The 62,661-nt window shown below is 42.4% G+C and overlaps 1 protein-coding gene across 5 annotated transcripts; it reads left to right on the top strand.

Moving 5' to 3' along the window:
• The first annotated feature begins 1,940 nt into the window (after positions 1-1,940).
• Positions 1,941-36,203, top strand: LOC311127660 (protein PRRC2B-like). Of its 5 annotated transcripts, none has more exons than XM_084159504.1 (30): positions 1,941-2,097; positions 9,860-10,036; positions 10,242-10,419; positions 13,857-13,959; positions 14,204-14,267; positions 14,445-14,588; positions 16,565-16,902; positions 17,001-17,137; positions 17,302-17,471; positions 17,586-17,667; positions 17,791-17,950; positions 18,802-19,153; positions 20,706-20,887; positions 21,300-21,507; positions 21,691-24,043; positions 24,256-24,422; positions 24,582-24,691; positions 25,131-25,272; positions 25,474-25,838; positions 26,017-26,118; positions 27,901-28,093; positions 28,237-28,334; positions 28,591-28,956; positions 29,096-29,263; positions 29,471-29,509; positions 29,641-29,720; positions 29,955-30,018; positions 30,313-30,444; positions 30,772-30,981; positions 33,747-36,203. In XM_084159504.1, the coding sequence occupies exons 2-30, from the start codon at positions 9,922-9,924 to the stop codon at positions 33,870-33,872; spliced, it is 6,948 nt and encodes a 2,315-aa protein (XP_084015630.1). In that variant the 5' UTR covers positions 1,941-2,097; positions 9,860-9,921; the 3' UTR covers positions 33,873-36,203. The 5 variants fall into 5 exon arrangements, with proteins under 5 accessions (XP_084015630.1, XP_084015631.1, XP_084015632.1 ...); XM_084159505.1 differs by having other exon boundaries at positions 30,772-31,005; positions 33,747-33,832; XM_084159506.1 differs by lacking the exon at positions 30,313-30,444 and having other exon boundaries at positions 29,960-30,018; positions 30,772-31,005; positions 33,747-33,832.
• The last annotated feature ends 26,458 nt before the right edge of the window (positions 36,204-62,661 follow it).

The raw sequence follows: 62,661 nt of genomic DNA, 5'->3' as shown, positions 1-62,661 counted from the left end.
ATAGTTTTGGCAAGTCGGTTAGGACATCTACATTGTACATGACACAAGCAATTTTTCCAACAATTGTTTACAGACAGATTATTTCACTTATAATTCACAGTATCACAATTCCAGTGGGTCAGAAGTTTACATTCACTAAATTGACTGTGCCTTTAAACAGCTTGGAAATTCCAGAAAATAATGTCATGGCTATAGGAGCTTCTGATAGGCTAATTGACATAATTTTAGCAAATTGGAGGTGTACCTGTGGATGTATTTCAAGGCCTACCTTCAAACTCAGTGCCTCTTTGCTTGACATCATGGGAAAATCAAAAGAAATTAGCCAAGACCTCAGAAAATAATTGTAGACATCCACAAGTCTGGTACATTCTAGGGAGCAATTTCCAAACGCCTGAAGGTACCACATTCATCTGTACAAACAATAGTACGCAAGTATAAACACCATGGGACCACGCAGCCGTCATACCGCTCAGGAAGGAGACGCATTCTGTATCCTAGAGAATAACGTGCTTTGGTGCGAAAAGTGCAAATCAATCCCAGAACAACAGCAAAGGACCTTGTGAAGATGCTGGAGGAAACAGGTACAAAAGTATCTATATCCACAATAAAACTAGTCCTATATTGACATAACCTGAAAGGCCGCTCAGCAAGGAAGAAGCCACTGCTCCAAAACCGCCATAAAAAGGCCAGACTGCGGTTTGCAACTGCACATGGGGACAAAGATCGTACTTTTTGGAGAAATGTCCTCTGGTCTGATGAAACAAAAATAGAACTGTTTGGCCATAATGACCATCGTTATGTTTGGAGGAAAAAGAGGGTTAATTGCAAGCCAAAGAACACCATCCCAACCATGAAGCAAGGGGGTGGCAGCATCATGCTGTTGGGGTGCTTTGCTGCAGGAGGGACTGGTGCACTTCACAAAATAGATGGCATCATGAGGAAGGAAAATTATGTGGATATATTGAAGCAACATCTCAAGACATCAGTCAGGAAGGAAGTTAAAGCTTGGTCGCAAATGGGTCTTCCAAATTGATAATGACCCCAAGCATACTTCTAAAGTTGTGGCAAAATGGCTTAAGGACAACAAAGTCAAGGTATTGGAGTGGCTATCACAAAGCCCTGACCTCAATCCTATAGAAAATGTGTGGGCAGAACTGAAAAAGCATGTGCAAGCAACGAGGCCTACAAACCTGACTCAGTTACACCAGCTCTGTCAGGAGGAATGGGCCAAAATTCACCCAACTTATTGTGGGAAGCTTGTGGAAGGCTACCCGAAACGTTTGACCCAAGTTAAACAATTGAAAGGCAATGCTACCAAATACTAATTGAGTGTATGTAAACTTCTGACCCACTGGGAATGTGATGAAAGAACTAAAAGCTTAAATAAATCATTCTCTCTACTAGTATTCTGACATTTCACATTCTTAAAATAATGTGGTGATCCTAACTGACCTAAGACAGGGAATTTTTTACTAGGATTAAATGTCAGGAATTGCGAAAAACCCCCCACCCCCTCTTTTACGCTGCTGCTACTCTGTTTATTGTCTATGCATAGTCACTTTAACTCTACCCACATGTTTATACTGAGTTTAAATGTATTTGGCTAAGGTGTATGTAAACTTCAGACTTCAACTGTACATATTACCTCAATTACCTCGACTAACCGGTTCCCCCGCACATTGACTCGGTACTGGTACCCCCTGTATATAGAGCCTCGCTATTGTTATTTTTACTGCTGCTCTTGAATTATTTGTTACTTTTATTTCGTTGTGATTTTTTTTGTATTCTTTCTTAAAACTGCATTGTTGGTTAAGGTACCGGTTCATACAACTCACTTTAACTTAAATGTAATGTTCTAAAAAGGACACCAGGGGTCACTGCTCCATTTTGAACGTCATATCCGTATACAGCCACACCAGTCGACTAGAGCAAGGACTTTCATTTTCAGGCCGGGTAGGTTGCCCACCAACAACACAAGTAAACGGCAAAATAGATTAAGAATCGGCAGCACAATCGCCAGCCATCCTTTGAAGAAACGTATTATTTAGGAATTAAATCGCCATTGTTGATCACAAGAAATACTAACAAGTAAAATCGGTGAGTTATTAATGTATTTGGAGTTATGTGTATGTTTTTGCATGGAGTTCTCCGACTGCCCAGTTTTATTGTTGCTTTGTTCTGGGCAGCAGCCATTTTTAATCATCTTGTCCAATATATTTATCTCCGCCTTCCGTGGTCCTGAAATCTGGAAAATTGCTTAAATACTTTGTTCTCGCTTGTACTGTCACCTCAAGGGCAAGGATTTTCATTATAGCTACGTGTTCTAGTCTCAAATGCCAAATGTATACATTTTCTGGGGATTTGTTTTTGGAAAACAAGACAGGAACTTCAGCTGATTTGCCATCTCACAATCTTAGCAAGCTAACGTTAGTTGTTAGGGTAGCTAACTTGACATTAGCTAAATCAGTATGGTCTCAATGTTGTTATTTTAACTAAACTATGAGATATATCAATACGAAATAAATTGTTGGTATGATTAAGGATAAATGCCAATGTGTCAGTTGTTTTTCACGAACTCGCATACATAAACAACGCAATGTTTACATACTGTGATGGCTAGCTAGTTAGCTCGCCCCTGTTTGCCACTACAACATTTGACCAGCGATAGTACGTTATGATTTGACTATCAACATGTCTAATTCCCGCTGTTTTAACTAATATTTTAATTGAAAGACATAAGCCAATATGTATTGTGTAGCGAGCATCAACCACGTTTTGCAATAATATTAGCTAACGTTAACTAGCTAGCATCCTTATAAAATAGCTGGCTAACATCACGGCAAACTGCCATTTTAATTATGCCTTGGTGGTAGCTAGAAAGCGGTGTTAGTTTTATTTGAGGGTTTTGTTTTCTTTGAACCGTTTGTTTGCTGATGATTATTTGGATCCACCTTTAAAATAGTTGAGTGCTAAGAGTGACTAATTTAGCTAGCTATTGTTAATCCTTTTTTTTACCATAAATATTAACGCGCTAGAACTGATGCGCTTCAAGAAATAACTGCGACAAACGCACTGGAAAACTTTAAAGGGACTTTAAGCGAAAGATTGCAGAATTAGGTTGCTGTTAAACATTCTGATTGGTTTCATCCTTCCAACTAAAAGCCCCAAGACGACATATCACTTTACATTTGTATTTTGAAGGAAATTTATATTTTATCCGAATTTCACCGAAGTCATGTTGGAAAAGTAACGTCAAGGGAAGAGTACAGGAGTGATGCAGCGTTCAAAACAACTGGGAACTGACGTCATGATTTGACCTCGTATTTTTCCGAGTTCCCAGTTGTTTTGAACGCTGCATCAATACACAGCACTTAACTTCACTTTTCCAAACGCTTTAGTTCGTTTTGCATGGCCTGGTGCACTTAAAATCAAATCAAATTGTATTGATCGCATACACATATTTAGCAGATGTTATTGCGGGTGTTGCGAAATGCTTGTGTTCCTAGCTCCAACAGTGCAGTAGTATCTAACAATTCACAACAATACGCACATCTAAAAGTAAAAGAATGGAATTAAGAAATATATAAATGTTCGGACGAGCAATGTCGGAGTGGTATTGACTAAAATACAGTAGAATAGAATACAGTATATGCATATGAGATGAGTAAAGCAGTATGTAAACATTATTAAAGTGACTAGTGTTCCATTATTAAAGTGGGCAGTGATTCCATGTCTAGGTTGAGTAACTGGGTGGTAGCAGGCTAGTGATCGCTATTTAACAGTCTGATGGCCTTGAGATAGAAGCTGTTTTTCAGTCTCTCGATCCCAGCTTTGATGCACCTGTACTGACCTCGCCTTCTGGATGATAGCGGGGTGAACAGATTGTAGCTAGGGTGGTTGATGTCCTTGATTATCTTTTTGTCCTTCCTGTGACATCGGGTGCTGTAGGTGTCCTGGAAGGCAGGCAGTGTGCCCCCCGGTGATACGTTGGGCAGACCGCACCACCCTCTGTAGAGCCCTGCGGTTGTGGGCGGTGCAGTTGCCGTACCAGGCGGTGCTACAGCCCGACAGGATGCTCTAAATTGTGCATCTGTAAAAGTTTGTGAGGGTCTTAGGGGCCAAGCCAAATTTCTTCTGCCTCCTGAGGTTGAAGAGACGCTATTGGTCCACCCTCACTGTCTGTGTGGGTGTAACATTTCAGATTGTCAGTGATGTGTACGGCGAGGAACTGGAAGCTTTCCACCTTCTCCACTGCGGTCCTGTCAATGTGGATAGGGGCGTGCTCCCTCTGCTGTTTCCTGAAGTCCATGATCAGCTCCTTCGTTTTTTTGTTGACATTGAGAGAGAAGTTATTTTCCTGGCACCACTCCGCCAGGGCCCTCACCTCCTCCCTGTAGGCTGTCTCGTCATTGTTTGTAATCAGGTCTACTACTGTTGTGTCGTCTGCAAACTTGATGATTGAGTTGTAGGCGTGCGTGGCCACGCAGTCATGGGTGAACAGGGAGTACAGGAGGGGGCTGAGCACGCACCCTTGTGGGGCCCCTGTGTTGAGGATCAACGAAGTGGAGGTGTTGTTTCCTACCTTCACCACCTGGGGGCGGCCCATCAGGAAGTCCAGGACCCAGTTGCACAGGTCGGGGTTCAGACCCAGGGCCCCGAGCTTAATGATGAGCTTGGAGGGTACTATGGTGTTGAAGGCTGAGCTATAGTCAATGAACAGCATTCTTATGTGTGTATTCCTCTTGTCCAGATGGGATAGGGCAGTGCGATGGCGATTGCAGCGTCTGTGGATCTATTGGGGCGGTAAGCAAATTGAGGTGGGTCTAGGGTGTCAGGTAAGTTAGAGGTGATATGATCCTTAACTAGCCTCTCAAAGCACTTTATGATGACAAGTGAGTGCTACGGGGCGATAGTTATTTAGTTCATTTACCTTTGCTTTCTTGGGTACAGGAACAATGGTGGACATCTTGAAGCAAGTGGGGACAGCAGACTGGGATAGGGAGAGATTTAATACGTCTGTAAACACTCCAGCCAGCTGGTCTGCGCGTGCTCTGAGGACGCGGCTAGGGATGCCGTCTGGGCCGGCAGCCTTGCGAGAGTTAACACGCTTAAATGTCTTACTCACGTCAGCCACGAAGAACAAGAGCCCACAGTCCTTGGGAGTGGGCCGCGTTCGGTGGCACTGTGTTATCCTCAAAGCGGGCGAAGAAGGTGTTTAGCTTGTCCGGGAGCAAGAAGTCGGTGTCCGTGACGTGGCTGGTTTTCCCTTTGTAATCTGTGATTGTCTGTAGACCCTGCCACATACGTCTCGTGTCTGAGCCGTCAAATTGCTACTCCACTTTGTCTCTGTCACTTAGCAATCTTAGTTTTTGTAATCTACAAGCAACATGTAGCTCAGCTGGTAGAGCATGGCGCTTGTAACGCCAAGGTTGTGGGTTCGATCCCTGGGACCACCCATACACAAAAAATGTATGCGCACATGACTGTAAGTCGCTTTGGATAAAAGCGTCTGCTAAATGGCATGTTATGTTATTAACTCTTTGGGCACTTTAGTACCTACTTACCCGATTCGCCTCAATCCCCGAAGCCGCCGCTATCGTCCTGTAACACCTAGGGTGTCAGTGGACTTGGAGCCTACATTGACTGTGGGCACAGAACTGGTTTTTACTAGCCTCAGCTTCATGGTGAATCCACTCTTCCACTGTTGGTAGCCATCGTAATCCTTTGGGACAAAGTGAGACTGAAGCGCCAGGGGTTCCCCTGAACCGTTCTTCCCGATGCGGTCTGACTTTTCCCCCAATAGTCCAAACATGCCTACCAGTTAACAGTGCACTGCCGCCAACCAAAAGGCTGTTCTTCTCTTGACTTTTTTAATAAAGATTTGCATAAAGACTATTTTAGATGGAATATCATCAATCTACGTTAGATTTGTGGAAATACAGTACCAGTCAAAAGTTTGGACACACCTACTCATTCAAGGGTTTTTCTTTATTTTTACTATTTTCGACATTGTAGAATCATAGTAAAGACATCAAAACTATGAAATAACACACATGGAATCATATAGTAACCAAAAAAGTGTTAAACAAATCAAAATATGTTTTAGATTTTAGATTCTTCAAAGTAGCCACCCTTTACCTTGATGACAGCTTTGCACACTCTTGGCATGGTCTCAACCAGCTTCACCTGGAATGCTTTGGTAAATGCAGAAAATTGGCAATCAAAATAAGCGTTCTACCACAGCAACAATGTTATTTTTGGGAAGGCTATTTGATTCTAAGTAAGAACATAAAAAGTTTGTATGTGAAAACTATTTCTAAGACGCATACTTTTTCTAAGCTGAGTCGTTTTTCTGAAACACATCGCGCATAAGAGGGTGCTGCTGGTGCTGCCACATGCACAGGTCAAATAAACCATTGGAACTCCTATTTAAGCTGTTTACATGTCCTAATAATTCGAAAGGTTGCCCAGAAAACCAGGTGTTTTAATGGGCGTATGCTTATTTATGAACTTACACCAATTTTAAAGCTGCAATATGCACATATTTGGTGACCCGACCAAAATTCACATAGAAATGGAGTTATAGGTCTGTCATTCTCATTTAAAGCAAGTCTAAGAAGTGGTAGATCTGTTCTATGTGTGTTATTTCTATGCTTTCCGTTCTTAAGTTTTGTTTTTGCGTCTTTTACTTTAGGTTTTGTACACCAGCTTGACTTTTTGATCCACCAGACACTGTGGCAGGTAGATTAAAGTAGACTTTAGTTTCAAGTAAATTAGACCAACTTTTATGCCTGTTCGCTTCTAAAAATGAATATTTCACTCAGATCTTCATGTGCGCACAGCTCCCAGCCAGGCAGTGTTGCAGCGCGAGGTGGGATAGGCTATATAGGATTCGTAGTTCTTTGACTTTGTTCAATTAATTAAAGGGAAATTGAATGTCTGCTTTTTTTTTTGCCAATCTACCATGGGTGGCCTTCTTTGTGAGGCATTGGAAAACCTCCCTGGTCTTTATAGTTGAATCTGTGTTTGGAATTCACTGCTCGGCTGAGGGACCTTGTATGTGTGGGGTACAGAGATGAGGTAGTCATTAAAAAATAGTGTTAAACACTATTATTGCACACAGTGAGTCTATGCAACTTATTAACAACATAATTCCACTTTGACATTATGGGGTATTGTGTGTAGTTCAGTGACACAATCTCAATTTAATTCATTTTAAATTCAGACTGTAACACAACAACATGTGGAAAAAGACAAGGGGTGTGAATACTTTCTGAAGGCACTGTAGTTAGCTAGAACGTCAGGGTACAAACAACAGCTTGTGGCTAGTTAGCTTGGCTAGCTATTGAATGTCCAGCTGCATGTCAGAGAGGAAGAGAGAGGGTTCACTCCCGTCAAAATCTGTACCTAGTAAGCAGACCGCCTGCCTTCCCACCTTTAGGACAATGACTCCCATTGTTAGGGTGGCGACAAGAACATTACGTCATTATATACAGTATCTCTGATGTATGCTCGCGAGCCTACATTGACGTAACTAGTGACTCTCTTGAAATATACAATGGCTGAGATTGAAAGGATCACTGGCATGGTTGACTCAATTTGGTGGATGGATGTCTGTCAAACTGTGTAGCATTTCAAAGTCTTCTAGCAATAGTCAGATGCAGTGTTCGTGTCATTCAATTGAATGTCATTAATAACGAGATTTCAGTTGAACAGATTAAATCTTTATCTAGATAGCTAGTATTTAAAATGCAATCTCAGGAGATAAACCGAATATTCGCCTGGTTGACAAGGCCCAGCTTTGGCTTGATTGTGTGATCTGTGGTTTTGTCATGTTCATTTGTGAATCAGTATCAGTTTGCATGAATGGACTAGGAAGGGATATCGGGATTCTCACAATGGGTTTTATGTAGAAAAGCAAAGAGTATAGCAGACAAATTTCCTGAAATATTTCCGCACTGTCCATTCAACGCAAGTACAGTATCAGCAGAAATGCAGTGCTCTGAGCACTTTCTGAGAGATTATGCAATATGCATCCATTGGCTGATTGTCATTTTGAATTGGAACATCCATTCTACTATTTCTACTATTGTTACTAATAATAAACTCAATACTCAGTGGAGGTACCCCCAGGCAACCTTTTGATTTGAAGGCTGGATCCTGAAGTGGCTTTAATGTAGGCCTACTCTATTCAAATGTCTAAGTGGTAGCATCAATGTCTGGTTCCTCAGTCAGATCAGTATAATCAGGCCTACCGGTATTCATTTTTGTAGGGTTTTGTTAAAAAATAGCTCCAGTAATTCTAATTTAAAGTCTGTTAATGAGTAGGCCTAGATTGCGTGGCTGGCAAAATTCTATTCATGGGTTGCGTGTTTCGTCACAATCTTATTTTGAAAGTTTGTTTTGGACTGATGCCCAACTGAGCATTCTACTCAATGCATCATCAATGAGCGCTGATGAAGATTTCATCAAAAGTGCATTATATTGGCTTGGCAATTACAATGACATTCAAAAGGAGGCAAATAATTAGTAGGAAAACCCTTTGTCATCATTTTGATGTCACCAGATTTACTTTAGATGCAGTATAATGTAAGCTAGCTAGCTAGCTAGTTAAGATTTAGGGTGAGGCCACTGGATTTTATCTTGCCAACGTTAGCATTGCTAGCTATTTTTGACGAACTTTGCTAGCTATTGACAGCATTGCCATCTGTAAATTTGACAACATGATAATGCTGGCAAAGTTGTTTCCTACTAAATATTTGACTACTTTAGCAATGTCATCGCATTTCCAGGCACTATAGTGTAATTTAGACTAAACAGTAGTTAGCCTCCATCCAGAATGACTGGGCTTATCACCACTTTAGGGCACCACTATGGTGCCGCCGATGGAGGGTGGCTTGAGAACGTTCCTAACAATGGCATGACACGACCAAGTGACGGAGGTGCAACCTATGAATGGTTGTTTACTCTTTACCCTGAAAGCCCAGCAGCAGCTCTCTAGAGCAGTTGTCTCTCTGAAGAGTCCACTGTTACCCTGGCTGTGTCTGTGGTTACAACTGGTTTCCTATCCTCATCTCCTTTCCCTTAACACCCCTATTCTAACCAGGACTATGGCATTGGCATTCCTACGACATTTTCCATTTCTCTCACACCAGTTGTCTTGAAGGAAAGGAGGATTTCAGAAGAGTATTATTTGGACATATATTTTCCATACCTATTCTATATGGACCCATCTGCATTTGTTCAGTTTTACCACTGCTCACCACTAGAAGACTGTCTGGCAGTCTTCCATACTCCTAGTGGCCCTCATCTTTGCTGTCTTTGAACGTTTTTGCTTTGAACCGTCAAAGTGGTAGACTGCATCCTCTACTGCCCTGTATGGCTATAAACCCCCTTTTAAGTTTAAGTAGTTGTGTGCCTTGCTGCATGATTGTGAAGTGATGTTTTCCAGACCCCCCTGGATATTATGTACTTAAACTGATGCAAAATTGGTCATGTGTATTTGGATGTGGCGGGCTGACCATTTAATCAAAATGTTTTATGTGAATATATAGCCCCCCAATGTTGTTTTGACCAATGACTGTCTTCTCACGGTCTTTTCCCTTGCCAGACGTACAAGCAGTCTAGCTAAAGAGATTGCAGCATTTAGCCTTTGCTGTGGAATGTGTAGTTAGCTAGTAGGCCTTGGTTTTGGTTTAGCAATCAGTTTGAGGCTCCTTTAAACATTGCATTTGGGAAATTGAATTAAGATTGGCATGTTGACATTTCCGCCACATTGTAGAATAGATTGAATATTCCTTTCCAATTCTAAGCTGCTGTACTTTGTTAGATAACATTGTATCCTCTATTCTCTCTGCAGAAAAAGAAGGCACAAGAAGAGGCGCATAGAAACATTTTCATACTCGATGACATTACATCGCAATGTCCGATCGTTTGGGGCAAATAACCAAGTCCAAGGATGGGAAAAGCAAGTATTCCTCACTCAGCCTATTTGATAAGTACAAGGGAAAGTCTATAGAAACTCAGAAAACCGCAGGTAAGTCATTGTCCATTATATTTTAAGTACTTCTGTGTTCAACTTATATGTGCATGGCTTTAAGGATTTGATTGGCCCTTGAAGGTTGACCAATACATAAAGTTTGCAAAGAGCTTTATTCACACCTCTCTCCTTCCCTCTCTGTGTCCACTCACTCCCCCTCTTTCTCCACATCGTCTTCTGACTTCTCCCCTCTTCCTCCCAGCAGTTCCACGACATGGCTTACAGAGTCTTGGCAAAGTGGCCGCAGCCCGGCGCATGCCCCCACCTGCTCACCTGCCGAGCCTGAAGTCGGAGAACAAAGGAAACGATCCCAGCGTGATTATTGTGCCCAAAGACGGAACAGGATGGGCAAACAAGCAGGAACAACCCCATCAAAAGAGGTAGGTGAGAGAGCCCGGGACGGACACTGGGAGAGGTGGCCTGGATAACAGATTAATGCATTTATATGCATCACCTACCTCTTTTTGTTTCTTGAAGATTGATTCAATTACAGTTGAAGTCGGAAGTTTATATACACTTAGGTTGGAGTCATTAAAACTCGTTTTTCAACCACTCCACACATTTCTTGTTAACAATCTATAGTTTTGTCATGTCGGTTAGGACATCTACTTTGTGCATGACACAAGTAATTTTTCCAACAATTGTTTACAGACAGATTATTTCACTTATAATTCACTGTATCACAATTCCAGTGGGTCAGAAGTTTACATACACTAAGATGACTGTGCCTTTAAACAGCTTGGAAAATTCCAGAAAATGATGTCATGGCTTTAGAAGCTTCTGATAGGCTAATTGACATCATTTGAGTCAATTGGAGGTGTACCTGTGTATGTATTTCAAGGCCTACCTTCAAACTCTGTGCCTCTTTGCTTGACATCATGGGAAAATCAAAAGAAATCAGCCAAGACCTCAGAAAAAATTGTAGACCTCCACAAGTCTGGTTCATCCTTGGGAGCAATTTCCAAACGCCTGAAGGTACCACGTTCATCTGTACAAAAAATTGTACGCAAGTATAAACACCATAGGACCACGCAGCCATCATACCGCTCAGGAAGGAGACACGTTCTGTCTCCTAGAGATGAACGTACTTTGGTGCGAAAAGTGCAAATCAATCCCAGAACAACAGCAAAGGACCCTGTGAAGATGCTGGAGGAAACAGGTACAAAAATATCTATATCCACAGTAAAAACGAGTCCTATATCGACCTAACATGAAAGACCTCTCAGCAAGGAAGAAGCCACTGCTCCAAAACCGCCATAAAAAAGCCAGACTACGGTTTGCTACTGCACATGGGGACAAAGATCTTACTTTTTGAAGAAATGTCCTCTGGTCTGATGAAACAAAAATAGAACTGTTTGGCCATAATGACCATCGTTATGTTTGGAGGAAAAAGGGGGTTAATTGCAAGCCGGAGAACACCATCTCAACCTTGAAGCACGGGGGTGGCAGCATCATGCTGTGGGGGTGCTTTGCTGCAGGAGGGACTGATGCACTTCACAAAATAGATGGCATCATGAGGAAGGAAAATTATGTGGATATATTGAAGCAACATCTCAAGACATCAGTCAGGAAGTTAAAGCTTGGTCGCAAATGGGTCTTCCAAATGGACAATGACATTTTTACATTTTAGTCATTTAGCAGACGCTCTTATTCAGAGCGACTTGCAGTTAGTGAGTGCATACATTTTCATAATGGCCCCCCGTGAGAAACGAACCCACAACCCTGGCATTGCAAGCGTCATGCTCTACCAACTGAGCTACAGGGGACAATGACTCCAAGCATACTTCCAAAGTTGTGGAAAAATGGCTTAAGGACAACAAAGTCAAGGTATTGGAGTGGCCATCACAAAGCCCTGACCTCAATCCTATAGAAAATGTGTGGGCAGAACTGAAAAAGCGTGTGCGAGCAAGGAGGCCTACAAACCTGACTCAGTTACACCAGCTCTGTCAGGAGGAATGGGCCAAAATTCACCCAACTTATTGTGGGAAGCTTGTGGAAGGCTACCTGAAACGTTTGACCCAAGTTAAACAATTTAAAGGCAATGCTACCAAATACTAATTGAGTGTATGTAAACTTCTGACCCACTGGGAATGTGATAAAATAACTAAAAGCTGAAATAAATTATTCTCTACTATTATTCTGACATTTCACATTCTTAAAATAAAGTGGTGATCCTAACTGACCTAAGACAGGGAATTATTACTAGGATTAAATGTCAGGAATTGTGAAAAACTGAGTTTAAATGTATTTGGCTATGGTGTATGTAAACTTCTGACTTCAACTGTAAGTTCCAGGGAGAAAAGGAAGTCGTCAAACAGCAGCCTAATGATTTAGGACCCATGGGGTGCATCTCAATAGTCTAAAGTGTCAGTTCTTGTGTCGTCTCCCTCATCCTCACTGATCTGAAAACTGACAAGTGATGTGCAGTAAATTCTGTCACGTAATCAGTTTTTTCAGGTCATTCCAGATTAATTAGTGGAGATGAGGAAAGGAAGCCACTACAGACTATTGAGATGCACTCTTGGATTAATGTATTGCCATGATGCAATATGTTTCATGAATTCAATATGTTTTGTATTCTGAGGGAACAAGTCATCTTTTGCACTACCAATGGGTGACATTGGATGATGCAAGAATAGGTGATAGTGGCATTGGTGAGCAAAGGAAAGGGTATTTGTTCACCTGGTACACACTTTGCTGAAGTTTATGTTCCTGTACACTTTCCTGCAGTGTGTGTGTGTCTGCGTGTGTGAGCTTCTTTATGGATGCGTTCAAACACTTCGCCTCAATCACACCGACAGCATCATTGCATTTTGGAACACCAGAAGTACATTCATTTCCAATGGAACGCTGCGTTTGACTGCATTGCGTTGCAGAGGCAGTTGCAGTGCGTTCTGGGTGGTGCATATGTTGGATTTATCGAACGTATATGTGAAACTTTATGCGTAGACGGCTTGACAGAAATGGTAGCAGAAGTTGAATGTTGAACTTTTGTTGCACACATCCAGATGATGCTGCATCCATTTTGCGCAATGACACTGTAGGTGTGATCAAGGCATTAGCCCCATGTGCAGCTGCGGGAAACATAGCCTTGTGTCGCAGATTTGAGAGGCGTTCGTGTTTGCTACCTCAAGGTTAGCTCACGTGCAGGCTGTAGAACTGTCTGTGTGTGGGGAGTTGATTGGTTGTAAGTGACCACTCTGTTTAGTGTGTGTGAGTCTGTGGGGGTGTCTGGAGGAGTGAGAGCAGGAAGAGGAGCTAACATACAATGAGTATATGGCAATGTTGTATGAACACCAAATATGGCGTTTATAACATCAGCATTCACATTGCTACCTTTTATTTAGTGTTATTTGCATAGCAGGCACGACACATCTCACACTGTGGTCCCATGTGGCTCAGTTGGTAGAGCATGGCGCTTGCAATGCCAGGGCTGTGGGTTCGATTTCCACGGGGCACCAGTACGAAAAGTACGAAAAATGTGTGCTCTCACTACTGTAAGTCGCTCTGGATAAGAGCATCTGACTCAATGACTAAAATGTAGTCATTCGATAACAGAAAAGTTTTGTGTAATGTTGCCTGGTAAGCAAGAAAGACCAGAGTGGGAGTACTATTTTATTCCTAATTCTTCATTGTTTGGCCGGGGTAAATTCATCAAGAGTTTATAGCTGGGTTACAAGTGTCCAAGTTCTATAATGTGCCAAAGTGATACTGTGCACAGTATGTCATGTCTGTATCAAGATGTATCTTTGCCCAAGATGTATATGTATCTAGTCTGTCTCTGGAGTGACGGTTCCTTCTCTCTCTCCTCGCTCAGTTCCATTGCATCAACAGCACAGCTGCCGGAGTTGCAGCCGCAGCTGGCTTTACAGAAATCTGTCTCCAATCTCCAGAAGCCCACACCGGTAGCCAGTCAGGAGGTGGGTTTGGCCTTTTACTTTTTATCTTCTACGTCTTGCGGTTTCACTTTGAATTGTGATTATTGTTTTTATTGGATAGTTTTTTCTATGCGTGACTGCCTTTTTAAAAGCAATGAATCCCTTTGAAAAAGATTTCAAGGAAGTGAAATAGGCTTTCAAACCAAACGCGGAATCGGTCAGGAAACACACCTCCAAGACTGAAATCTTTTAAAAATTAGTACAATTTCCTCTGTTGTTTCCACAGAGCGCAAACACAGGTGGACCAAAGCAATGGGCCCAGCTAAATGGAAAGGCCGTAGAACTAGATGGTGAGTTGGAATGGAAAACTCAGACTGCTCAAAATCATTGTCTCTTTGGTCAACATTGATGGTTGTGCTATCAGACGTGTCAGTTTACTGCATGTCTCCACCACACCTCATGATTCTCCATCAGCCTCTATTTCTTTTGACTCTGCTCTGTGCCTCTTGTTTCCATGGCGATGGCAGGTTTAAGGGCCTCAAACCGACTGCAGCCCTTCTCTCACGAGGAATTTCCAACGCTGAAGGCTGCTGGGGAACAGGACAAGGCTGGCAAGGAAAGAAGCGCCTTCGATCCGTCGTATGGGCCCGGACCAAGCCTCCGCCCCCAGAGTGAGTCCAGTGACTATAGCTGTGGTGGCACAAACATGTACTCAAAAGCAGCCCACATGCTTTGAAATTATGAATAGTGTAGCAGCCTCACAGCATAGTTGCTAATAAGTGCCATGGGGAAAATATTGTGCACATACTTTAAAAAATGGAATACACTTCAATTTCACAACATTCACCATCCGGAAACTCTCTGTTTATTATATATGCATAGTCACTTTAATAACTCTACCTACATATTACCTCGACTAACCGGTGCCCCCGCACATTGTCTCGGTACCGTTACCCCCTGTATATAGCCTCGCTATTGTTATTTTTACTGCTGCTCTTTAATTATTTGTGACTTTTTTATTTTGTATTATTTTATATAGTGTATATATATGTATATATTTTTTGGTATTCTTTCTTAAAACTGCATTGTTGGTTAAGGGCTTGTAAGTAAGCATTTCACTGTAAGGTCTACACCTGTTGTATTTGGCGCATGTGACAAATTAAAATTTGATTTGATATGACTTACAGTGCCTTGCAAAAGTATTCCCCCCCCTTTTGTTGCATTACAGCCTGTAATTGAAATGGATTTTTATTTGGATTTCATGTAATGGACATGCACAAAATAGTCAAAATTGGTGAAGTGAAATGAAAAAAATAACTTGTTTCGAAAAAGTCTCAAAATTAAATAACGGAAAAGTGGTGCGTGCATATGTATTCACCCCCTTTGCTATGAAGCCCCTAAATAAGATCTGGTGCAACCAATTACCTTCAGAAGTCACATAATTAGTTAAATGAAGTCCATCTGTGTGCAATCTAAGTGTCTCATGATCTCAGTGTGTATATATACACCTGTTATGAAAGGCCCCAGAGTCTGCAACACCACTAAGCAAGGGGCACCACCAAGCAAGCGGCACCATGAAGACCAAGGAGCTCTCCAAACAGGTCAGGGACAAAGTTGTGGAGAGGTACAGATCAGGGTTGGGTTATAAAAAAATATCCGAAACTTTGAACATCCCACGGAGCACCATTAAATCCATTATAAAAAAAAATGGAAAGAATATGGCAACACAACAAACCTGCCAAGACAGGGCCGCCCACCTAAACTCACGGACCAGGCAAGGAGGGCATTAATCAGAGAGGCAACAAAGAGACCAAAGATAACCCTGAAGGAGCTGCAAAGCTCCACAGTGGAGATTGGAGTATCTGTCCATAGGACCACTTTAAGCTGTACACTCCACAGAGCTGGGCTTTACGGAAGAGTGGCCAGAAGAAAAAAAAAGCCATTGCTTTAAGAAAAAAATAAGCAAACACGTTTGGTGTTCGCCAAAAGCCATGTGGGAGACTCTCCAAACATATGGAAGAAGGTACTCTGGTCAGATGAGACTAAAATTGAGCTTTTTGGCCATCAAGGAAAACGCTATGTCTGGCGCAAACCCAACACCTCATCACCTCGAGAACACCATCCCCACAGTGAAGCGTGGTGGCAGCATCATGCTGTGGGGATGTTTTTCATCGGCAGGGACTAGGAAACTGGTCAGAATTGAAGGAATGATGGATGGCGCTAAATACAGGGAAATTCTTGAGGGAAACCTGTTCCAGTCTTCCAGAGATTTGAGACTGGAACGGAGGTTCACCTTCCAGCAGGGCAATGACCCTAAGCATACTGCTAAAGCAACACTTGAGTGGTTTTAAGGGGAAACATTTAAATGTCTTGGAATGCCCTAGTCAAAGCCCAGACCTCAATCCAATTGAGAATCTGTGGTATTACTTAAAGATTGCTGTACACCAGCGGAACCCATCCAACTTGAAGGAGCTGGAGCAGTTTTGCCTTGAAGAATGGGCAAAAATCCCAGTGGCTAGATGTGCCAAGCTTATAGAGACATACCCCAAGAGACTTGCAGCTGTCATTGCTGCAAAAGGTGGCTCTACAAAGTATTGACTTTGGGGGGGTGAATAGTTATGTATCCGTTTTCTTCTTGTCTTTCCAGATGTGACAAGTTGGAGGGAGGGTGGTGGGAGGAACCTTGTGCCCTCATCCCTGCCGGCAGGCCTGCCCTCAGATTTCGAGGGCAAGGCCAGCGGCGTGGCTGAGACTGGGAGCCCCCCTCCACCTCTTCCCCCCTCTGCCTCCTCCTCTGCCCTCTCTGCCCCCATGGTCAGTCCCAACCCTGCCACCGTTGTCAGCGCCCCTCCAGTCCCGGAGCTCAAGGAGCCCTCCCTGCGCCCCGCCCAGCCACTCCGCAGGCCCGCTCCCCCTGCCCTGAACCATCACCAGCTCCACCACCCTACCACCACCACCACCTACCACGACATGCTGCCTGCCTTCGTAAGTAGCACAGTAATACTCTTCATTTATTTTCACTTTATGACATCTTAATGCAAGATTCTGTTCTGACTGTACGCTTTTTGTCCATTGGTTTTCAGATGTGCCCCAAAGAGACTTGTGATGCTCCCGGCACTGCTGAACACACTGGCCCTGTCACTGTGGTCGCCCCAGTTCGCTTTGACAACAGGCCCACCTTCAGACAGCCCTACCCCAACAACAACCAAGAGCCCGTCAAGTAAGTATTCTCCTGCATATGCCTACTGTCTGGAAGCGATGCTCAGTTAAAATAATGAAAGATTAAAATGGATAATACAATTGAAGATTCTGTGAATTATTTTGCTTACTTAGCAAAAATAATCGCAGACCTCTCACCTCCCCATGTTCCTATTCTCCTTGTAGCGGCGAGGTGAGGAGAGAAGAAAACCGCTTCATCCGTGGGCCCTCTCGCAACCCCTCCTCCCGACCCATCCGTCGGCCCGGCGACAGACCCCCTCGTCCTGCCATCATCAACCCAGAGGACCTGAAGGATCTGGACGAGCTGGACAACGACTGTGAAGACGGCTGGGCAGGTGGGGGGGCTTTCTGTTATCGCATCAACATACACCAAAGGCAACATTTCTGTGCGTGTGCCCCAGTTGAACTAGATTAACCTTGATAAAAATGTTGCTCTCTTGCCGTTCCAGGTATCCATGAAGAAGTGGATTATGGCGAGAAACTCAAGTTCAGTGACGATGAGGAGGAGCACGCCGAAAAGAACAAGATGTGGTGAAATTACCCCCACCCCCTTTGTGTTTGTGACTGAATAGAATATTGTTGGTGTTATTTCTGTAGTTTTAAGAGCAGTGACCTTGTAGCAGTGACTGATTGTGAGCTCTATCTCTGACCCAGGGCTGAATGGGAGAACCAGCGTCGCGAGCACCAGTTGTCGCTGAGCTCAGGAGAGGGGGCGTACCCCCAGGAGGGTCCTGAGGAGGAAGCTTACCAGGCCTACCAGGAGCAGATGGCCCACAGGAAGACCAACAGCAGGTTCCCCTCTGGAGAACCACAGGTAAGGTCGTACCTGCGTCCACTATACCTCAGACTGCTACCCTTGCCTGGCCCCCCTAGCCTCTTCAATACCGCTGATCTCTGAAGTTTTGAGTTTCAAGAAATAAGGCAGAAGCCTGTCCAGTCATTTCACCTATCAGTGGTCTTAAAGTCTTGAAACAATGTTTGCACTCACTAACTGTATGTCGCTCTGGATAAGAGCGTCTGCTAAATGACTAAAATGTAAAATGTAATGACTATTCTCAATAACCCTTGATTGAAATAAGACTTAACAAATCGCCTTGGCGTTACCGTAGTGATGACAAAGTGAATGTTTAATTACAACCTCCAGGGTAAAAATGCAGAAGCACATATGGAGATATGCTAGAGGTCACAGTAAGATTAACTAATGTTTAGGCATTAAAGCATACAGAGTACATACACCTGTAGGAAGAGAACACTTGAGTCACCAGTCACATTTATATATGTGTGTCCTAATGCTTTGAACACACCGACTGCATCATTGCGCAAAATAGTATGCAGCATCATCTAGATATATGTGCAACAAAGGTTCAACATTCACCTTCTGCTACCATTTCTGTCAACCTGTTTACGCACACAGTTTGAAGCATACGTTTGATAAATCCAACGTATGCACCACACAGAACGCACTGCAACTGCCTGCAACGCAATGCTGCAAGGCAAACGCAGCATTCCATTGGAAATTAATGTACTTCTGGTGTACCAAAACGCAATGATGCAGTCGGTGTGTTCGAAGCGTAAGTCCATTGTACACAGAACCCAATGTAGTCATGGAAAGTCCTCCCACTGGCCCCATATTAACACCCAAACCCTCCTCTGTGCCGTCTCCAGGCCCAGCAGAAGAGCTCCGGGCCGGGCATGGCCCACCAGGGTGAACCCCTGGACAACCAGGAGGAGCGCCAGACCCAGGGCCCAGCCCGGGCCAAGTTTGTGTCACCGGAACTCTCGGAGGCAGTTGAGAGAGCTCGCCGTCGCAGGGAGGAGGAGGAGAGACTCGCCCGTGAGGAGAGACTGGCCGCCTGCGCCGAGAAGCTCAAGAGGCTAGACGAGAGGTTTGGGAAGACGGAGAGACAGTTGTTGAGGTCTGAGGAGGGAGCAAAGGATGCAGAGAGCAAGGAGGCAGCACTGTCCCCTAGGAGAGAGAGCAAAAACCACCCGGAGAGCTGGCAATACGGCATGAAAGGTAACACCAAACCGTCATAACTGTTTGTTTAGTAAACATGTATTTATTCAGGTTGGTCAGTTGAGAAATACTCATTTGCAAATGCAACAATGACCTTCTCAGTCATAGTGTGCACTTACCGTTGAAATTGAGCATTTTACTGAATGGCTTTTACTGAACGACATGTAGGAAACATACAGGATTGCCATGTCTAGCTAAAATTTCTAGCCCAATGACCTCTGAAAACCCGCCCACAAGGCCTGAAAACTAGGCCCCAAAAATGTTTTGCAACAAGAGAGGAGTTGCCGCATTTATCCAATAAACCCTTTTCCAATAACGTTATTCAGCAAATTAAGAAGGAATATCGACGACGTCATTTTTAATTACGTAGGCTAAGAAGCTAAATTCGGTTTTCCATCCAAATAATAATTTTTGCGGATTTAAGAATATGTTGCAAGAGAAAATATAAATGTCCTTTATTAAACTCTCCAGATCCTTTTCCATCAATGGATGTCGATTTAACTTGTTTTGACTGCTATGATTAAGCAATAAGGCCCAAGGAGGTGTGGTATATGGCCAATATACCATGGCTAAGGGCTGTTCTTAGGACATAGCCCATAGCCGTGGTATATTGGCCATATACCACAAACCCCTGAGGTGCCTTATTGCTATTGTAAACTGGTAACCAATGTAATTAGAACAGTAAAAAGTATATTTTTGTCATTCCCCTTGTACACGTCTGAGATACCATGGCTTTCAACCAATCAGCATTCAAGGCTCAAACCACCCAGTTTATAATTGTAATTATATTTTCTGTCAACTGTGCTGTTATTATGTGCCATATGTTAAGACTACAAACCATTATAAATGGCCAATTTGTGAGATTGTCTTATTTCAATAGGCATAAGCTACTGACTCAAATTCAATTTTGCCATGGTTTGCTGAGCTAGATGCAGGTAGCCTATAGCCCCTGATAAGCCAACATCTAATTTCAGGGAAAAGTCCACAATTAAACATTAAATGTGGAGAATGATACATTTGCTATAGAGCTGTGACCATGATCACAATTGATAACTTCCAATTTAATTAACTAAACATGGCCATTAATAATTGCATAATAACACAAGGCTTACAACAACAAACTGAGTTATAGGCTATTAAGTCAGTTTGCCAGCTCCAGGTAGGCTACACAAGTGGCACAAATTGATTTGCAATCACTCCAGTGATAACACAATCACACAGTCTCCGTGACTCAGCTGCCTCTGCTGCAGCACTCTCTCAACCAGTGCTCTCAACGCAACAGCTTGCTCTCACTGCCTGATAGTCAGCAGCAGCAGGTCACAGTGAATTGTATATTTAAAAAAAAAAAGAGAAATGCCATGGCAGCCGCGGTGCAATTTAGAAGTAGCCCCCCCCCAAAAAAAAAAACACGCGGCCAATGCATTTTCACCTGCGACATCATTTTCAAAGTAGCCCAATTTGGCTGGAAAACAGCGAACATGTCAACACTGGAAACATGGGTAGCTATGTAAAAGTGGGATTATAACCCGGTCCCTCTCCTCTCCTGTCCCAGACGCTGAGTGTCCCTCGGAGCACTCCCCCGGCCAGCAGGACTACAGGGAAGAGGGCACCTTGGGCTTCGCCCCCTACCGCAGTGAGGACGATGGCGGGGCCGAGCCCACCTCTCCCCTGCCTGACTACGCAAACCACCAGGCCTCCAAGCCCCTCCCTCCTCGCTTCCAAAAGCAGCAGCAGGTGAGCCGCCCGGCCGATGCCATCTGATGCTTTCCCAGCAGCCCCTTCCCTCAAACCCCTAATTTCCTAATCCCCTCCCTAATTCTTGACAGGATTAGCGGCTTGAGAAAGGCCCGTCAGTTCACAGGAGCAGGTGTTTTCCATAGCGACGGTTGCCACCTCCCTGACTGGAAAGGGGAGGGTATTATGAAGGTTGCCTAAGGGTGTGCTTGTTTTATTCTGTTGTGTAGTGTTTTAATTAGTTATGTCATGGATGCGCAGCAATAGGCAAATGACAAAACAGAAAAGAACCACTCGCTGCATATAGTACACTTCTTTAAATGCATCTAGTCACTTTTATGTGAGGTGAATAATTGTACCAGTGTGTAAACATAATTGGTTCATGCTCTGTGTCGTCCCCTCCCCCTCTCAGGACCAAGTGTATAAAATGCAGCACTGGCAGCAGCAGCAGTCTGGCCACCCCGCCCCCTCTGGCTCCAGCCACCCCCCGAGGGGGTACTACCCCCCACACGTGCTGGGCTTCGACCCCCGCTGGATGATGATGCCCCCCTTCATGGACCCCCGAATGGCCCAGGGCCTCTCCCCTGTGGACTACTACCCCAACGCTGTCCACTCTTCAGGTGAAACCTGAGAAAATAGTATTGTTTTACTAAAGGGAATGATGAATTTCCTGATTTTGATTTCCTAATTCACTTTTTAGTGTAGTGACATCTTGGTTAAACTTTATAGACTGATATGGATCTCCAAATAATCCTGCATTTGTATCATCTCTAACTGTAGAATACCCCTCTGTGTTTGCGTAGGAATTATGAAATCGATGATGCAGCCAGACCACCTGAACAGCCCAGGGTCCGCCTCTGACGAGGGCTGCCATCCCAGCATGCATCAGGAGAGGAGGGCCCCCTCCACCGAGCCCTACCCTGTGTGGAACCAAGATGGCTACCCCCCTCGCAGTTTCACCCCACCCTACCAGAGACAGCACGAGAGCTCAGACAGGAGCCAGCCAGACGACCGGAGTGACAGGACCTGCTCCCAGCAGGACTTGTACGAAGAGAGGGGCAAAGAGTGCCTAGACAACCCCTCCGGTGACCTCTCCCATCAGGCCTACCAACAGAGCAAAGGCCCCGACAGGGATCACCACCCGCACGACCAAGGCCTGCTCTCCACAGCCCCGAGCCGGCCCCAGCAGCAGCAGCACGCAGACAGCGACTACCCCAAACAGGAGCCCAAAGACAGGTACCTGAAGGACAGCACTGACCCCCGCAACGAAGTCTTCGACACCTCCAAAGAAAATGTTTTTGACTCAGACTTCCGGAGGCGAGATGGAGGCCAGAAGAAGGAAAGTGTTGGTGTTCAGAACCAGCGGTCTGATCCTGGCTCCAGCTCCCCTGCCAGCAGTGTAAGCCAGCCCTCTGAGACCGGCGGTAGGACCCTGACCCGCAGGACCGGTCCCATCAAGAAGCCTGTGCTCAAGGCCCTCAAAGTGGAGGACAAGGAGAACGAGAAGCCCAAAGTGGAGCCTGAGGAGAAGGTAGTCCCTTACCGCCTGGAAAAAGAGGTGCTCACCAACGTATATGACCTGAAGAAAGACAACCAGCCCCTACTAAGTAACAGACGCTCGGCCTCGCCTGCTATCGAGAAGCAGCCAGAAGAGAAGCAACACCAACTACTAGCTCCTGCTAAAGTAGAGCGGCCAGCCAGTACCCACAGTGAGGATTTGCCGAAGGAGAACAGCTGGGACAGCGGAAAGAGCCAGTCCTCCAGAGACAGCCAGGAGAGCAGGGAGCCTGGTGCACCACGACGCAACAACTGGATCTTCATCGATGAGGAGCAGGCTTTTGCCGGAGCCAGGGGAACGGGTAGAGGTCGGAGCCGTGGTGGCTTCAGGGAGTTCAGTTCCAGAGGAGACCGTGGTGGCCGGGGAGGCCGAGAGAACCCCAGAGGAGGCTACAACAACAATATCAACAGCAGGGACGCCACTGGAGCCCAGAGACCAGGCAGAGGCAGAGGACTGCCCAGGGACTTTGTCAAGGTGGAGGACCTGCAGAGGGGGAAGCCGAGGAGGCGCAACGTCAGCGAGACTCTGAGCGAGACCTCAGAGTACGAGGAGCTGCCCAAGCGGCGGCGCCAGAAGGGCTCTGAAAACGGAGAGGGTGGCAGCTACCCAGAGCAGGGAGAGACCAGGAAGGCCGACCGAGACTCTTGGAGGTCCAACAAGGTGTACACGGAAGACCAGGCGGCCAGCGACGCCCGCGACAAGGCCAAAGCCAGCAGCAAGGGGTTCGGAGGCTTCGGCCGCTCGCTGCCTCCCAGACTCGACACTGGCAGGGTCTACAACACCAGCCGAGGGTTCAACAACGGCTCCAGAGACATCTCCACCTGGAGGGGGCGGGGGACTCAGTTCGGCAGTGGCGGTGGGCCCATGCAGGAGAATGGCTATGGCCCAGGCACCGAGACTTACTCCAGGAGACCTCCACCACCTGCAGAGCGTGAGCCCTTCAAATACACCCCCAAGTTTACTGGCTCTACTGGTTCCTTCATGGAGAACGGTGCCGAGGACCGCAGCGGGGAGGGCGAGTACTACATAGACAACGACAACCCTGGACAACAGCCATTGAGAAGAAGGCGGCCGCCACGCCAGGACAAGCCCCCGCGCTTCCGCCGACTACGTCAAGAGCGGGAGCCCGGCAGCGGCCAGTGGACCAGCGACGAGTACATCAACGGATCGGAAGGATTTGCCAACCCCTGGCCGGGCCGCTCCAAGGAGGGAGGTAAAGAGGACGGCTGGCCCAGTGGCCACTACTCCGGAGGGGGAGGGAGGTCCGGTGGTCAGCACGGCCAGGCGGAGGACTGGGAGACTGGCTCGGAGAACAGCGACCTCAGCGACTGGAGGGAGAAGCGTGGTGGAGGGCAGCAGCAGCAGGCCCACGGGGGAGATGTGCACTCAGACTCAGGCCACGGGGAGCCTGGGTCTGGGGAAAAGAGGGAGCTGGCCAAGAGGAGTTTCTCCAGCCAGCGCCCCCTGGTGGACCGGCAGAACAGGAAGGGAGAGCTGGAGGGGAACAAGATGACACGCTCCTCAGAGAACCCTAACGCTCTGCCCTCCTGCAACAGGAACGACGGCTGGCAGAACGGAGGGTCCTCCAACCATAATAGGTGAGTACTGTGCTAACTTTGGCTTATGCTAACTTGGTGCGAGAACATTCAACAAAACTGTTGATATCGTTTTTTCTTGACCTATTGTTTCAAAACATCGTCAAGGCATCAATATACTGTAGCTTTTAAAAACAACCCTTAGCAACACTTTCGCATAGTAATACGTTTAAATGGTAACACCTGACTTATGGAATGTCTCTCCCTTCTTCCAGCAGGAGCCCAGAGGAGTCAGGCCAAGTCTACAATGTTGAGCAGTCTGAGGAGGGCCACCAGCCCAACGAACCCTCGGGAAAGAAGCTGGACAAGGAGCTGAAGCCCAGGTCTGTGAAGGGAGACATGGTCAAACCACTGAACCAGTACGACCTCAACAGCTACCCCAGTGAGTATGCCAGGCACCAACCTCATAGTAACACATACATTAGTCATATTAAAGCACGGCTCAAATGAAATCTAAACCAGGGGTCTCAAACTGGTGGCCCGTGGGCCAGATGCGGCCCACAGACTGATTTAATGTGGCAAACATGTGTCTGTCTTCCAGTTGAGGGGGATTCTGGGGGTCCTAGTCCAGACGGGTTCCAAGACCTGTCCAAGAAACAGCAGCGGCGCCCACAGGAAGACGACAGGAGGAGAAAGGAACAAGGAGCTCCGGTAAGTTGACAGAACATTCAAATAAGCCTGAAACATTTTTAAATAAATCTGTAACAATCGGCAGAAGAGCTTTGGGTGTCTAGATAATAGACCCAGTTTTGAGTATGAAAATGTATGCACTCACTAACTGTAAGTCGCTCTGGATAAGAGCGTCTGCTAAATGAGTAAAAAGTTAAAGTAAATGAGTAAAATCTAAATAATTTCAAATGGAGTCAAACAACATACTGTGTTTTTTCATAAATATCTCAAATCAATTTTTATTTGTCACATACACATGTTTAGCAGATGCTTTTGCGGGTGTAGCGAAATGCTTGTGTTTCTAGCTCCAACAGTGCAGTATATCTCAATCGTATATTATGGTAAGTATAGTTGTACATGACATGAGGTGCTGTGTTGTACTTAATCTATGAAAAAAAAGTATTCCTTTGCCACACTGCAGGTTCCAGTAAAGAACAGACCGATCACCTCCAAGATGCCCCCGCGGTTTGCCAAGAAGCAGGGTGGCATGACCATGGATCAGCCAGAAGAGGGACTCTCTGCCAACAACCTGGGCACAGAGATCTGGGAGACTAACAGCTCAGGTAGGAGTACGGGCAACACCCCAGCCTTCACACACTTCATCTTCCACCCCATCTGATAACTGAGAGTAACTTACTCTGTTACCCAAACTCTACTTTTGCCTCCAAACTACAAAGGAACATTCTTGTGTTGTCAACATTCTTGTGCTGTCAACTGTATAGCATAATACAGTGGTTCTTACATTGTTCTATTCCTTCCCTCAGCTCTGTCAGTCCAGTCATCTGGAGGGGACTCGTGGACCAAGCAGGTCTCCTTCACAGGCAGCGAGCCCAACTCTGAGGACTCTGATGCGGGGCCTGAGCAGAGCAAGGAGCAGCACAAGCCCGGCCCCATCGGCAACGAGCGTTCACTCAAGCACCGCAAGGGCTCAGAGGGTGTGGAGCGTCTGGAGGGGAGGCCCATCACGCCCGTCAACGGCGTGGACCTCCACGTGGACACGGTGCTGCCCGTGCCACCCATCGAGTTTGGTGTGAGCGCCAAGGACTCTGACTTTAGCCTGCCACCCGGTTCCACCCCAGTGCCTGTGTCCAACCCTGTCACCAAGCTGCAGGACGCCCTCGCCAGCAACGTGAGTACAGATACACTGAGTTCTACTGGGTTCCCATTGTCACCTCATGATTATAGGGTGGGCTATTAAAATAAATCCTTCAAGTGCTTGATGAAATAAATATCATAATTGAGATGTAAAATGGACAAAATATGTAATCGGCTAGTTGTTGATGTGTTAATAACCTTTGTGTGGGTAGCCGGCCCTGACCCAAGCCATTCCCATGCTGCGTAGAGACCACCTGCAGCCTGGCATCAACCTCAACCCCATCTCTTTCCCCAGCGCTGACCTCACACTCAAGGTACACACCCCACTGCCTCACACTCTCCACACTCCAGACATCTCTAAACACTAATCTTGTTAAAGAAATGTCATTCTCAGTTACAGTTGAAGTCGGAGGTTTACATACACTTAGGTTGGAGTCATTAAAACTTGTTTTTCAACCACTCCACAAATTTCTTGTTAACAAACTATAGTTTTGGCAAGTCGGTTAGGACATCTACTTTGTGCATGACACAAGTAATTTTTCCAACAATTCTTTACAGACAGATTATTTCACTTATAATTCACTGCATCACAATTCCTTTGGGTCAGAAGTACACTAAGTTAACTGTGCCTTTAAACCGCTTGGAAAATTCCAGAAAATGATGTCATGGCTTTAGAAGCTTCTGAAAGGCTAATTGACATAATTTGAGTCAATTGGAGGTGTACCTGTGGATGTATTTCAAGGCCCTCCTTCAAACTCAGTGCCTCTTTGCTTGACATCATGTGCAAATCAAAAGAAATCAGCTAAGACCTCAGAAAAAAAAATGGTAGACCTCCACAAGTCTGGTTCATCCTTAGGAGCAATTTCCAAACGCCTGAAGGTACCATGTTCATCTGTACAAACAATAGTACGCAAGTATAAACACCATGGGACCACGCAGTCGTCATACCGCTCAGGAAGGAGACACGTTCTGTCTCTTAGAGATGAATGTACTTTTGTCCGAAAAGTGCAAATCAATCCCAGAACACCTTGTGAAGATGCTGGAGGAAACGGGTACAAAAGTATCAATATCCACAGTAAAACGAGTCCTATATCGACATAACCTGAAAGGCCGCTCAGCAAGGAAGAAGCCACTGCTCCAAAACCGGCTAAAAAAAGCCAGACCACAGTTTACAACTGCACATGGGGACAAAGATCGTACTTTTTGGAAAAATGTCCTCTGGTCTGATGAAACAAAAATAGAACTGTTTGGCCATAATGACCATCGTTATGTTTGGAGGAAAAAGGGGGAGCTTGCAAGCCGAAGAACACCATCCCAACTGTGAAGCGCAGGAGTGGCAGCATCATGCTGTAGTGTTGCTTTGCTGCAGGAGGGACTGGTGCACTTCACAAAATAGATGGCATCATGAGGAAGGAAAATTATGTGGATATATTGAAGCAACATCTCAAGACATCAGTCAGGAAGTTAAAGCTTGGTCGCAAATGGGTCTTCCAAATGGACAATGACCCCAAGCATACTTCTAAAGTTGTGGCAAAATGGCTTAAGGACAACAAAGTCAAGGTATTGGAGTGGCAATCACAAAGCCCTGACCTCAATCATGTAGAAAATGTGTGGGCAGAACTGAAAAAGCGTGTGCGAGCAAGGAGGCCTACAAACCTGACTCAGTTACACCAGCTCTGTCAGGAGGAATGAGCCAAAATTCACCCAACTTATTGTGGGAAGCTTGTGGAAGGCTACCCAAAACGTTTGACCCAAGTTAAACAATTTAAAGGCAATGCTACCAAATACTAATTGAGTGTATGTAAACTTCTGACCCACTGGGAATGTGATGAAAGAAATAAAAGCTGAAATAAATCATTCTCTCTACTATTATTCTGACATTTCACATTCTTAAAATAAAGTGGTGATCCTAACTGACCTAAGACAGGGAATTCTTACTAGGATTAAATGTCAGGAATTGTGAAAAATGTATTTGGCTAAGGTGTATGTAAGCTTCTGACTTCAACTGTACCTACCTGGCTAAGTAAAGATTAGATCAAATAAACATTAGTTTACTTTCACTGAGCATTTCCCTCCCTTCGTCCCCTCTTCCTCAGATGGAGTCGGCCCGTAAGGCATGGGAGAACTCCCAATCTCTCCCCGAGCAGGGCTCTCCTGGTGGGGGGGCCTCTGGTGCCCAGCCCCCCTGCAGCGTGGGCTCCTCCAGCGGGGTCAGCTACAGCTCTTTCGGAGGGGTGTCCATGCCCCCCATGCCCGTGGCCTCCGTGGCGCCTTCCATGTCCATGCAGGGTAAGAGGACACTCAGACACATTAACATAGACATTATTGCTATAGTTGCCCAAGACTCTGCATTGTACATTGTATGAAATGTACATCTGTGCATTATTATTATTTATAACTTTGAAATAACAATTGTATTTCCATCTCTGTAGGTAACCATGTCCCCCCGCTGTATCTGGACGGCCATGTCTTTCCCAGCCAGCCTCGTCTGGTGCCCCCAACCATGACCCAGCAGCAGAGCTACCAACAGGTACAAGTATAGGCTTGTACAGGATTTTATTCCAATTATTTTTCTTCTTTATATCGTTTTTCTTTTGGGCAATAATCAGTCCCTCCTGGATTTGGATTTTTTGTGGTAGTTGCCAAAATGCTTGATTTTGCTGTGGCAGTAATGGCATTTTGCATGGCAATTTGTGATGATGTCCAATTTGTCACGAAAACGTGCCAATGAGGGGGGAAAGTAAACTGTAATATTATAATTCACTCCTTCCTGTGTGTGCACGCAGGCAGCGGCTGCTGCCCAGCAGATCCCCATCTCCCTGCACACCTCTCTGCAGGCCCAACTTGGTCTCCGGGGAGGCCTTCCCGTCTCCCAGTCCCAGGAGATGTTCAACTCCATCCCCCCCTTCAGGTCCCAGGTGTACATGCACCCCAATCTGTCCCAGCCTAACCCCATGGTGCTGTCAGGCGGTGGCCCCCTCAAGGGGCCCTATTCGGCCTTCCCGGGCATGCAGCCATCGGACATGGTCAAGCCTCAGTCGGGCTCCCACTACCAGCCCATGAACGGCAGCCAGGCCATGGTCTACGACGGCCAGATGAACCAGGGCCCTGGCATGGGCTCCTCCCAGCTCATGGACTCCCAGCTCATCCAGGTAAGGGGAGCAACTCTGTCGGTGGCACACTATTAGTTTGAAGGAAAACAGTTTGCTTGGCTTCTAATGGAAACATTTAACTCTCTTTATTCAATGTTTTAAAGGCCAAAACAATGATCCTCTCTCACTCTTGCGCCAGGTGACCATGCCCCTGCCGGGCTCCCAGCTGCGTTATGGCTCTGCCCAGCAGCACCTCATCCTGCCCCAGTCCATCCAGCTCCAGCAGGGCCAGAACCTCTCCGTGGGAGCCGCCCGCAGGATGCTCCCCCCTGGCTCCCAGCCCCCCGTCATGACCGGCAGCAGAGAGGTGAGCTCCACAGACCCACCAAGTGTCTCTTCCAACAATGTTACAGCTTAACTACCCTATTGATTGGTAAATATTAGCTTTAGGTCGGATTTGGAAACATTTAATGTATAAACAAACAAAAATGCACATTGAATGTAGTGAAACCCATCCCTTTGAAATAGAAGGGATAGTTCACCTAAATTACAAAATTACTTGAATTTTTTTCAGAATTTCCCAATGTCTGCTGGTCCGTATACTACTTACAAGGTAAGGAACAACTGTAGTGAATTTGGCATTTGGGGGAACTATCACTTTAATGCCACAACATTTCATAGATGGCATTGAGATGTTCTTACTTGTATATTTAATGTGGATGTTTGTTTGTTGTCCTTCTCCAGACCTCCCAGATGGAAATGAAAGGCTTCCAGTTCTCTGACAAGCCCAATCACAGCCAGGGCATGCCTGGAGGATACAACAGGTGAGCTGGAACAGCTAAATGTCACCCTGAAACTTATGTTAGATCACAAAACGTCTACTCTTAGTTCATATCTTTATAAACGTGTTCATTTGATTGTAACATGCCAAAGGATTTTACATGGTTCGCTGCCAGTAAAATATTTACTTAAACAAACATTTAGTGATCATATAATGGCATTAAAGTGTAATTGGAAGCTAATGGTAAATCTATCTCTTTCCCTCTCTCTCCCCTCAGACCAGGGTCTGCCAGCCCCAGTGGGAAGCAGTCTGGCCCTCTGCCTGGGCATTACACCCAGCAGGTATGAACCAACACATAGTCATACACACATTAGGTACATACACGCACCTTGTTAGTACTAGTTACTGTTCACACTCTACAATCAACAACAAGGTCAACCAACAATCAAGGTCCTCCAGTCCATTTCACACACTTTCATACACACAAACACAATTTTACAGGCACTTTTACAGGCTCTTACAGTAGCGGGCACGCCCCCACCACACACACACACACACACAAACGGTCCTGACACACAATCCCAGCTGCCCATACACACTCATATAGCCTCCCCCTCCCATTTCATTGGAAACAGAAGACGACCTCCATGCAGGCCGTTCAGCAGCGAGGCTGGGCTTGCAGTGGCCCTGGCCTGACCTGTAGTTGCTGCTACAGAGACCCAGCCACCGGCTGGTTTGAGGCCCTGCTGTGCCCCCTCCACGGCAAGGTTATAGAAACCTCACACACTCAATCATTCTGCTTGTTCAAATCACTGTGATGTTGTTGCACCATTTTAATGACTAATCAGTTTTGACATGCAGCTACCCTGAACTGCTCTCACACAATGGCACAACGGCCACTCAAGACCTTAGTGTACGTTTGAGTCACAAGCATAAAGCAATTTTATTTAGGAATTCTGTCTGTGGAAAATATTTACAGCTTTGCACACATCTCCGCAACCCCCTCAATATTTGCCTAAAGAAAGATAACCATGCATATATACTGAGACGTGTTGCCATGCTAACAGTGTGCGTGTCCCCCCCCCCCCCACCAGGTTCCCCCTCCCCAGGGCAGCATGGTTATGCACATGCGTCCCCCCACCACCGGCCCCTTCCCCACCCCCATCCAGAGACCTGTCATGCAGGTCAACAAGACAGTCATCATCCGCTCCCCCCCTTACCCCAATCCCGGGCGCGAGCCCCCCCACTCCACCCCCCCCTCAGCCCCCGAGCCCCCCATCAAGGGGCCAGAGGATGGCATGAAGGTGAGCCACCCACTGTAAATATAGGTAATTAGATTTTTATCCATTTCGTTTTTTGTTTTTCTTCAGTCCAATCCAATGTGCAAATGTATGTAATCAGAGCCATATATGGAGAGTTTGGTAGTTGCCATTTCTGTCAAAGATGGTAGATTTCCGTTGATTATGACCTCAATTTGATTTGTTAACAGGTGTCGTGGTGTCAATCGCCACTGTCAGCACCTCAACTCTCCATGTCTGTCAAGAAGCAACTATTGTCTAGTTGTTAAAGTTGGCCTGAACTTTCTATATATGGCTCTGAATGAACTCAACTGGATGCACTGCTATGAACTATTGTAATTCATAATGAACATATTGAGTTATAACCAGTAATGTGGTACCTGAGGTACAATTTCTTTGATCACAAGATGAATTTGTCTTTAAACTTACCTAGGGAGCTGTTTTTAATCAAATGGTGCTCATAGACATACAGTGGGGGGAAAAAAGTATTTAGTCAGCCACCAATTGTGCAAGTTCTCCCACTTAAAAAGATGAGAGGCCTGTAATTTTCATCATAGGTACACGTCAACTATGACAGACAAATTGAGAAAACAAAATCCAGAAAATCACATTGTAGGATTTTTTATGAATTTACTTGCAAATTATGGTGGAAAATAAGTATTTGGTCACCTACAAACAAGCAAGATTTCTGGCTCTCACAGACCTTCTTTAAGAGGCTCATCTGTCCTCCACTCGTTACCTGTATTAATGGCACCTGTTTGAACTTGTTATCAGTATAAAATACACCTGTCCACAACCTCAAACAGTCACACTCCAAACTCCACTATGGCCAAGACCAAAGAGCTGTCAAAGGACACCAGAAACAAAATTGTAGACCTGCACCAGGCTGGGAAGACTGAATCTCCAATAGGTAAGCAGCTTGGTTTGAAGAAATCAACTGTGGGAGCAATTATTAGGAAATGGAAGACATACAAGACCACTGATAATCTCCCTCGATCTGGGGCTCCACGCAAGATCTCACCCCGTGGGGTCAAAATGATCACAAGAACGGTGAGCAAAAATCCCAGAACCACACGGGGGGACCTAGTGAATGACCTGCAGAGAGCTGGGACCAAAGTAACAAAGCCTACCATCAGTAACACACTACGCCGCCAGGGACTCAAATCCTGCAGTGCAAGACGTGTCCCCCTGCTTAAGCCAGTACATGTCCAGGCCCGTCTGAAGTTTGCTAGAGTGCATTTGGATGATCCAGAAGAGGATTGGGAGAATGTCATATGGTCAGATGAAACCAAAATAGAACTTTTTGGTAAAAACTCAACTCGTCGTGTTTGGAGGACAAAGAATGCTGAGTTGCATCCAAAGAACACCATACCTACTGTGAAGCATGGGGGTGGAAACATCATGCTTTGGGGCTGTTTTTCTGCAAAGGGACCAGGACGACTGATCCGTGTAAAGGAAAGAATGAATGGGGCCATGTATCGTGAGATTTTGAGTGAAAACCTCCTTCCATCAGCAAGGACATTGAAGATGAAACGTGGCTGGGTCTTTCAGCATGACAATGATCCCAAACACACCGCCCGGGCAACGGAGTGGCTTCGTAAGAGGCATTTCAAGGTCCTGGATTGACCTAGCCAGTCTCCAGATCTCAACCCCATAGAAAATCTTTGGAGGGAGTTGAAAGTCTGTGTTGCCCAGCGACAGCCCCAAAACATCTGCATGGAGGAATGGGCCAAAATACCAGCAACAGTGTGTGAAAACCTTGTGAAGACTTACAGAAAACGTTTGACCTGTGTCATTGCCAACAAAGGGTATATAACAAAGTATTGAGAAACTTTTGTTATTGACCAAATACTTATTTTCCACCATAATTTGCAAATAAATTCATAAAAAATCCTACAATGTGATTTTCTGGATTTTTTTCTTTCTCATTTTGTCTTTCATAGTTGACGTGTACCTAATTACAGGCCTCTCTCATCTTTTTAAGTGGGAGAACTTGCACAATTGGTGGCTGACTAAATACTTTTTTCCCCCACTGTAGGTAGCCTAATCTTGTAGGCACATAGTATCATTTACTGGTATATTTGTATTATTATTTGGATAGGGACAAGTACAAAGACATCGAACAATCAATCATCCGATGCATTGCACAAGTGTTTCTAGCTTACGTTAATTTAATTAATTTTCATTTATGGAAACAAAAGGAAATAAATACATAGTTAATCACATAAAATCACATATCAGTACATTATCACATATGCACAAAACAAATATCACATGAAATCCCATATCAGTACATTGTCAAATTTAGACGCACAAAGCAAATGTTATCACAGAAAATCACAAATCAGTACATGATCACAATTAAATGCACAAAGCAAATGTTGTAGGCTACAAATAAATGCTGAAAATCAAATATCATACATATTTACCTCTAATATTTACAATTTGGATGCAAGAGGGTCATGTTGATAATACACAGCAATCAGTTCATACGTGATTGCACTGGATTTTCCTTTGAATGTGTTAAAATGTTCCAGCGGTTTATGTTACACAAAAAATGTATTAATCTTCTCCAGTGCATAATACTTGTAGCAAATAAACTGATGCTTGATAATAGCTTTTTTCCCTAATGGTGTCCAATTCTTGCTATTAGACTGTTTTGAAATGTGATTGTTTTAACTATTTCCCTCCCTTGTGACATTAGTGTTATTGTTTTTGTTGTCCATTTGAAAACTATATGAAATGATAACCTTGCGTTTCTCGTGTTTTAGAGTAAAGCCCTGCGAGATGGGCGCCAGCTGGTGGGTGAGGGGAAGGCGCTGTCGTGGGGCCTGATGACCAGCAAACTCCAGGAGTCCCTTCCCGGCTGGCAGGGTAAACCAGCACCATGCACCTGAGCCATCAAACCCCAGGCTGTCAAAGTGGAGGGCAAGGCATGGCAAAGGACCTTAAACCACCTTTTAACCTCCACCCAACCTGCCTCTGGAAGACACAACCCCCTGCACCCTCTCTCAGCCCACCTCTCAGCCTTCTATCGCCAACCCCCAGATCGGGCGCCAAACTGAGGAGCAGGCAGGCATACTCCACCAACTCCCCGAACTGTCAGAACCGGACACTATTATTATTATTATTATTATTATTAAACACCACGTATAGAGATATATAAATATATATATATAAATATATATATACATAGACACAATAGTTTGGGACACTCCTCTAAGCAGACTCTTCAAGGTCCTCCTTATTTATTAACATTGTCCTTTTCGAGAGAAGAATGGTAACAAAAAAAATAGAAAATAAATTCACGTTTTCTGTGTTGCTCTGTATCCAAAAAAGGAAACGAACAGCTCCTGCAGACAGTTCACTCTCCTAGTTCACCCCTTTTTTGCCAAACTGTACTTTTTTGGACTATACCCCAGTAGAAGAGGCAGACACTTGACATGTCAGCACAAGAAAGCAAAATCTGTAAGCGTTAAAAAAAACGTGTCCTTTCCCCCACTTTTTTTTTTTTTGCTGGTAACTGTGGAGTTTTAATCTAAAAATAATATTTAAAAAAGTATTTGCCTATTTGCTCTGTTATTAAAGGACTTCAAACCCTGATTTTAAGGACATCATTGTGTGTAAACATGGAAATGTGTGAACCAGGGCGTGTCGCCCTGAGAGACCCCTGGGGTACTTCACACAGCTCGTGAACTGTGACAAAACTGCTTAGATTTTTAGAAAATGTTTGTTATTTTTAAAAGGCTGTTTATTTGCTTTTTTTCTGTCGCTCTCATGTGTTTTGTAAACAGAAGCAAAAACTAGGACATTTTAGAGAAATCATCTTCTTGCCTCATTTGACGCTATCCTAGCGTTGATGCAGTGTGTGCATGTGATGTGCTGAATGTGTGATAATCGTAGGGCCTAATCCAGGATCCTATCGCAACATTTCAAAAGTCAGCGGACACTGCTGTTGTAGTGTGTGGTTTTGATCAACCCAGCTGGCAAAAAATGTGGTTTATTCTATAGTGTTGGGGAGTGAGGGGTATCTATAGTGTTTGGGAGTGACGACAGGCTTCATTGACTTACTGTTTGTCCCAATAGCTGATTGAAATGAATAGCTGAAATCTGAATTCACATCTGATACATGTCAAGTGATTTTATATTCCCTCTCCTAGAGTGTTTTTGCTTTTGCTCCTAGACCTATTAAACACTTTTCTGTATTTTTCTTTTTTAACAACTCGATGGAAAGGAGGAGAGGTTAGTGAAATAATGAGTAGGCACACCTCCCTAGTGAACATTCAGCACCATGTAAGATCTCTGGGGTGGCGCTAGCAATAAACGCAGCCTAACTATAACTCTCAATCAGGGTCCAAATATATTTTTATGTTACAATTTCATGACAACAGAGTTTAGAATTGCTTGATGAATTAATGTACTTTCTTTGCGTAGGTTTTTTGTGAACGCTGCAGTTGTTTTGGGCTCCCTGAAGAAGGAATATTAAAGCATTTCTGTTTTGTTTAAAAATATGAACTGTTGGCATCATCTGTGATAAAAAAAAAAGTCACTCATTTTGAAACGTAATATTCCAATGTCATAACTGGTTATAAATGTTACTGCGTATTAATGATCCATGACACTACAAAATGTTCAGACTCATCTTTATGGCAGTGTTTCACTGACGTCTGTACATGATGCATACCTGTTCAACTATATTCAGAGTTACGGTCGGTCGGGGAGGGTGGGAGTCTAAAAACGTATGTTTGATTCATATATTGTATCACAAATCAAAGGATAAATGGTCACTATGATGTTCTCACAGGGTGGACTGGCTTATTGGACGTTGTGATGGCTTTTTGCCCCTCTCTTCTGTGCTTTTTGCTGTGACAGGACCCTGTCAGTTTTTGGACAGAGACTGGAAGGTGTACACTGAAACGGCTTATACACACCTGAGGAACTGCATTTAGTTTCCGCCTTCTCTCGTCTTCACTCATTACTGTACCTACACCAAGATATCGCCCTGATGCTTTTTTTGTTGGTACTTTTAGGATACGTATTTCATTTGTCAGAGGACCAGTGCATTCTGGAACTGATCATACGGTCTATTTATCCTACCTGATGTTTATCTTTTCAGATATGCGATCATATTCGCCCTTTCCTTATTTAGAGAAAAAATAAAGCAGTTGTGCTTTTTCAAAACCTTTGTCCTTGTTGAATGTGTATTGTATTAAAGGCTGTCAATTGGATGAGCAATGTATTGGCTTATGTGGAGTGTGTGTAATATTTGTGTGTGTATATACAGTGGGGAAAAAAAGTATTTAGTCAGCCACCAATTGTGCAAGTTCTCCCACTTAAAAAGATGAGAGGCCTGTAATTTTCATCATAGGTACACGTCAACTATGACAGACAATTTGAGAATTTTTTTCTCCAGAAAATCACATTGTAGGATTTTTAATGAATTTATTTGCAAATTATGGTGGAAAATAAGTATTTAGTCACCTACAAACAAGCAAGATTTCTGGCTCTCACAGACCTGTAACTTCTTCTTTAAGAGGCTCCTCTGTCCTCCACTCGTTACCTGTATTAATGGCACCTGTTTGAACTTGTTATCAGTATAAAAGACACCTGTCCACAACCTCAAACAGTCACACTCCAAACTCCACTATGGCCAAGACCAAAGAGCTGTCAAAGGACACCAGAAACAAAATTGTAGACCTGCACCAGGCTGGGAAGACTGAATCTGCAATAGGTAAGCAGCTTGGTTTGAAGAAATCAACTGTGGGAGCAATTATTAGGAAATGGAAGACATACAAGACGACTGATAATCTCCCTCGATCTGGGGCTCCACGCAAGATCTCACCCCGTGGGGTCAAAATGATCACAAGAACGGTGAGCAAAAATCCCAGAACCACACAGGGGGACCTAGTGAATGACCTGCAGAGAGCTGTGACCAAAGTAACAAAGCCTACCATCAGTAACACACTACGCCGCCAGGGACTCAAATCCTGCAGTGCAAGACGTGTCCCCCTGCTTAAGCCAGTACATGTCCAGGCCCGTCTGAAGTTTGCTAGAGTGCATTTGGATGATCCAGAAGAGGATTGGGAGAATTTCATATGGTCAGATGAAACCAAAGTAGAAGTTTTTGGTAGAAACTCAACTCGTCGTGTTTGGAGGACAAAGAATGCTGAGTTGCATCCAAAGAACACCATACCTACTGTGAAGCATGGGGGTGTAAACATCATGCTTTGGGGCTGTTTTTCTGCAACGGGACCAGGACGACTGATCCGTGTAAAGGAAAGAATGGGGCCATGTATCGTGAGATTTTGAGTGAAAACCTCCTTCCATCAGCAAGGGCATTGAAGATGAAACGTGGCTGAGTCTTTCAGCATGACAATGATCCCAAACACACCGCCCGGGCAACAAAGGAGTGGCTTCGTAAGAAGCATTTCAAGGTCCTGGAGTGGCTTAGCCAGTCTCCAGATCTCAACCCCATAGAAAATCTTTGGAGGGAGTTGAAAGTCCGTGTTGCCCAGCGACAGCCCCAAAACATCACTGCTCTAGAGGAGATCTGCATGGAGGAATGGGCCAAAATACCAGCAACAGTGTGTGAAAACCTTGTGAAGACTTACAGAAAACGTTTGACCTGTGTCATTGCCAACAAAGGGTATATAACAAAGTATTGAGAAACTTTTGTTATTGACCAAATACTTATTGTCCACCATAATTTGCAAATATATTCATTAAAAATCCTACAATGTGATTTTCTGGATTTTTTTTCTCAATTTGTCTGTCATAGTTGACGTGTACCTATGATGAAAATTACAGGCCTCTCATCTTTTTAAGTGGGAGAACTTGCACAATTGGTGGCTGACTAAATACTTTTTTCCCCACTATATATATACAGTGGGGGAATAAAGTATTTAGTCAGCCACCAATTGTGCAAGTTCTCCCACTTAAAAAGATGAGAGAGGCCTGTAATTTTCATCATAGGTACACGTCAACTATGACAGACAAATTGAGAAAAGAAAATCACATTGTAGGATTTTTAATGAATTTATTTGCAAATTATGGTGGAAAATAAGTATTTGGTCAATAACAAAAGTTTCTCAATACTTTGTTATATACCCTTTGTTGGCAATGACACAGGTCAAACGTTTTCTGTAAGTCTACACAAGGTTTTCACACACTGTTGCTGGTATTTTGGCCCTCTAGAGCAGTGATGTTTTGGGGCTGTCGCTGGGCAACACAGACTTTCAACTCCCTCCAAAGATTTTCTATGGGGTTGAGATCTGGAGACTGGCTAGGCCACTCCAGGACCTTGAAATGCTTCTTACGAAGCCACTCCTTCGTTGCCCGGGCGGTGTGTTTGGGATCATTGTCATGCTGAAAGAGCCAGCCACGTTTCATCTTCAATGCCCTTGCTGATGGAAGGAGGTTTTCACTCAAAATCTCACGATACATGGCCCCATTCTTTCCTTTACACGGATCAGTCGTCCTGGTCCCTTTGCAGAAAAACAGCCCCAAAGCATGATGTTTCCACCCCCATGCTTCACAGTAGGTATGGTGTTCTTTGGATGCAACTCAGCATTCTTTGTCCTCCAAACACGACGAGTTGAGTTTTTACCAAAAAGTTCTATTTTGGTTTCATCTGACCATATGACATTCTCCCAATCCTCTTCTGGATCATCCAAATGCACTCTAGCAAGCTTCAGACGGGCCTGGACATGTACTGGCTTAAGCAGGGGGACACGTCTGGCACTGCAGGATTTGAGTCCCTGGCGGCGTAGTGTGTTACTGATGGTAGGCTTTGTTACTTTGGTCCCAGCTCTCTGCAGGTCATTCACTAGGTCCCCCCGTGTGGTTCTGGGATTTTTGCTCACCGTTCTTGTGATCATTTTGACCCCACGGGGTGAGATCTTGCGTGGAGCCCCAGATCGAGGGAGATTATCAGTGGTCTTGTATGTCTTCCATTTCCTAATAATTGCTCCCACAGTTGATTTCTTCAAACCAAGCTGCTTACCTATTGCAGATTGTCTTCCCAGCCTGGTGCAGGTCTACAATTTTGTTTCTGGTGTCCTTTGACAGCTCATTGGTCTTGGCCATAGTGGAGTTCGGAGTGTGACTGTTTGAGGTTGTGGACAGGTGTCTTTTATATTGATAACAAGTTCAAACAGGTGCCATTAATAAAGGTAACGAGTGGAGGACAGAGGAGCCTCTTAAAGAAGAAGTTACAGAAATCTTGCTTGTTTGTAGGTGACCAAATACTTATTTTCCACCATAATTTGCAAATAAATTCATTAAAAATCCTACAATGTGATTTTCTGGATTTTTTCCCCTCAATTTGTCTGTCATAGTTGACGTGTACCTATGATGAAAATTACAGGCCTCTCTCATCTTTTTAAGTGGGAGAACTTGCACAATTGGTGGCTGACTAAATACTTTTTTCCCCCTATGTCTGTCATAGTTGACGTGTACCTATGATGAAAATTATAGGCCTCTCTCATCTTTTTAAGTGGGAGAACTTGCACAATTGGTGGCTGACTAAATACTTTTTTTCTTGAGCAGGGGGACCTTGCGGACGCTGCAGGATTTCAGTCCTTCACGGCGTAGTGTGTTAACAATTGTTTTCTTGGTGACTATGGTCCCAGCTGCATTGAGATCATTGACAAGATCCTCCCGTGTAGTTCTGGGCTGATTCCTCACCGTTCTCATGATCATTGCAATTCCACGAGGTGAGATCTTGCATGGAGCCCCAGGCCGAGGGAGATTGATAGTTATTTTGTGTTTCTTCCATTTGCGAATAATCGCACCAACTGTTGTCACCTTCTCACCAAGCTGCTTGGCAATGGTCTTGTAGCCCATTCCAGCCTTGTGTAGGTCTACAATCTTGTCCCTGACATCCTTGGAGAGCTCTTTGGTCTTGGCCATGGTGGAGAGTTTGGTATCTGATTGATTGATTGCTTCTGTGGACAGGTGTCTTTTATACAGGTAACAAACTGAGATTAGGAGCACTCCCTTTTAGAGTGTGCTCCTAATCTCAGCTCGTTACCTGTATAAAAGACACCTGGGAGCCAGAAATCTTTCAGATTGAGAGGGGGTCAAATACTTATTTCCCTCATTAAAATGCAAATCAATGTATAACATTTTTGACATGTGTTTTTCTGGATTTTCTTTTTGTTATTCTGTCTCTCACTGTTAAAATAAACCTACCATTAAAATTATAGACTGATCATTTATTTGTCAGTGGGCAAATGTACAAAATCAGCAGGGGATCAAATACTTTTTTCCCTCACTGTAAGGGCTATTTTACCAAGAAGGAGAGTGATGGAGTGCTGCATCAGATGACCTCCACAATCCCCCGACCTCAACCCAATTGAGATGGTTTGGGATGAGTCGGACAGCAGAGTGAAGGAAAAGCAGCCAACAAGTGCTCAGCATATGTGGGAACTCCTTCAAGACTGTTGGAAAAGCATTCCAGGTGAAGCAGGTTGAGAGAACGCCCAGCGTGTGCAAAGCTGTCATCAAGGCAAAGGGTGGCTATTTGAAGAATCTCAAATATAAAATATATTTTGATTTGTTTAACACTTTTTTGTTTACTACATGATTGCATTTGTGTTATTTCATAGTGTTGATGTCTTCACTATTATTCTACAATGTAGAAAATAGTAAAAATAAAGAAAAACCCTTGAATAAGTAGGTGTCCAAACTTTTGACTGGTACTGTAATATATATATATATATTGAATGTAGAAAACGAATGTATTTAACCTGGCTGGCTGGCTGCAACATTAGCTTAACAAACTGGTTATCGAAGCATACTTGGTACGTGGTAGGCCTATCTTATCCATTAACCGGCATGTGGTCTTTCTCACCTGGGGAAAAATAGGCCAAGTGAATGTCATGATGTCAGAAGTGTCAGATCTGATTCCACGTTTTTTTGGTCAGACTAAGGAGCTTGCTACACCGCAGAGAATTTTCCAGCACTTTTACCTTCTAAACAGGAAACTTCATGGCATCTTGACGGAATAAATCAAGTAGTATGAAAAATGTTAGCACTCACTATACGATAGGAACGTCTGCTAAATGACTAAAATGTAAATGTAAAATGTAGAAGGTAAACATTTGAACTCAAACTTTGTGTGCACGTCAAGTTATACATGAGGTGGTCTTGGAAGTGTCAGTGGATGTCTGTTGGTTCATTTGAAGAAGAAGAAGAAGAAGAAGAAGAAGAAGAAGAAGAAGAAGAAGAAGAAAAAAACGAATCGTCGTGTAACGCATCTCACAAACTACGAAAGGACCTCAGTCAGTTTACGTTTCTTAAACACATTTAGTGTACAAGTGTACCGATTGACTGAATTCGAATGGGGGTAATAGAGTTAAATACTGAATATCACTGTGGCTACGTTCTAAACACTTAGCTACTGGCAGAATCATTATGGTCAAGGGAGAATGAAGTTCGGTGTATTCACTAAACGGAAGCAAACGGGGTGGGACTAACCTGAATTTACAATAATAAATGCTCATTTTCGTTGCAAAACGTTTATCATTGGAGTAGGGTCGACTAATGAATGACCTGTGAAACTAGCCACAATAACGCCTCGATCACATACAGGGTTATTGCTCAAAATGGTAGTGCATACATTGGATTTATCGAACGTATGGGTGAAATTGTAAGTGTAGACGACTTCACAGTGGGTGAAATTGTAAGTGTAGACGACTTCACAGAAATGGTAGCAGAAGGTGAATGTATAACTTTTGTTGCACACGTATCCAGATGATGCGGCGTTCCATTTTGCACATAAAAATACTGTAGGTGTGATCGAGGCGTTATTAGATTAGCCACAACACCTAGAATAGCTCAGAGATCTCAGAATAGTGACATCACATTTTGCAGTAAACTGACAGTGAAGTTTATGCATGGCGTTTCTTTAATACAAACTTAAACGAATACACCTGATGTAATAGGTCAATGATGGTCAGAATTGACCTATTGGCCAGAATTGATCTATTTCTAATTTCTTCCCAACTTTTACAGTATGTAAGAAGTAAGTCATAAACATGCTCCATTGACTGATCATAAAAGTATAGTTCTGAAAAATCCAGTGGCATTCGAGGATACTGGAAACGTAATAATTCACTCCTAAATGATACAGTCTTTAACAAGAGCATAAAGAGCTTAATCAGGGACTCGTTTAATTCAAATGATTTAGAACCAAAGCATGGAAGTAACTGGGAAATATTAAAATTCAAATTAAGATCTATCGCCATTACACTCAGTAAGGAACTAAATAAGCAAACATTTTTGAAAGAAGATGAGTTTATGAATAAATTGAATGTTCTTTTAGAAAAGGATAACCTTTCAGCAGTGGAAGAAACAGATTTGAATACACCTCAATAGAACTAGATGAAATGTACACTGAACAAAAATATAAACGCAACATGTAAAGTGTTGGTTTCATGAGCTGAAATAAAAAATCCCAGAAATGTTCCATATGCACAAAAAGCATATTTCTCTCAAATTTTGTGCACAAATTTTTTTTTACATCCCTTTTAGTGAGCATTCTCCTTTGCCAAGATAATCCATCCACCTGACAGGTGTGGCATATCAAGAAGCTGATTAAACAGCATGATCATTACATAGGTGCACCTTGTCTGGGGACAATAAAAGGCCACTTTAAAATGTGCAGTTTGGTCACACAATGCCACAAATGTCTCAAGTTTTGAGGGAGCGTGCAGTTGGTATGCTGACTGCAGGAATGTCCTCCAGAGCTGTTGCTAGAGAATTGAATGTTAATTTCTCTACCATAAGCTGCCTCCAATGTCGTTTTAGAGAATTTGGCAGTACGTCCAACTGGCCTCACAACCGCAGACCACGTGTAACCACGCCAGCCCAGGACCTCCACATCTGGCTTCTTCACCTGCGGGATCGTCTGAGGGGGAGTGCTGAGGAGTAGCTGAGGAGTATTTCTGTCTGTAATAAAGCACTTTTGTGGGGAAAATGTCATTCTGATTGGCTGAGCCTGGCTTCCCAAGGCCCACCCATGACTGCACCCCTGCCCAGTCATGTGAAATCCATAGATTGCAGAGCAAGGGAAACAAGTACTTCAAGGTCTCAGAGCGAGTGACGTCACCGATTGAAACACTACTAGTGCGCACCGCTAACTAGCTAGCCATTTCACACCGGTAACACTCACCCCCCTTTTGACCTCCTCCTTTTCCACAGCAACCAGTGATCCGGGTCAACAGCATCAATGTAACAGTGTTGCTTCCATCCCTCTCCTCGCCCCTACCTGGGCTTGAACCAGGGACCCTCTGCACACATTGACAACAGTCACCCTCGAAGCACCGTTACCCGTCGCTCCACAAAAGCCACGGCCCTTGCAGAGCAAGGGAAACAACTACTTCAAGGTCTCAGAGCAAGTGACGTCACCGATTGAAACGCTACTAGTGCGCACCGCTAACTAGCTAGCCATTTCACACCGGTTACACTGGAAAAGGCATTGTTCGTCACCAAACTGTTCTTGGATGGTTGGGAGAAGTTGCTCTCGGAGGATGTGTTGGTACCATTCTTTATTCATGGCTGTGTTCTTAGGCAAAATTGTGAGTGAGCCCACTCCCTTGGCTGAGAAGCAACCACACACATGAATGGTCTCAGGATGCTTTACTGTTGGCATGACACAGGACTGATGGTAGCGCTCACCCTGTCTTCTCCGGACAAGGTGTTTTACGGATGCCCCAAGCAATCGGAAAGGGGATTCATCAGAGAAAATGACTTTATCCCAGTCCTCAGCAGTCCAATCCCTGTACCTTTTGCAGAATATCACTCTGTCCCTGATGTTTTTCCTGGAGAGAAGTGGCTTCCTAGTGCCCTTCTTGACAACAGGCCATCCTCCAAAAGTCTTCGACTCACTGTGCGTGCAGATGCACTCACACCTGCCTGCTGCCATTCCTGAGCAAGCTCTGCACTGGTGCTGCCCCGATCCCACAGCTGAATCAACTTTAGGAGACGGTCCTGGCGCTTGCTGGAATTTCTTGGGCAAAGCAATGATAACGGCACGTTTCCTTGCAGGTATCCATGGTTAACAGAGGAAGACAATGATTTCAAGCACCACCCTCCTTTTAAAGCTTCCAGTCTGTTATTCTAACTCAATCAGCATGACAGAGTGATCTCCAGCCTTGTCCTCGTCAACACTCTCACCTGTGTTAACGAGAGAATCACTGACATGATGTCAGCTGGTCCTTTTGTGGCAGGGCTGAAATGCAGTGGAAATGTTTTTTGGGGATTAAGTTCATTTTCATGGTAAAGAGGGACTTTGGAATTAACTGCAATTCATCTGATCACTCTTCATAACATTCTGGAGTAAATGCAAATTGCCATCATAAAAACTGAGGCAGCAGACTTAGTGAAAATTAATATTTGTGTCATTCTCAAAACTGTTGACCACGACTGTACGCTGGTATACCCACTTATTTTTCAGTGGGCATTGAGTATACTCACTTTTTAATACCCACGATGCGTATCTAAGTAGTGTAATGGAGGTATACGCTGTATCAATTAATAAGGCTGATGGAACAGATCAGAATGTTTAGCTTAACATGTTGATAAACTATTATTTATTCACAAGGCGCAGCAATGTGCACACGGCAATAGGCCTATGCGCAAATGTTCCAAAATGCAATTTGCAGGAAGACACTGTTCTAAAATGCGCACCGCACATGCAAGTGGTTTCATGGACAGAGATGGAAATATTCATTAGAAATGTAGAAAGAGGGGAGATCTAAAGATGCAATAACTATAATGGGTTGCTAATATGACTAGGATAATGCATTTGTCTGCTAGACAATGAAAGAAAGTTGAAAGAACAATACAACAGGAGAACACATATGAGGATGTCTTTATAAAATAATAGCCTTCATGTTTCTATGGTGGGATTTTGGCTATATGCTACTTTGAAGCAAGGTAAGACATGTCTCATAATATGAAGTAAAATGTCCAGGTTTCAAACAATGAAGGAATAGGAAAAATATAGTGATGCTAATGATAGGCCTAACCGTCTTCTGGTAGATGGAATGGCTTTCCCAAAAACCTTCTCAATTAAATGTTAACGAGCTACAAAGTAGCCTATGTCTACCTGGCAGAATGATATCATGATTATTTGCATCAATCCAGTGGCCATTTTGTTTTGAAAACTCCATCTCATGTGCTACAGAAACACCGCTAACCAAACAACAGTGCTAGGTGCCTGTGCACTTGAATTAAAGGGTCATGTCATGGAAATTCTTACACAGGGTCACTCCAAGTCAATCTTAAATTAATCATCCTTTATTATCAGCGCGCTGGAGCGGTTCCAACAAACTTAATGCACCATAGTGAACGTCTGTCAGAAGTTCTGCTGGGGCAGTCCCAGCAGTTGTCTTACAGTGAGGGAAAAAAGTATTTGATCCCCTGCTGATTTTGTACGTTTGCCCACTGACAAAGAAATTATCAGTCTATCATTTTAATGGTAGGTTTATTTGAACAGTGAGAGACAGAATAACAACAACAAAATCCAGAAAAACGCATGTCTAAAATGTTATAAATTGATTTGCATTTTAATAAGGGAAATAAGTATTTGACCCCCTCTCAATCAGAAAGATTTCTGGCTCCCAGGTGTCTTTTATACAGGTAACGAGCTGAGATTAGGAGCACACTCTTAAAGGCAGTGCTCCTAATCTCAGCTTGTTACCTTTATAAAAGACACCTGTCCACAGAAGCAAACAATCAATCAGATTCCAAACTCTTCACCATGGCCAAGACCAAAGAGCTCTCCAAGGATGTCAGGGACAAGATTGTAGACCTACACAACGCTGGAATGGGCTACAAGACCATCGCCAAGCAGCTTGGTGAGAAGGTGACAACAGTTGGTGCGATTATTCGCAAATGGAAGAAACACAAAAGAACTGTCAATCTCCCTCTGCCTGGGGCTCCATTTAAGATCTCACCTCGTGGAGTTGCAATGATCATGAGAACGGTGAGGAATCAGCCCAGAACTACACGGGAGGATCTTGTCAATGATCTCAAGGCAGCTGGGACCATAGTCACCAAGAAAACAATTGGTAACACACTACGCCGTGAAGGACTGAAATCCTGCAGCACCCGCAATGTCCCCCTGCTCAAGAAAGCACATATACATGCCCGTCTGAAGTTTGCCAATGAACATCTGAATGATTCAGAGGAGAACTGGGTGAAAGTGTTGTGGTCAGATGAGACCAAAATCGAGCTCTTTGGCATCAACTCAACTCGCCGTGTTTGGAGGAGGAATGCTGCCTATGACCCCAAGAACACCATCCCCACCGTCAAACATGGAGGTGGAAACATTATACTTTGGGGGTGTTTTTCTGCTAAGGGGACAGGACAACTTCACCGCATCAAAGGGATGATGGACAGGGCCATGTACCGTCAAATCTTGGGTGAGAACCTCCTTCCCTCAGCCAGGGCATTGAAAATGGGTCGTGGATGGGTATTCCAGCATGACAATGACCCAAAACACACTGCCAAGGCAACAAAGGAGTGGCTCAAGAAGAAGCACATTAAGGTCCTGGAGTGGCCTAGCCAGTCTCCAGACCTTAATCCCATAGAAAATCTGTGGAGGGAGCTGAAGGTTCGAGTTGCCAAACGTCAGCCTCGAAACCTTAATGACTTGGAGAAGATCTGCAAAGAGGAGTGGGACAAAATCCCTCCTGAGATGTGTGCAAACCTGGTGGCCAACTTCAAGAAACGTCTGACCTCTGTGATTGCCAACAAGGGTTTTGCCACCAAGTACTAAGTCATGTTTTGCAGAGTGGTCAAATACTTATTTCCCTCATTAAAATGCAAATCAATTTATAACATTTTTGACATGCGTTTTTCTGGATTTTTGTTGTTGTTATTCTGTCTCTCACTGTTCAAATAAACCTACCATTCAAATTATAGACTGATCATATCTTTGTCAGTGTGCAAACATACAAAATCAGCAGGGGATCAAATATACGGCTATACACAGACAAGTCATATTTGCATGATTTAGCATAATTCATTAATCATTACCGTTTTGTTTCATTCATGTGACCGACCAATACTGGTTCATAACATGTGACAGACCAATACCTCACGAGGCTTCTCTCTAAGCTGAGACTTTGAAACGGAAATATATTTTGTTCTCAAAACAAGGTCTGGGTGTACTGCCAAATTGCAGATACTGATAAGTGAGGATTTGTTCAATCAGTCACTTGCATGAACACAGACATTGGCTATTAGAACAGCACATTAATAGAACACAGAAATGAGTTATAAGAAAAGCACAAGTATAACATTTCCATCACATTCCATCCTCTTATCACTTGGGTGATAATAATCATTACATTTAAATGTAAGCATTTAGATTTTAGCTTCCCTCAAAGGAGGTTCTATCAAAATATTTCTAGTAAAGTAAGTGAAATCAACACATAAAAACCAGACACTTCATCATTTCAAGCCCTTCATTCTGGATTGTACAATCCAATTAGTATGGTAATACTATAATCATAATAAAGGTTATACTTCTATTAATGGGAGTGAGTATCAAAAATACATACACAAGGGATCTGTAGATTCAGAGGTGGATAAATCTCTCACCTCAATCGGGTTGGATTTACTTATGTTTTTTCCTAACTGTCCCCGGGACATCAACTTAGTCAAAATATAAAACCATGTTGTTGTGTAACAATTCTTGTTAAACTAAAACTACCTTCAATCATTACTCATTGTCCGCATCTACAGCGGGAAATGGGAGCTCATCCAGAGTTGGCAGCTCATTAGTTTCACCATCCTCTGGAGGAGCAGAAAACATGATAGCTGCTGAAATCTTATCAGCAAGAGAGGCACAGATCGCCTTATAGCATGTTAATAACATTTCATAGGGAAGAGAGAGAGAACACGTTATAACAGTTTCACACCAACCTTGCTAAGAATGAGATTGGGGCAAGGTTAGCCCAAGCTACAATCTAGTGGCTCTCCCCACTGTCCTTTACAGTCCATTATGTCTTTGTCCATTCTCCTACCAGTACACCAGCAAGTTTGGATGGGATCTCTCTCCATGCTCACTCCACGTGGACCCATGTCGCACTCTGAAAGAAAAAGCATGAGAGAAAAGGCAGTTGATAGCTTCGACTGGATGCTGTGTACAGGTTGCTTGCTCGGACTCAGGTCTCACAGTAGAAGTGGTGAAGGATCATACTGAACGCCATTTTCAGCCAGTTAGAGTGGGTGAGGCTCACACTGTTCTCGGCCGAATTATCTTCCATGCATTTGAGATACTATCTGTGGTCACCTTCGCCATAACCTCGAGAGAGGACAGACCAGAACAACAGTTTAGTTTAGAGCATTTCTGATTCAGGAAACCCATTTTTTCCCGCCAAATTGGCTTATAATCGCCAATCATCTTGGCGATCTCACTGCAGAGTTACAGGTCAGAGTTACAGGTCAGGGAGTTAGAGGGCTAATCCTTAGGGAGAAATTCCATCCATCCAGCAGACCCAATCTGGTGAGATTTGTTATTGAAGCAAGACAAAAACAAACAAATAACAGCAATACTAATTCATATAAAACTAGAGGTGGGGAAAACTTCAATCCATTTGTAGTAACTGTCAACCATTACCAACATATCTTTCTTCTTTTATAGGCAGGCATGTGAAGAAAAATCAATTTGCATATTTACCAAAGGCCCAGGGGACCGGTAATTCCCCCTTTGGACACATGACTCACATCGTGATTCATGCATCCAAAAAAACAACAACACTGCTGTTAAATAAAAAATAAACAAATTAGAATAACAAATCAAACTTATTCTAATTAATAGTGTTTACATAGCCCATTTAAATCTCACCCAATGTCTCCAGTCTTTCTAGTGAGGGTGATCAGGCCTCACTGGGAAGTCAGAACAGAGGTCATAGGTCAGTCAGCCCTATTAAGTGAGTGTTTGTTTTCCTGTACCTCAGACATTATTTAAAGATATTTCAAACATTTCAAACATTTTGTGTATCAGCTTTATGTTGGGTTTTTCTTCTAATCAAGATAATTTACGTGTGCAACCAAAACTCGGACAATATAAACTTTCATTTGTGTACAGCATCCTTTCCAACCTGTGAAAAACCCACTAAAACCAACAAATAAAAAGACCCCACACCTCTACACCAAACAGAGTATTAACCACTAACAAATATTCATTAACAGGTGGGTTGTGTGTGGGTGCTGGTTTGTGTGGCAAGAATCGTAGGGTAAACACAAACAAAATGGCCAGGCCTTGCTTAATTTGGGAGGTCCCTTAACAGCTGGATCCGGGTACTTTTGACTGCTCTCCTAAGGCAAGTGCCTCAGGAAGCCTTTCAAAGGGAGAGATACAGAATCATTGATAAACATGTTTTTAAAAAAGCGGACATTCATCAGTCCTGGAAGAAAGAAAATAAACATAATCGAGTTTACTGCATCTTGGGCAGGGAGTCTTAATAAACCCATGCGTATACAGAATTATACTTCAGACACATCAGATGATACAGTGTCCCTTAAAGCTGAATGAGGCATCTTCTAAAGTAAACAATCCCAGAGCCCCTCTTAAATCCCTGGTGCTACCCAAACTATTGAATTGAGAAATACATTGTCAAAAACGTATCTTATTCAATTATTCATATCTGTCCCAAATTGTCCACTGTCTCTCTTACAGCCTGTTTGAGTTCAGTGTGTACTGGCGGCTATCTATTGTTCCACAGGAAGCTTATCTCTTAACCCAAACACCAGATATCTTAAACACGAGAGCAGTGGACCAGGCCTTGAAGAGTGAGCAGCCTCTAATTTAAGTCGCAATGCTCAATCCCTCTGTCAAATTACTAAGATATTGCATTATTGGATTGCTATCTGAAAGCCAATTACCATTCACTTTGTTACTTTCACTAGTCTCCCTATCTGTTTCCCTCAACTTGGACTTCCTTCCATATAGGAAGACCTAAATCACTACTGCTTAAACACACGGATCACTCTCAAACAACATTCTGCTTTTCCCCCTATTTCAAGGTTTAAAACAAAACAAAACAAACATGATAACTTTCTCCACATTGGAAGGCATTGTTTTCATTTTAGAATACCTTCAAAAAGTTACTCTATTTGTATTACCAATCTCTGTTGGATATTCACTTTCTGCTTCAATATTTATTAAATGTATATTATTTTAAGATTCATATGTAATGCTTTGGAGGGATCAATATGTATTAACTGGGTTGGCACTGTCTCAGTCCCCAGTAGATGTCACGCTCCGTCCATAATAAGTCTGGCACCTGAGACAGCAGGGAAACAGATGCAGTCTCCATTTTGCCTACTCACGAATTGGTTTAGAACGTCATCATTTGGGATATCAACGAAAACTCCATCGGAAGTACAATAAATTGTAGCCTTTTAAGTTTAGTTAACAGAAAATCATGTTCATCAGTTCTATTTAATGGGGTTTATTTCTAAATGCATTACAAGGGTGGAGGAAATCTTCTAAGCGTTTATAGTTCTATTGGTTAGGGGTAAGTCAAGTCCCATACAATGCTTTAACCTTATCATACCTCAAATGATCCATAAAGGGACCACTCTGAACATTTCTAAGTTACATGGAGATTATAATATAGATTAATATATCTAAATAAAAATAACGTCAGTCATCTTCATCCATGTTCATTCAGAGGAACCCCAAGCTTTTCTCTGGTCACTTGGGGTGCCATCTGATCGACTGAGGTAGTCTTGTTTCCACATCTTCAAACCTGTAAACCTTAAATTCCACGTTATACAGTTCCCATTTTTACATTCCCCATTCCTCAATCATCATTATCAATGGACTCTATACTGGAAGAACGTTGTATAGATTAAGAATTTGTACTTTCCCTCCTTGCATTAATATTGACTGATACATCTCTAGCTGTAATCATTGTCATGTTAGTAATCGTTTGTACAGATCTCAAAATCAAATCCGGAAAAATGGGAAAACAACACCCCACAACTATGGCTACAATAATGACATGGCCACTAGGGGACCTAGAATGCTTGCCATCCATGTTCCTATTGAATTATCACTAAAAAACCTTGAAGACTTCAACAGCATTCAAATTACCATATCCCCCCACAATCTTTGCATCTCTATTCGTACTCTTAATGCCTTCCTGTATGTCTCTAATATTTCCCATAGCTTTAGTTAAATTCCTAAGACCTTCCTCATTCTGATGGTAAGTATGTACAACATGCATCTCCCCCTATAAATGTTCAAATCTGTTCAACCCTGACTCTGTTCCCCCAATATGCCCGAGGAGAGATACACAGGATAACACTCTGTTTTCAGTCCCTGTTAAATCAGTACCTCATTGGACTAGTTAGGATTGAGGAATTCAACCAAAAGTCAGATCAGATGAAAATAGCATAAACATTCCTATGTCACAAATACCAAAACCCCACAATAGGAACCAATTAAGTTATTGCCTAGCAACAGAGATATGTACCACTCTAAACATCCATATCAATACCACCCCATACTTGAAATGTATATAGTGACTAATATGTGAATACAGTAACTTAATAATCAACATGTTCATGATATCAGTCACAACCCTCACATTAACTTACATGTTTCAAACAGTAAGATTGAAAAATGTCTACTCTAAATACATCATATAAGTGTATCCTAAGACATTACCATAATGTATCGTTGTTTTAACCATAATATCTATATAAGACAGTTATCTCAATTGTACAAGCAATACCCTTCATGCTGAAAATAGTTTCAACATGTTATGATGAGTTTCTCGGGTATCAAAGAATCAAGGATGCAAGGATATACTTAGACATTCTGTGGAGATTTCATACCAAGTATTTATTGAATCACGAGCTCGTGGGTTCATCTAACAAACGGACATGGCTTTGCCCTTCGTCAGTTGAACTACTTGAACAAAGGAAACAATCTCCTTTATATATCCTTGGTCATCTTCCTTTCACATACATCTGGAAACCATCATAGGCCTCCCTGACTCTATTATTATTAACCTTTGCCCCCAGGTCACTACATCCTGTCCATCAATCACACTACCCTAAACATCAGTAATCTACTTTGACATAAGGAATGTAGACTCAGTGGAACCAAATCACTTATCCAGTAACTCTACCTCGGTCCCCACAATACTATGACATGACATCATTACAATCCATTTTTTTTTTTTTTTGTGGTAAGTGACATGACTTAACTCCACCAATGCACATATAACTTTATATAAAATTCAATATTCTCTAATCAGTAGTACATATATCTCTGACTAGATCCTAACCTATGCTAGATAACTGAGAATTAATCCCCTTCTACATTCTATACCTGAATCCACCTTGATTCTCCATTTATTTAATCAACAAAGGTATAAATTCTCAGTCATCTATCTTATGTGATATCAAACCTCTCAAACCTCTATAAACTCAGTCTGAGTAAAAGATAAACACATAATTAACTACTATATATTAATGCTCATAATCTATGTATTCAAAACCTTATTTTTATATATATATAAGGAAAAAATCCCACATAGATATCCCCTCTTTTATAATGACCCCTTTTTCTGATACACACAAACAAACAAAAATCCATAGAAATAAATTGTTACCATAATGACATCATCACTACACAACAATCAAACATAACCAACACCAAGTTACATATATATTATGATCTATACACAAGACTATAAAAATAACAAAAACGTCCATCTCCCATGCGCTGTCAGAGGAACCCCAAGTTTTTCCTGGTCACAAGGGGCTCTATCTGATCCACTGAGATATTCATCTTTCCACATCTTCTTCCTGTAACCCTTAATTCCATGGTATACAATTCCAACTTAACATTCCTTGTCCCCAATCAACATTATCAATGGAATCTAAACTGGAACAAGCTGACAAAGAAGAAGAATTATTCCTTTCCCTCCTTGCATTAACATTAACTGATACATCTCTAACTGTAATCACAGGCATGTTAATAATCGTTTGTACAGATCTTAAAATCAATCCCCGAAAAAGTTGAAAACAACACCCCATAACTATGGCTACAATAATTACTATGGCCACTAGAGGACCTAGAATGCTTGTCATCCATGTTCCTATGGAATTACCACTAAAAAAACTTTGAAAAAACTTCAACAGCATTCAAATTACCATATCATCCTCATCTTAATATAATATCATCCTGTGATTATCAATTACCCATTCTAATGATTAACATCTCAGACCCAATTCTTAAAAACCCATGATTGTTAAAATAAATAATATTCAACTCCGACTTTGTTCTCCTATTATTCCTAATATGACATACACTTTATAACACTATATTATCACTCCCTGTTAAATCATTACATCCCTAAACCATTCCTGCTTTAATAATTCAACCAAATTCAGATCATATGAAAATATCATAACCCCATGATAATACCCAATTAAGTACTTTCCTATCAACATAGATATTTACCACTCTAAACATCCATATCAATATCACCCAATACTCAAAATCTATATCATTGCTAATATGTTAATACTTTAACCAAATTAATGAACATATCCATGATTTCATTCACAATCCTCACCTTAACTTCCCATTACAACTTTCAGAATGTATACTTATATTATCATACATTATAAACATCCATAATTAAATTATGACCTTCCTCATCCTGATAATAAATACAGATCATTATCTCAATGCATTACTAATAATATCAATTTAGCAGTGTATATACCTACTACCCAAATAATCCAATTGAGATAATTCCAATTTTATTATCAACAAGCAGCCCCTTTATTCCACCCAGCACTTAAATCTTCTGGTGTCTCTTCATTATGTTCTTCAGACAGCTTCATATTTCAAAACGACTTGCCCATGACAATGTCACAACTACAATGTCTCGTTCAAATCACCACCAACTCCACAACTTCAATGTCATGTCCATTTGCCAACCATTATACCAACAACATGATCAATGTTGCATTTGAACAGATCTTTCTCCATTCTCACTCAATGGTGAAATCCTTTCCCACTCCTTCGATATAAAAACATGAGAAAATCCTTTGATATCTTCGATTGGTTGTTGTAGACCAGTTGCATGTAGAAATTGTATTTTACAAAAATGTCTTCAACGCCTCTGATATTCATCTTCAGCCGGTTCATAGTTTGTTACTTTTACTTATTTATAGGTTCACACCATTATATGCCAAATTATCCCTTATTATGCATCAAGATACCCTCTGTATTTACCTCACTAGAAGACAAAAATACAACAGTTTAATTTATTTCATTTCTAAACCAATAACTCCATACAAACATTCATCATATGACAAATGATCATTCTTTAACAATTATTCCTAATACCAATTCCTAATATACTTCCCAATTTCTATTAGATAAACCCTTTAAATACGTATAACCGAATGGAATGACAGCCAGTTGATTCCTGAAAATCTGGAAATCTTGAAATTATTGGAGGTCTATAGCTCTGTTCCTCCACTGAGGTAATCAGCCATAACCCACATCTCATCATTGTCATTCCTCAAACATCGTCCTCCATCACCTGATAATTGTCATCAACCGTATCCTCATCTTTAGATCATCAGTTTCCTCGTAGCCATCTGTAGCATTGGTTGACATGATACCTGTTCAATCTCCCCTCTATCCATACCTCCGTTGGTGTAGACTGTGTGATGATGCATGAACCTTCTTCCTTCACTAGTTCTATGATCATGCAGAGTCCTTCTCCCTTTATCACCATCTCTCTGTTGTGTCCTTCTATCAGCGTACCAATATTCCCTGCTTCCAAAAACACACAAACAAAACAAAACAAAACAATGCTCCGCCAAAGCGGTGCCATCTTCCTCCTTTGCGTTAGAAAAGTCCTATAATGTTACATACAGATCTAGGAATCGCTCTCTCTTACTTGCCCCTCCATCAAGGTAGCCATCAACACCTATTACTAACCTTCCCACTTGGGTGTTGTCCATCAATTACTTCATTAATCGTTTACCACCACATAGTCTCCAAGTTGCAAAAAGTGTCCAGATTCTCCTGGTAGGTCTATCAGAGAAGCCTTCACCTTTTCTAAAGAAAGTCTGGATAACATTGTTAGTTGAGACACAGCATGCTACTTCAACCTTTCTTCTTATCATTCCTGATAAGCCTTTTAGATTAGGAATTGCACATTCTTGCAGCTTGTTATAGTCACTAATGTCATAGAAAGGCCTCCTCTAAATTCTGCCTTATACCACAAATACATTTTCCCCTAAAACATTTAATCTAACCCATAACATATTAATTACTACTGCTCATATTCTTAATACAATATGCAAATATACCAATAAATCCTCATACCATCAATACTACCCCCTTTTTTGAACACGAGTCACAACGTGATTCATGCTTTCAAAAACAAAACACCAACATTGTTTATTAAATCATAATAAAAATTTAATTAAAAAGACAACCTTTGATAATACCTCAATTTACTTCTATCCCGTAAAGTAATCCAAGATTAGTATAATTAACTATCAACAGGTATCCCTCATTCAGCATAGCTCCCTCTCTCTCTTGTTATTATATAGCTCAAATCATATATATTAAAATGAAATTATAAACCACTTCACAATAGTCCGTTTTAATAAAGTACCCTCAACTCAGTAAAATGAACTATCTTAAATTCCTCACCCATGTTTCCAGGATTACTAGTGTGGATGATCAGATCACACCAGAAAGTCAGAACAGAATTCAGAGGTCATTGAAATCATTCAACGAATTGTTCCATCAAATAGTATACTAATCATTACCAACATTCAAAACCTTTCATAAATGTTATGTACCCCAAGTGTACATTAAATCCTCATGACATTTACTCTCATAAGAAATCATGTATACCCAAAACTCAGTCAAAAATATACTCCATAAAATTCATTGTGTGTGCTCCTTTAAGACTTATCACCTTTGACATGTTGAAAACCCCCTTAAATCAAAATAACAACCTTTTACAACATCATACTAGGTGTGTTGTGTGTTTATTTGAAAAACCCATTTGAAAAACAAATAAAACAAACATGGCCAGGCCTTATTTAATTTAGTAGCTCCCTATGACAACCTAAAAATAAGACTACTTAATTTTACTAACTAGTCCACCTAGCCTACAGACTTTTTAAACATCCCAATGAGATATAAAGAAATCCCCATGTTCCTGGAAGAGAAAGTATACATTCCATTGACATATAATCCACAATCCAAAGATAGTAATTACACACAAAACGTGATACATATATCCACAGTCCTATCTCATCAATAATCATTTGTATCAATCTCACTCCTCATAACTACTCCATAAAAATATTATATAAAACCTCTCAAAAAATTAAAACCACTAAAAATTCCTCTGAGTTTACAATGATTATGTTGAATTGATTACCCTTCAGATCATATCCTCTTTAAATCTCACCATGATTATTGAACCCCTACATCTTCTCCTTGTGATCCCATATCAACTAAACCATTATCGTTTACAGCAGGGGTGTCAAACGTACGGCCCGCGGGCCGGATCAGGCCCGCAAACGGGTTTAATCCGGCCCGCGAGATGATTTTGAAAGAAAAAAAAAGAGTGCAGAGTGTTCCAAGAAAAATGGTCATCCTATTTAATCACGGAATTGAATGGGAAAGCTGTATGTTTGTCTCACTCCCTGGGTCAGAAAGCTCATAATTAGCTGGGTCATCGCAAGCCGTAGGAGAAAGCAGTTTAGGGACAGGGACTGCACGTCAAACTAATTGCCAAATGTATCCAAAGAGATGAATTAATGAATTATCTGAATTAATGAATACAATGAGGAGCAGGTTACAACATTCTGGAACACGTGATGTTATAATCAGATTCTTCTATTACATCATGTTGGGTCCATATCTTGTGTATGTTTGACAGTGAACAGTAAACCCAATTCACTTTTACAAAGCACAGCTAGCCAACCAGTAGTTTGACTTGTAATTTGTACTGCCTACTTTTGAAAGACGATTTCTTTAATCAAAATGGCACAGCTCTCCCAGAAGGGTGGGCTGTGCAACATGAAGATGTTATTGTTGGCTGTTATTTTCTGTCTCCTTTCGCCTGTTGCTGCAAATGTGTTGGTGTCTTCAGAGCACAAGACTTTGATGCCAGTGAAGGACCACCCTATTCTGAACAACCCTGATGCTACAAAAGAACAAGTTGATAGTTTACGGGTGAAAGACTATTCTTCTCCAGGTAATGTGGGCCAGTTGACAAAAGGATATTCCTCAAAAAATGTCAAAGACCCCCCGGACTTTGTAGAGCCCCTGATTTCTGTTCCAGAGCACAAGCCGTTGATGCCAGTGAAGGACCACTCTGTTCAGAACAACCCTGATGCTACAAAAGAGACCAATTCTAAGTCATTGCTGGAACAACTTGAGAGTTTACGGGTGAAAGACGATTCTTCTCCAGGTAACGTGGGCCAGTTGACAAAAGGATATTCCTCAAAAAATGTCAAAGACCCCCCGGACTTTGTAGAGTCCCTGCCCCTGATTTATGTTCCAGAGCACAAGCCGTTGATGCCAGTGAAGGACCACTCTGTTCAGAACAACCCTGATGCTACAAAAGAGACCAATTTTAAGTCATTGCTGGAACAACTTGAGAGTTTACGGGTGAAAGACGATTCTTCTCCAGGTAACGTGGGCCAGTTGACAAAAGGATATTCCTCAAAAAATTCTAAAGAGCCCTCGGAGCTTGTAGAGCCCCTGATTTCTGTTCCAGAGCACAGGCCTTTGATGCCAGTGAAGGACCACCCTGTTCAGGACATCCCCAATGTTGCAAAATGGACCAAAATGGTGCAAGTGGACCAGATGCTGGAACAACTTCAGAGGATGAAAGATGATACTTTCCCAGGTAAAGCTAAAGTCCCACAGATGATTGTGGAGAAACGTATTCCTTATCTACAGGCTTACAAGCAAAAAGCATTGCAAGGTGACAACAACGTCTTCACAGAAAATCTTCAGGCTCCAGCTCCAAAAGCTCAGAAGAGCACCCTGAAGATCAAACCCAGAGTCAACATATTGACTGACCCTTCTTACTCCGAGCCACTTGTGAAGGTGAACCTGATTTTGGGGCTAGTTTTCTATGGGTTCATCGTAATAGTGGTTCTCTATGATGCTGTGAGAATCTCCAAGGAGGCTAGAAGGCGATCTGATGCTATTGCCACTGCCAGGTTGAAGAAAAGGGAACCAGCCACCACTGAACCACAGACACTGGCATCCAGAGTTCGGGAGAGCATCTCTTCACGGTTTGGTTTGAAACAAGCATCATCCACACCACAGTGTGTCCCCATTTCTGAGTCGGAAAAGAGACCTGGAAAGAGTGCTGTCAGCCTGAGAGAGTGTGAGCCGCCTCTGCCTAGCATCCCAGATAACTTCCTTGTGCCTGACTCTGAGCCTGCCATCCAGGTGGCATTGAACCCATTCGACACCAAGCTAGCCAAAGTTGTATCTGACAATGCTGAGGCATCCAACTACGAGGCAACCGAGAAGACCTGCTACACACAGTCTGGGCTCACTGAGGTTTGCGTCAATTAAGACTGAGGACTACTTCTTAAACCAAGTGATATTGAATAAAAGCTGCAGATATTACATCTCCAAATGAGATCACATGGAGACTGCCACCTTTGAAGACTTCCATTTTCTGTTTGTAATTTAATTTCTTTAGAATAGTAATACAAATATATTGCATTTAAAACATATGTTTCAAGTTATTTTTGGGGTATTTTGATTTGTTGTTGTACTGTTGTGTTGTAAATGCAATAGGCAACATTATTTAATTTATAAAATAATATATTTTTCAGAGAAAAAAAATAGTTAAACATTAAAGAGATTCTTCTTTACTTTTGTATACTTTTTTGCCAGTAGTTCTGAAAGTAGCACTCACGAGCCAAAAGTGTTCCCCGAGAATTGCGTACTACGTCACATAGGTGCAGATACAGTGCCTTCTGAATGTATTCATACCCCTTGACTTAATCCACATTTTGTTGTGTTACAGCCTGAATTCAAAATTGATTAAATAGATTTTTTCACACCCATCTACACAACATACATAAATATCTAATTTGCATAAGTATTCACACCCCTGAGTCAATACATGTTATAATCACCTTTGGCAGCAATTACAGGTGTGAGTCTTTCTAGGTAAGCCTCTTTACAGTATTAACAACCTAGGAAATATCAGTTTCCCCTTTTATTGTTCCTAACTTCCCTCTAAATGTAAAATGTCATACATTATCCAATACAATCACGTACTCCTCCTAAGTAAGACTAGATATCTTATCCCTGGCATCGATTTAAAAATGGTTTGATACGTTGTCTCCTACTCTCCCCTTATCATAATGCTATAGGATACTTCCATCAATCCTGGAGAAAAGAAAACTCCCACATAGAAGACACTAGATAATAACACGTTTTATTAAGTTAACTACACCTTCCACTATAAACCTATAACCCCTTTCTAGTAATTTAATCATCGCAAACTGTTGCATTTCTGTTTTTTAAAATATAAACCTATTGTTTCATAATCCAAAACCCACAAAAAGATGTCTACTTAATCCATCATGCCAACAGCAACAACTATCTCCCATCGTTCAACGTACCATAAACAGATTATCGTTATCTGAAGTAATGAACCGTCTGCATAACTCACTGTTGTTTAAACAAACGATATAATGTAATAATAATAATTACCAATGATCAAATAACGTTCCATATTCAACTATCTAGACATGTGCTCACCATTACCCTCTGCGTCCTGTACATCTCAATATAACCCAACTAGCACCACTTTCTTTTTCATCCTCTTACTAAATCATGTCATTAGTCAATTCTATCCACAAACCACTACTACTTATGAACATAGAAAGCATTATTTTAATACCACTCTACTCAAACCATCCAATTCAACATTTCTCATCTTCCAATTAACCTACTTCCCTTCTTCAAACAATCCAATTGAACATTTATCATCTCCCACTTAACCTACTTACCTTGTCTTCAACCAATTCAATTCAACCTTTCAACATGTCTCATCACCCAATGAACTTACTTACTTTGTAAACCCTCTACAATATCTATCATACTCTATCGTTAACTTTCCACATAACGGTACCTCAACAGATTACAAATTATTGTACATTTATAGTCAAAACAAATAAAACATCTATTCACCTATATGCAACTTTAATTACTATGTTATACTATTCGCTATGAGTTGTTAAGACAATCAATTCACCTCATGATCTAGGTCAGTATCATCAATAGAATAGTTTTGCTTTCTGTCCCTTACTGGGCTCGAACCAGGGACCCTCTACACATATCGACAACATTCACCATCGACACACCATACAAAATCTGCGATTCTTGCAAAGCAACTACTTCCAGTTCATAGAGCAAGTGACGTCACCTAATGAAAACAGCACTAGCTCTCACCGCTAACTAGCTAGCCATTTCACCAAACATTCAACCCCCAATGACTTCCTACAAAATATGCGAACCTTGTACACCTAACGTAACCCATAATGTCCCTTACAGCGCTATCACGTTTCAGCAAACCCCAATGGTTAACACCGGAAGACAAAAATGGAAATTCCTCCATTTTTACTAGCAGACCTAATAAAACACTTTCAAACAGCATTCTGCATTTACCTCTATCATAGGGTTTAAAAAACGAACTTAACAACATTAACCATCCTAAATTGCCGTAGTAACGTCATATTTGGTTCAGTTTATCTATTACGATATAAGACATTCACTTCTCCATACGTTGTAAACTATATGCTATTTCTCTTGTAATCAACTAAAATCATTGCCACGCAATGAAACCATCACTCCGCCATTATCAGAATGAATGAGATCTAGTCAACTATCCTTTCTAAGTAGGCTACAAGCAACACCAAACACTTGCTGTAGTTTACCATCATATATTGAAATCATCCATTTATCACGATCCAATTTATTTATAGACATATTCCACCATTCTCACTCATTTAATCTAGCAAAACCTTATTCAATGCCCAAAAAATTACTACCACGCACTCTTCTCTCCATACCCGTTAACATTTTTACATTTTAGTCATTTAGCAGACGCTCCTATCCCGAGCGACCCACAATTAGTGAACTCATAAATTTTTTAAATAGTTATACTAGCTCCCCTGGGAATCGACCACACAACCCTGGCGTTGCAAGCACCATTCTCCACCAACCGAGCTACAAGAGTCCTGCTATTTAAACCAACTACTCCGTCGTACCCATTCAATCAACACATCAGCAGTGGAATTTACACTCATAAATACAGATTGTTACTCCATGCCTTGAAATGATAAATAAATTCCACAAACAGCGCCATTACAATGATTTCTCATCTTACCCTCTGTTACAAAATGAAGTTCCATCACTTTACTACGTTAGCTCTACCATGATAATTAGTTCAATTGAACCCTATATTGGCTTTGTACTATATTAAACATTACGTCTAAAACAACATTACTTATGGTCAGTTTATTCCACTATCACATGATCCAACAACGGTATAAACTTAGAAAACCCATATTAATTACTTTCCCACCCATTACGTACGTCTACGTTTGGGTGAGCAAGCCAATATATAATTATTATTCCAATTATTATTTTATGAAACCTCTAATAATCACCTACCCATACGCAAAATGGATAATATCTTCACATTTGTCACAAACTCCATATAGACTGTTAGAAACGTATAGATACTCACATCCAAGAATACTTCAGTTAGTTTAACAATCCTCATTCAACCCAAATCAGCCTCTTCTTCATTCTCTCAGCGGAACAAAAAAAACAGACTAATTTCCAAGGACACTGCCATGCCTGTCCCAGAAAACACAGACTCTTCCACTACTTTCTACAATAACATCAAGCTCTATTTACCCCTTTTAACTACTCTCCTGAGGATATTCATTATCACCTCTATGCTTACCTATCACTATTATTATTTAATGCAATGTTAGTAACATTCAATGTTAGTAATTAAATATTGGCATCAAATATCCACTTCTGATAATGTATTAAAATGTAGTTCCTATTTGTCGTTTTTGGTGCTATGATTCAATATGTTTCTTGTCATTGGCTCCCTCTCCTAGCCATTTTGAGTAATTATCTTCTTATTTAATGAAGTTTTTACCACATCAAAAAGGTCCGTAACCTAGTTCTCTCTTTACCTTTTTACTCCTATGATGATACAACACATCAGAGCTTCATCTATTTTACTCCTATGATGATACAACACATCAGAGCTTCATCTATTTTACTCCTATGATGATACAACACATCATAGCTTCATCTATTTTACTCCTATGATGATACAACACATCATAGCTTCATCTATTTTACTCCTATGATGATACAACACATCAGAGCTTCATAACCTAATTTACTCCCATGATGATACTACACATCAGAGTCTCATAACCTAATTTACTCCCATGATGATACAACACATCAGAGTCTCTCTTTACCAATTTATCCTAATTACTGTTAGCACACCTTGTTTTGAATCATAGCATCATGTCATTTTGCAATTTAATATTCCGTTACATAATTCAACACCACTCATCGTC

This window comes from Coregonus lavaretus (genome assembly GCF_964263955.1).
Source record: "Coregonus lavaretus genome assembly, chromosome: 4".
NCBI lineage: Eukaryota > Metazoa > Chordata > Actinopteri > Salmoniformes > Salmonidae > Coregonus > Coregonus lavaretus.
Note: the sequence above shows the minus strand (reverse complement) of the source record. Positions and strands in the feature narration are given on the sequence as shown.

Excerpts from the sequence above, each read along its gene's own strand:
- LOC311127660 (XM_084159504.1), top strand. The coding sequence starts at position 9,922 with ATGTCCGATCGTTTGGGGCAAATAACCAAGTCCAAGGATGGGAAAAGC. Across the intron at positions 19,154-20,705 it reads CTGGCAATACGGCATGAAAG|ACGCTGAGTGTCCCTCGGAG; the intron begins GTAACACCAAAC and ends CTCCTGTCCCAG. Across the intron at positions 24,044-24,255 it reads GGGTCCTCCAACCATAATAG|CAGGAGCCCAGAGGAGTCAG; the intron begins GTGAGTACTGTG and ends CCCTTCTTCCAG.